Genomic DNA, 60,948 nt, shown 5'->3' with positions numbered 1-60,948 from the left:
CTTTAGCCACTTAAATTACAAATTATTCTTGGAAAAGACTGTATTTAACTGAAGTTGATGGAATGCATAGGAAATCAAAGTGGATGCAGAATGTGGAGCACCAATCTTTGGTTTTCAAATAACTTTGTTTTGTTTATTCAATGATACCTGGGTTTGTGTATTGCATAACATAATAAGATCAACCTACTTTTGGATAATATATGTAATCAGTCAAAACATGCTCTAGTACACCTGTGGAAAAGCATAGGAAATTTGCTTTCGTGCATTTTATTTGTTTGGGAAACCTAAAATATATTTACCGTTTAAAGACTTTTTGAAAAACCTTTTCAAAATAACAAGAGGAAAACTTAGATTAAAATTGTGCAAGGGAATAAAAATTTAAAAAGATTAGAATAAAAATTTAAAAAGTTTCTCATAAAGAAACTTTATGAGAAAAGTGATTATGGCTTTGTGTTGTCTCATTTGTGAGTAAAAGTTTTCTTTTCTCCTTTTGTGTTTTAGTCTCTGATACCAACATCCTTAATATATTTGCTAATAGGTTGATCAGTTTTTGCATGTGTTCAATTTTTTTTCTGAAGGAAAAGCAGAGGATTTTAAAAAAGGAACTATCCTACAGTGCCACAGGAACCTGAATTATAATCTCTTATTTCCCTTAACTTCGAACTCTGGTATTTCTCTGTAAGAGCATAGCCAGTTTTTAACAAGCATTTATTTACATACATCACTGCAAGTATTGACATTAATCTCTGTTTTACTCATCTTTGAATCTCAAGGGAATAACAGTCAGAGACAGTATCTGTAAATTATAATTGTACAGCAGATTCATAAGAGTCCACCTGTAAATGTGAGCACTATATGGGGGATGTGTGTAGGAGGTTCTCACCTTACATTTCAATTTCTTAGCAACTGTGCTAATTTTCCATTTATGACTTACATAAATGAGTGTATACCTATGCTACATTGAACACAATAGGTTATCTATTTATGGTACATATTTCATTAAGTGACTTTCCTTTAAATCACATAAAATACATTTATAATGAAAAAGCAATGAAGTCAAAAGAATTGTAAAGTCTAAAAAAATGCAATTTGTCATTGGCATGTGCACATTTCCTGGATCCCAGCTCCATGTTAAGCCTATCAAAGTTACTTGGTTATAACACTGTCTTATGATTCAGCAGGTGGCTTGAATTAAAATCTATTCACTCATCTGGATTGTTTTATATGGAAATCCTTTTTTTCCTTTTAAGGTCAGAGGAATCAAAGTTGCTTGATAAAGGAAATGATGGATGAGACAACTTTGTCTGTTTAACAGCTTGTCTGTTTGCAGTGCTGGGAGTCAAACCAATGTTTTTTTGTTGCTGGGCAAGCACTCTAGAAGGAAGCTGTAACATCAGCCCAAAGTTTACTTTTCTTCTTCTAAAAACAATTTAAAATATTATAAGTCTATTTTACAAAACTCAAAAGCACAGACTATAACCACGTTTTATGAAGAACAGGTATCTAGGTCTTAGAGACAGTAAAAACACTTTACTCTTTTTGTCCCTGTGGTCACATGAGTTTCTCTTTCTTGAGTTTCTTTACTTTCTTTTTTTTTTCTCAGTGGACAGTGAAGTCTCTAATAGAAATCTTATCTCTAGAATTAACAAAAATAAGGTGATTGATTGACATTTAAAAGAGCTACAGGATCATAATTACATATTACCACAGATAACACATGAGTGTCTTACCCTGTGCAACCACTCTACTCTACATTACATGCAAAGGATGGATCACTATAACCATGGAGGACATGACAATCCAGCCCTGTGCAGACATGGCAGGGGACATCATTGCAAGCAAGAAACCAGAGGTCACACCTTATTAATTTTATTTGCTCACTGATGGCCTCATTCATCCATCACCATTCAGAATGACTGCAGAAGTTATATTAGAAACTAAAAGTGAAATGTTGCAGAAAATATGCACTCTGTCCAGAAAGTCACTCTGATGGAGACCTGCAACTGTGTTCAAGCCAAACCAAGGCTTGCTGTGAGGTGTAGACAACAAAAGGTAATGGTGATAGTCACATCAGAGTCTGATGGGTTTTAATAAAGTACTCCTGCTCATAATTAATAATGAATCATGAATCTCTCTCTCTCTCTCTCTCTCTCTCTCTCTCTCTCTCTCTCTCTCTGTATCTGTCTATCTGTCTGTCTCTCTCTCTCTCCTTCTTCAGGCTTAGGGTATGTTATTTCCAAGTTGGCTCTTTCTTGTCCCACACCATTCCAAGTGTCAAATGCCTGTTCTCATTTCCTAGGACTTACAGGACACCGAAAGCTACTGCATGACTGGTAAGTTTTGCTACTGAAATGTTGGCCCTAGTTGCACATTACTAGGCTTAATCTCCCTCCTGTGGCAGTCGCACTCTGGCTGGTTCTTATGCCTTCACTTTCAGGTGAGGGAGATTTGAAAGTATTTTATTAGAATCTGTCTCCCTCGTTCTGTCATCAGGCTGGACTATCGGGTAAGAGATACATGTGTATTCTCCAAATATCACATAATATCAAATACAAGATACATATCTAACAGTTGGATAAGTAGATAAAAGAATTTTTCATACATCTAATATGTTGTAGTCAAAGTAAAAAACTATATCTACTAGACCTTGAGTAGTTTTTGTACTGTTTCTTTAAAATCACTCATCTCAATTATTCAATTTAGACAGGAACTATGGTTAACATTTCATTTTATGCTACTTCATTCTGAATCTACCATATTATGATTTTCTAATATACTCTAAATTCCAAAGACTCTTTGGAAAACTCTTCTTTGATTAAGAGATTTAGACATAGCCTTGAATTTTTACCTGTGACAGGGTAACAGAAGGATAATAGCTCTTTGGAAAGCTGGGTTTGACTTTCAGATCTACAAAATGACAATGGAATCTTTTCAAAGGATGTGAGAATTTCAAGTATTAGGGTTAGGAGCAAAATAAAAAAACCAATTGAAGATAGAGTGATGGATAGATGGATAGACAGATGGGTGATAGATAGACAGATGGGTAGGTGGAAGGGCAGATGGATGGATGGATGGATGGATACATAGATGGATAGACAGATGGATCGATGGCATAGTCTCATGTGATCATGGAGGTAGAGAAGTCCCATGATATACAACTTGTAAAGCAAGACCAGAAATAAAGGTGGTGTAGTTCAATTTGAACTCAAAATTTCACAAACCAGAGTTGCTAATGATCTAACTTGAACTTGGAAGGTGAAGGCTTGAAAAACAGAGATGTCAACCCAGAATAGTCTGGAATCCTCTAAAACAGAAATTGATTCTTGAGGGCAAGAAAAAGCAGGTGTCTCAGCTTTAGAAACAAGCAAGAGTCATCTTTTCTTCATGTATTTGTTCTGTGTGGGACCTGAACAGATGGAGTCACACCTCCAGACATCCTCACAGCCACACACAGAAATAATGCTGTACCAACCATTGGAGCTGTCCCTTCACCCAGTCAGGATGACACTTATGCCACAGCATCATATAATTTCAGGGAATAACCTGTGTGTGGTGAGTGTAGTGGTGGTCAGAGGTAAAGTGAAAAGTGATGGGTATCACTCAGAGTAAAGTTAAAGACCAGAAACTTACGTAACATAACATGAGGGTACATACAGATTTGTTCTCTTGATGCATCCTCTATCTTCTACCAACACTCATCAAGAAGGAAAACTGAAAATCAGTAGCTGAGCATCACTGATTGCTTAGGGTCTTTCAGGTCGATAGCATCAGAGTCATTTATTCACATAGTGATAATTTTTAAAATTTATTTGTGCTCTTTTCAAGAGTTTATTTTTTCATGGATTGAATGAAGAGCAAGTACACATGCAAAATGACTTTACTCATATGGAGGGTGATTTTTTAAAAAAAGGCTTTAGTCTAAACAATGAAAAGACATTGCTATCTGCATGGGGTACTGGTCCAACTCAGGAAACCCCCTTTCGAGAATGTGTTAGAGGCAGGGCATAACATTGTCCCATGGCTTTCTTCAAGGCATTCTTTACCTCCTGATTCCTCAGGCTGTAGATCATAGGGTTCAGCATGGGGATGACCATGGTGTAGAACACAGAGGCCATTTTGTCTGTGTCAAGGGAATGGTTGGATTTGGGCTGTAGGTACATGAAGATCAGAGTCCCATAGAATAGAGTCACAGCTGTCACATGAGAGGCACAAGTAGAGAAAGCTCTGTGCCTGCCTTCTGTGGATTTGATTCTCAAGACGGCAGCAACGATGTAGAAGTAGGAAATAAGCACAATGGCCAATGAGCTGACCATATTAAAGCCAGCAAAGATGAATATCAGAATCTCTTTGAGGCTGGTGTCTGAGCAGGCAAGGGCCATCAAAGGGACATCATCACAGTAGAAATGATTGATTATATTGGGGCCACAATAGGTCAGTTGGAAAGTAACTATTGTGTGGAGCAAAGCAACAGAGAAGCTGTACAAGTAGGGGCCCAATACCAGCCCCGTGCACACCTTCTGAGACATGAGCACTATGTAGAGCAGAGGATTGCAAATGGCCACGTAGCGATCATAAGCCATCACTGCGAGGAGGAACATCTCTGAAATCAAGAAGTTCAGGAAAAATCCCAGTTGTGTGGCACAAGCATAGAACGATATAGACCTGCGTTTGGTCAGGAGGGTGTCTAAGAACTTGGGAGCTATTGATGAGGAATAGCACAGGTCTACAAAGGCCAGATTACTGAGGAAAAAGTACATGGGTGTGTGAAGTCGAGAATCCAACCGGATTAATGAAATCATCCCAACATTTCCTAACAAAGTCAAAGCATATACTGGAAAAATGATCACAAAGAGAATAGTTTCAATCTCTCTATATATAGAAAAGCCCAAAAGAATAAATTCTTTCACTGTGGTGCTGTTTCCTTCAGCCATTTATTTAAATCTCAGATGCTGCAGAAAAAAAAGAGAAGACAGGACCCACTGGGACAAAGGTCTAAACCTGTCATGTATATGTATTGTGGCTTGGGGAAAATACAGTTCAATACAGAAAAATGCAAAAGAAACAGCACATCTACTTCAAACCCTCCTCTATAATTTTCTGAGTCTCAAAATTAAAGATAACTTTAAAAAGTCAATTGAAGACAATAAGAGATAAAGTAAAAAACAAAATCCTTATATATTTGTGAAGATATTTAATATTTTAGATTTAGACAATAGTATATTGTAGTGGATAAGGAGAGAACAACAATTTCCTGGGTTTTGTTCTTTTATTTTCTAATAAAGAAGAAAAAAACCCTAATTAATTATGCTTTAAATAGATTTCTCTTTATTTTAGCAAATGTGCATTGTACTAAAAAGAAAGGTAAGCAGTATATTCAACAGGGAAAAAAGGAAGCCATTAAATAGCTCCACTTGTGGCTCATGCTTGCTTTGGATTTGCATATAACAGATTTGTTTTTAATTATTGCATTTCCAAGAAGGAAAGAATAGATATACCCATAAGGCTAATGCATTTTATTTTAATTGCAACATTTATAATGAGAAATGCTCCCAACAATACCTAGTTAACTATCAGTGTTACAATAGCATAAGTCAATGTTTTTAAAATGCTGTCTCCTTGACGAGGAAAGAAAAAACTGTTTTCAGTCATAGATTCTCATGTTGTGCAATTGAAAGTTTCCACACTTGGCAATACATCATCGCTGCCTGTCACATTGTCCTTTCACAGCTAACAGGCGAGGGGAACAGAAAGGAAAAAGAGCTTGCACTTGGGACTTTTCCTGTACTTACTAAGCCACTGCTCCTTATTTGAATTCTGTATTCAAAAGGAGTACAAAGCTATGTCCTTCTCCAACAGCCATCACCTTCAAAATATCTTCATGGGTCTTTGCTCTCCAGAACCTCCCACTGTACTTCATGGAGCTAGACACCAGCTTCTGTCTCTGTCCGTAGCTCTCTTTGTGGTTGTAACAGCCTGCATGGGGTGGTGAGTGGAAGTTCCCCACACCTCTCCACCTCTGAGGCTGAGAAACCCAACTCGAACTATAGGAAGAAAGTCAAGGGCAAGAGTTGTTACCATATCAATTTATAAAAAAAAATAAGGTATATGGAATAAAAAAGCTAACATGTCCAGAAAGATTGTAGTAGTTTGGTGTGAAGGTCAGAAAATGTGTTAATTGCCTTTTCCTTTTTGTTGATTCAACCTTAACATTACTTAATGTATTCTCCAAAACCAAAAATAGCCACATACCCATGTGTGTATATGTAACACAAAAGTATGCACATATAAATGTGTATTTGTGATATTCATACAAAGACACTAATTTATATGCTACATACATAGACATACATACTTGTGTGCACACACACATAAAATTGGACCCAAAATCCGTTTTCTCCCTCTACCTCATATTTTTTGGTTGGTGGAGCCAAAGCCCACCCTGAAGGAAGTGTTTTAGGATGAAGCTGGTGCACAGATGTGTCCTTGTATACCAGTATTAACATAGCTGTTAGTACTGCAGCTCATCACTACGGGTAAAGGGTAAAATTCTTGGCTAATCTGGCCAATATTTACCCATTTTTAAAGGTAGGAACATAATTTCACTCCCATTTTGGTGTGATAGTCATCACTTTGAATATTTCCATGTAAGTGTCAGAAGTGTAATGTTAGATGACTTTTTTTTTAAAAAAATGCATATAACACAGCTTATTTTCTTTTCCTGTCCCTTTTCCTGTCTTTTTTTTTGTCCCTAAAAGAGATAAAATATGCACAACCTCTTCAATTTCACATTTAGAGAGAAACAAAGCTTTCATTTTGTGTATTACTTCTGACTTTCTTTGGTACACACATTAAAAGCATTAACATATTCTCTGAAGAGAAACACTATTCTCACACATATGCTTTGCTGTGCAAGAATCAGCTTGCAAAGCTTTAGCAGCAGGTGGCAAAATACTTTCCTTCTCTGAAGGGTACCTGCATTTCAGGTGAGGTACAAGTTTACGTGGAATTAGGAGGATTATTGATTGTTTACTTGTAAACATCACCTTAGTCCAGCCAGACCAGAGCTAGATAGGTTCTTGAAGTTTCTTTTGAGTGGGAAAGAGTAGCAGGAAACTTGGAGGGTGAGTCTGTTGGAAATGACCAAAAGAACATGTCCACTTACCTGATTGTGGAGGAAATTTGCCAATGACGGCTTCATAGAGGATCCTTCCCTTGACACTCACAGACAGTGAGGCATGTGAATGGGGGATCTATGACTATATAAAGAGGAGTCTTTATTCTTTTAGGACTGATTTCTAATTTTCCCCAGAGAAATGGATCTCCATGGCCCTGTGTCATAGGGAAGTTCTAACTACAAAAAAATCAGCCTCCAAGGACAAAGGGAACGTGAGATCATACTTGAGTTAGAATCATCTCCTGATGGATTTACACCATTTGGTTACATGTGAAATCTACTCTGCATAATCAGTACATAGCCAAGTAAAAGATGGTAAACAATATAAACATCAAAACCCCCTTCTGGCTATGTTTTAACTTTTTTACTTCCTTTTGTCTTAGTGAGGGGAATTCTGGATTAATCATTGTATTTTAGAACTACACATTTTTTTAAGAAAACATTTCTACTTAATTTTTTCTGTGCTAAGTGTGGAGATTAAAAAATAATGTTCATTTAAATCCTATAATTTTGTAACATTTAACTTTTAAAAATCAAATGACATTGATTTGCTGATGACCTGAGAAAATGTTCTAAGTTGTTACTCGTCTAAAGAGCTAATTGATCTGTACTACTAATCAGATAATCCAAGTCTTCCTTATCAACTTATAATTAGCAAGAATTTAATGATTTAAAATGATTGAAAAGTGACTACCTCTTTACATAACAAAAATTGTAGTTTAAAAATATTGATAGAGGCTTCCAGGAGAACATGGTGGATAGATAACAGCAGCTACAGAGGCTCTCTGAGATACCCCACTTAAAATCCAGGAATGGTGCGAGGCAAGAAGTCCTAAGCAGGGGGAGATATGCCCTGCCAATCCAGGAACGAACTAGGCTGAGAGAAAACAACTGGAAATGCAATCCCGGTGCTATAACAGGAACAGACAAGGTCTCGGTGTGGAAGCTGGAGCCCGTGCTACTGGAAGCCACGATTTGAATTACCTGCAGCCACTGCTGCATCCCAATTGGCACAGCAAGGAGAGAAGCATGAAAGCTCTGAGAGTGGGAAGTGGTGAATGAAGTTGAGAGCGGGACTGGCCAGGAGCCTTGCACTGACCTGCAGTGAGTGAGTGGTTCGGGGACCTTTCCATAGAGTAGCAGGCTTCAGCAAAGGACATACTGGGACCAGGCAGACTAGCCAGAACAGGACACTGCAGTGTCCTTAGCTGCATATTCCCCTCTCAAATGGAGTTGGTAGGGAGTGCCTGACCTGGGTGTCGCCACTGACTTAAGACCCAGTAGACTAGCCCAAACCAGGTCCCAGTGCCTGGAGGTGCACCCTAGCAGTGAAGCCTTTGATAGGTTGACCTGGAGGGGTGGGCCCAGAAGAGGCTGCCCAGGTCTGTGTCTCCCTAATACATTGCAGTGGGTGGGAACACCTACCCAGCAAAAGAAACTGGGCCTCCTATATACACTTGTATGGAAGGAACAAAAAATATGGGAAGAGGGAGCAACAAGAAAGGGTCATCAGCCCCCAATCCTGAGAAACATGCAACATCATCAGACACAGCACCAATAGACATAAAGCGATATCTCCAGAGCCTCATAGACCGGTTCAAAAATGAACTTATTAACAACTTAAAGCAAGATATAAGTAGAATAGTTAGAGAAATGCTAAGCACTGTCAAAAAAAAAAAAAAACAGATGGTGCAATGGAAGAACAGAAAAAAAGAGGAGAATTGTTTGATGGAAAAAATAGAGAAAACATATAATACGTGAAGCAGGTTCAAAGAGATTACCAGGAAACTAAAAACTCTATTGAAAGCTGGCATAACAGCTTGAAAGAAACTAAGGATAGATTATCTGAACTGGAGGGCAGATTTGTAATGTGGGAGCATGAAAAGAAAAACTTCTTAAAAATAAGAAGAAAACAAACAGCAATAATACAAAGGCTAGAAGATGATAAGAGGATCTATAACTTAAGAATTAAGGACATAAAAGAAGTAGGGACACAAACAAATGGACTACGAAAGCTATTTACAGAAATAATCCAAGAGAATTTCCCTAATTTAGCAAAAGGTAAAGACACTCAGATGTATGAGGCATACAGGACCCCAGCCACCTACAACCCAAACAGAGCTACACCCAGGTATATAATAATCAAAATTCCAGAAATCCAATATAAGAACAAAATATTAAAAGCCGTCAGAGACAAGAAACAGATTACTTACAAGGGAACACCCATCAGAATTACAGAAGACTTCTCGGAACAAACCATTAAATCATGAAGAGTATGGGGGGAAATAATTCAAGCTTTGAAAGATAATAACCTCCAGCCAAGATTGATATATCCTGCACAACTGTCCCTGGAAATTGATGGAAAATCAAAGTGCTTCCAGGATAAAGAGGAACTAGGTGAATTTGCAACCACCATTTCAACTCTACAGAGAATACTGCAGGATATTTTAAAAAAGGAAAATACCAAGATTCCAGAGATAGTGGCAGAGAGGCCACAATGAATGGAGCAGAAAGAGAAATGAAGAAGACAAACTGACAACAAATGACAGAAAAAGAGCTCAACAGAAGTGAGGCAGAGAAGATTGGATGGTAGGAACAGCTATTTTAGAGAAAACAAGACATCATAATAGCTAGTACTGATTTAGTATCATTTGTTTTGAAGTCCCATCAAGCTTTTATTCTTCTGTCTCCATCAGTCTTAACAGGTTGTATCTAATTGGATTGTATTATATGTGATAATATAAGCAAACACTTTTATAGACAAGGAGATTATACAGAAAGCATTGTTCATTTTCTGATAGTTGGTTATAAATACCCTGTAATACTGTCATTCTCTTTAATGATTTTACATTGTCTGGATATGTTTGGTGCTACAGTATATGAAGTTATACTCAAAGATTTCAAGGAAAGAGACACTATGGTAACTACTTTTATGTCAGGATATCTAGTGGTGAAACACTATTTTGCTTATATGGTTATGTTTTGACCTGCACTGTTTTGATTTATGCCCTCTTTTATCTCAATCTCCTTTTTAAAATTATTTACTTTTTTATTTTAATCTTTTTAATTAAGGGAAAAATAAATAAAAAATAGCAGGATACATTATAGTAACCTACTTTGATTTCCTGTTAACTTGATTTCAAACCCTGTATTGCCCTCACCATCTTGTTTTGACTGATTTTGCCCTATTCTGCTTAGCTTGATAGTACCAAGTTCGAAAGTATAGTCAACAACTGTGAAGACAATAAGATTCATTATGACACCCATTCTGTTTGACTATTATCTTCTTTTAAAGACCTGTAATGTCTCCAGTGTTTTGGTTTTATTCTTTACTGTTTTGTTCAATTTTATTATAACTGATGATACAGGCAATTCTTCTTAAGATAGCAAGAGGCAGTATGGTAACCATTGTTGATCACCTTGTATTTTGTTTTTACAATATCTATTATGTCCATCTTTTTGATTTGACTGATTCTGTTCTGATATGTCACATTTGGTTTTACTCTCTTCAAAAAAAATAATAAGAACTGTGGGAATAATAAAACCCAAAATGTGTAATTGTCATTGTACAAAAGAAAAAAAAAAGAAAGTGCTCTAAAGGTTTAACTGCATATATGTTTAAGTGTATAAGATAGATAACCATATTACTGAGTTTTGTTGGATCATTGAACACAACTGTTTGCAGTCTCACTGTTTGAAAGTCCACTTTATATGCTTTAATTTTGTACCTTGAACAACTATTTCTAAAATGAGAATATTTAATCTATTAACTAGTGATTTCTTACTGTTTATTTTTTAAATTTTGCATTACTTGTACCCTTTTCTGTTTTTTTTCTTTTTCTCCTTAAATAAAATTTAAAAAAATATTGATAGATATGGTGAGACCCTTTAATTTTTTAAAAAAATGATCTTTTTCAGAGCATAAATTATATGTATGCTGATCTTTGGAATTTTTACAATAAACAAATGTTTGAAAACATTTTCATATGCCAATTGTATGAAAACATTTTCCCTACCACATTTTTAAACACATGGTAAAAATATTTAACATGATATTCACTTTTGTAAGTTAGCAAAATTATTGAGCTTCAAAAAATTGTATTCTCTACTACATGTAATAACATGGACAGAACCTGGGGCTTTTACATTAAAAGAAATAAACCCATTCCAAAAGGTTAATACTGTACAATTCCTCTTACATAAAATGTCCAAAATATCCCCTGCAAATTTTATATGTGTTGTTAGACCCAAGATCAGAGATTATGTGACAATTTACTGAACATAAGTACTATTGTGTGTGTGTGTGTGTGTGTGTGTGTGTGTGACACAGAGAGAAAGAGAGAGAGAGAGAGAGAGAGAGAGAGAGAGAGAGAGAGAGAGAGAGAGATGGGGATCAAAGTCACAACCTTGCACTTGCCAGGCAGATGCTCATGCCACTGAACTATATCCGCAGCCATACATACTGTTTTTACCAGCAGTGTATCAGGATTTTACAGACCATTAATTTTTTCCACATCATGTTTTCAAATATGTATGTAATTTTTCATTTTTTGATGTTTTATTTTTATTTACAATAATTCTATTTATAGAATTATGCTATGATAAGTTATTTAAAATTTGCTCAAATGATCTCATATTTTTATAATACTAAAAGCAGAAATGTTGATTAAAACTTGACTTCTCTAAAAATGTTGTTTGCTAAATTATCTTTTTTCTGATAATACTGTTTGAAAAGCTGTGCTTTTGTTCTTGCTTCATTGATAGATTTTTTTTGTCAGACCCAGGGCGTTGGGCATATGAACTACAGCCTCAGTTCTCTGCACTATACAACAAGGGTGAACAACACTCTATTATCGTAAATATTCATTTGTTGTGATGTGAATATTAAAAATCCTCTCCCCCAGCTATTTTAAAATATTGTTTGTTTTAACCTATGACCCCTAATTTATCTCCTCTAATTCCACTTGGTATAATTGCCACGTCTTTCCTGTCTCCCTCCCCCTCCAGCCCACTGGAAGTCCCCTTAGCATCACCCACAGTAATCTCCACGGTGAACAGTGGCCAGTCTTCTGTGGCCACAGAACAGTGGCCTGTACTTCTCACCCCTCTTATCTTCATTACTTGTTTTACTGCACTGCTTCTCTGAATGTTCCCATTTATTTGTTGCTTTCACTTTTAAGTATTTGAATGAGATTCAGTCACTTGCCATTTTTTATTAAGTACACATTTTCCTTTTCCTATTAATTTTATCTTTATCTATAGACAGATGCAGTTGTAACTTATGACATCACTACATTCCTCTGGACTTTGGACAACCACATTCAGCACCCTGTCTGACATCTTCGCTTGAACGTATGCTAAGCACCGGTAGTTTAGTGACTAGACTGAATTCCTGACTTCAGATCTTCTTTTATATGACCTTATCTCAGTGTGCGGGAGTCTGATGGTTGCTTCTGGGAAAATCCTCAGTGAGATTCTTGACACATCTTGCTCTAAGCCCGTATCTATTCTAGTAGGAATTCTGAAGGATGCTCCTTTCAGTAACCCATCATGCACCTCTGTTCTACCAGGAATGCTGCTGCCCACCATCACTTCTAGCACGCGCATTTCTCACCTGGGTTCCTTGTTCCTTTCCTTCCTTACTTCTAACACAACAGTCATGATAATCATCTCAATCATTTAAGTGCCTTCATTTTTCAGTAAAGGAGCCTATGATTGCCAGAAGAAAAATTAAAGTCCTTACAAGGATCCTGAGAGTTTAACATGGTCCGACCCTGCTAGCTTCCTAATTTCTTAATACCTACATTAAACCCTGCATCTTTCTAACTGTTCAGCCTCTCAGACACTGAAAGCTTCAGTCAGTCTCAGATATTTAGGCTCCTTTCTTCTACCTGAAACAGTCGTTTTTCAAATTCCACTCTTTCTTGCTTCTTAATATCCGGACACTTAAAAAAACTACATCTAAATATTTTTCTGGAGCATCATTTGGCTCATCTGTCTATCACCTTTAATTAAAACAGAAATTATTTTGGTAGGTGGATTAAATCTAAAATTTCTATATTTTAAGTTTATCTTGCACCATCTTATCAGTTAGCACAGCTTCATTTCATGATTGGTCAAATTTTTCCCATGTATTCAAAATAGTATATACCTACTGTGCTCCAAGCACGCTGCCTGTGACATACGTGGGGCTCATTAGTGAGTAAAACACAGACAGGCCCCACTCTCTCAGGCCACGGAGTCTGCGGCAGAGGGCGCTGCTGAGGCGCAGTGACGCCTCTCTCCATCTCCGGGAGATTAGGAAGGATTCTGCTGTTCAGTGAGGGTATACAGGAAGGATTTGTCCTAACATCAAAATCACTGTTCTTTCGTTGAGATGAGTAGGAGTAAAAAAAAAGTGCAATAAAGAAATTATCTGAAATATTTCAATGTATCTATTTTGTTTCTCTCATATTTGTGACAATCTGATAAAAGAGCTCTTTTTCCCCGTTTATATGTTACAAAGATTGGTATGAATTAAATGTCTTCCCTTACCGCAGTTTCTTTACCTACCATTCTATTCTTTCAAAAATGATAGTGAAAGTTATCAATCTTTTCATAAATAAATGTAAGTGCCTATAATATACACATATGCATATGTACATATACACACAAACCCTTGCACAATCTATGTTCTGCAAGAAACTCATTGGTAACTTGATTATACTCACATTTATAATTTAGATTAAAAGTAGAATTGACATCTCTATAATTGTATGTATGTTGCATGAAATATGCTACTTTATTTATTATTTATGAATTTTTAAATGTTCTAGAGGGTATTTTGGAGACTATTTCTATTATAAAACTCTTAAAACATTTCTTTTTCTTCCTCTGGCCAAGTAGATTTTTGTGATTGACAGTGATGATGACTAAATGATTACATACATGTGCACTTGTATTTATAGTATTTTTGTAACTGACTGCATTAGTGACATCTTATTAGATTTAATAGCTTCATTGAGCTCTTCTCTCACAACATTCAGAAATAATCAGAAGCTTGACCCTTCTTTGCTAATAATTAAGTCTTTTGCCTTCCTACTATTACTGATTTGCTTTGCTCTTCTGTGGTCCCTGGATTGTTCTCCACTCTCTGTAGAATACCCTCACTAGAGCTGTAGAAAGCAGAAAAGGTTCTCCTCCCTGATTTTAATTAATTGATTACAATTTTGAGACCTAATCTCTGTCACTAAGTTGTCCTTGCTCAAGTTGAGTTTGAAATTCTGCTGTCCCAGCCTCCTGTGTAACTGGGATTTCAGGCATGAGCACTATACCTAGCTGTTTCTTGATGTTTGTTGAGATTTTTCTACTGTTTCTCCATTAAATAAGATCATGCTTACTGATTCGTGACAAATTATTTTTACTATGGTGTTAATGTGTTTCTTATTGCTGGTTTTCTAAAAATTTTATGTTATATTAATTTGGTCAAGTACTTTTTAAAAATCCACTGAGAGAAAATATTTTTGATTCTTTTGCTTTATTTATGCATTGAATTCTGCAAATAAATCAAGAAATAAAATAAAATGATTAATTATAGTAATGTTTACATTTTCAAAAAGAGCAGGTTAAATATACTATTTAAAGACACATTCAGATTTTTACATTTTACTCTGTCATATAACATTCTTAGCGTCCATTTCTCTCTATGGCAATGTCCTTCTGTTGATAATGAATGAACTCTGTTGAAAATAGAATCATAATTGGTAATGTGAACCCCTGGTAATATTTCTATACTTACAAAGACATTATTTAAAGGTGTTTTCATGGAGTATAGCAATTGACACATAAAAACTAACTTTAAGTTTTAATAATTACAGTATAAAACTTATTTTTCTGTCCTCTATTTGCTTATGAAGAGTACAAAGCTTAATGCAGGGAGGAATAGGTGCCCTACATCACACAAGTTTGTGAGTTAGTGCCAGACTACAGGGTACACACACACACACACACACACACACACGCACACACGCACACACGCACACACACACACTACTTATTCATTTCTTCACCACTTATGTGCTGACATTTATTCATATTTTTTCATTTTAATTCCAAACTCATTCAATCTGAGGCTTTTCCTCTCACTTTTTAACATAGCTTTTAATGTGTCATATTTTAGTTCTTATTGTTTAATTAAAAAGCAGTATGTGGCTATGCATAAATAATCTTTTGTGTGTACTCCAATTAAAAACACACTGACACATAAAGAGTGACTTATTTTTAATACTTTTAAATACAATAGTTGTTATGCAATGAGGGTTTTGGGGGGTTACTGGAGACTGAACTCCAATTAAAAACACACTGACACATAAAGAGTGACTTATTTTTAATACTTTTAAATACAATAGTTGTTATGCAATGAGGGTTTTGGGGGGTTACTGGAGACTGAACTCATGACCTCACGCTTGCTCCAGCCCCTGAAATGAGACTTTTGTGACCAATTTTATTCCTTGAAAATGCAAAAACCATAATCATAAATATCATAATTCTGCTTATTATGGATGATACCAAAATAAGTGCAAACCAATAGTCTGGTTAGTTACTACAGGTCACAAACTGTCATCTGCATCCAAACTGCACAGAAGTGACACATGCCATCCACACATGCAGGGTGTAGTGTGCTGTGCTACACTGTCAAGGTGTGGTGAATTCCCACACATCCCACATTCCTTCCCTATCTCCCTGTGAGCAGGACTTTAACAGGCTGACTATGGATGTTTTTTTCAGAACAGAATGAAACATCCTTCACTCTCCTTTAATGGATTCTGGTAGGACATTTCACCCACAACACATGGTCAAAAATTGTAACTGTGACACAGATTGTGATTAATCACAGAGTCTAAAGGCTCTAATCAGTGACTGTGTTCCTGTCATATTTGCTGCAGCCGGGTGTACAGTGTCTTACTACAGACATTAGGTGCTCACAAACCCCTGCTGCCTGCCTCTACTCTAAAACACCAAGACAATCGGTTTAGTAATTCCATTTCTATCCAGACTTCAAAAAGTTCAGAGCAACTGAGAGAATTAAAAGTACCATTTTCTGTAGCCTCCATTCTTAATCTTAATTAAATAATTACTGATCATTAAGGAAGGAGAAGCTGCAGCCAGAATTCGCTTGGGTGCTGGATGATGGAACTGTCTCTCTGGTCTTATTATGAAACTTTTCTTTGCCATGAAAATTCCCCACAGTCAGGGGTGGGAAGTGAGTTTACTTGTTAATCAGCTTCTGTGGGCCTTGTTAAAATGCCTGGTGCTCTGGCTTCTTCAAAGGGACATATTAATAAAAACCAGTGTCAACAAATACAAAGTTTAACTTCCCCATTAAGGCTAATGAACAGACAGTTTAATTTGAGTGTTAGAATAATTTTGATTCCTGGGGGAGAAGTATTTCCTCTGCCCTTTGCAGCATTTTCTGAGAGACAAGGCAGTGGGCAGAGAAGAGGATCTGGAGTGAGATGTCCATTTGAACCTACACTGTCCTATTCACCAGTGCACTCCTGGGAAACTGACTCACAGAAAGACCAAGAGGTAAAGGATGGATACTCATAGTCAATGTACATAGCAAAATAGAGAGAAGGACCATCCACCAAGATATAACACACAGGACAAGGGCTAGATTTGAGGTCAAATACTGGTGTTGGGAATTTTGAATTTGAATTATAGCTGAACCACGTTACTTTTACTTGACACTAAATGTTTGAATATAGAAATTTTCAGTAAAAGCAGATGTCTAAGAAAGATTAAATAAATTCAAGACATTAATAATTGAAGTTTTGGTTATAATGAAAGGTTCATAATCATCGAGGAACTGAAAGAACTAATAAATAAGAGAAAAGTGAACCTGAATCTGAAAACAGAGAAATAGGAGAAAAACAGAAAATGTGGTGCTGTCAGAATAAGGGAAACAGTGCATAGCATTGTCCGATTTTGGATAAGATTCAGCTAAGAAGGGAGATCTTTGTATTTATCAGTAGTAATACAGTCAGATAGCTAAGCAAGGCCTGCACTCAGGGATGGATGAAAAGGTAGATTGGGAAGAACAAAGGGTTTTGAGAATTTAGACACTCTGATAGTTTCTTTAAGAATTTGTGCAACTGCTGTGAGTTGTACTTTACTGGACACGTATAATACATATAGATAGCTTTTTTCTCAGAAGATTGAGAGAAAACTGAAGTTTACCATTAGTAATAAATAATTCCTGTTTCACCATTGATTTAGGAAAGCAATAGAAAATGAACCAACAGTTCCTAGTATGCTTCAAAATCAACATTTTCCAATTTTTTAAAATGATAGTAAAAAACAAAAGCATCACTACTTTTTATCTAGCAACACACATGGAAGACAGGGAGAGGCAAGCTAATCAGGTATCATAGATGCAGAGGCAGAAGTGAGCTCTGAGGATGCAGAGTAACCCGATGTAACCTCTTGGGGTGGCGACTCACACACATGTACGTACACACATATTCCAGATAGAGATGAGAAAATGAGTTCTAAGGCAAATCAGAAGACCAGCAATTGTGTTCATTAAAGGTAACACAGTGGCCAGAAGAAACATTCAATAGGGGTTCCAGATCCACCAAGATAGAGGCTGAAACTCTGGGAGAAAATCTTTATAATTACAGTTTTGAAAGACTCTTGATCTTACTTATGACATTTATTTTATCTTAAAACAAGAATCTTTTAGTATTTATACCAAAACACTGAACTAAATCATATATATATATCTGTATGGCAATGTCTCTCTCTCTCTCTCTCTCTCTCTCTCTCTCTCTCTCTCTCTCTTTCTCTCTCTCTATATATATGGTTTAGTAATCTATTAACTATATATTTAGTATTCACAAAAACATTGCAAGGAATATAATTTTAATTAATCTTTAAAATTGGGAAAATAGAGATTTAAAAAAAATATGAATCTGGCCCAAGATCTTCCTATTCAGGATTTAAACATTTTTTTTTATTTTATAAAGCTTGAGTTTTAGATCTAAATGACTGCAGTCTTATCATTTGCTGTTTCTAAGATCAGAATCCATATCTGCCTTCAAGAAAATATACTATACATATATTGTAAGTATAGGACTTTCAGGAATACAGATAGTTAAACAGTTCCTTTAAGCCCTCAGTGTAATTTGTTAAGTTCAACAATATTCAGAGAAGTGTGGAGGAACAGAGTACAGCTTTAAGATACCCCAGGGAGTCACATCTGCATTGCATGGGACCTGAGAAATGCTACATTATCTTGGTAGTGTCAGAATTTGCTCACTGGAAGCCAAGTCCATTGCCTGTAGATGAATCAGGTGGAGTTTGGGTACAGAGCATATAGTTAATGCTTCACTGCACTCCAGATCTCCACAAAAATCTATTTTCTTCATGAGTTATCCAATTTGTTGAAGTCATACTGCACCCTAATTTCACTTTGTACGTTCAAACTTATTTTATGTAAATGCTACTTCATTAATCCTCAGCGCTCTCTGTGTCTCTGTCTGTCTTTCTCTGTCTGTTACTCTCCTTCTCCTTTTTCCTCTCTCTCTTCCTCTTCTCTACCTTTTTGCATGTCCTCATGCTAACCAAGTGGTGTCAAGTTTACTCTCTTTGATGTAATAACCACAAAAGTGAGTTGTTATTACTTGGCTGATGGAGGAGGTATATGGCAGTGTGTGGATTTCCTGCCTAAAATTCTTTTATAAAGGTGTTTCACTAAGAATGGCTCTCAATTTAAATTCTGGGAACTGTTTTCTTTTCCTTTTTTAAAGATAATAAAGTCCTTCCTTTGAAATCATTGAACATGAAGTAAATAAAAGATCTGTTAAACAAAAAATGGCTACTCCCTATAATTTTTAATCCTGAAATAGAACAGAAATTTATTGGGATACCATCTTTCAGATATTGTTTCTCAGAATAAACAAATTCTCAGATTTGTTTTCAGCAGGGTTTCTAGGGAATCGCTTTGAGCCCAGGGATTTCCAGTATTTTCTATGTGAGGCCATGCTATTTTCTCATTTTGGGCGCTTATGAGGATCATCTATGCCTGAAAGCATGACTGGGTCTGAAAAATGCAATGCACCATGTACTTTCTGAGCACATCTGACAGGTTCTTCTTCAGAAACTAATTTGATGCAACCCTGGAATAAGTGATGCTAAGCAGGTTTGCAAATCCTGATAAAACCCAGTTAGGGCATGTGAAGTACTCAGCAGTGAGTATTTCAGGAAATACTGGACCAAATCAGCAGTTGATTGGATCAAGGGATTTTCCATGACCATTTCCTTTTACCTCATTTTTGAATACTTTTCCTGTGCAGAAAATTACTGCTATGTTAGATGCCAAACTACATCAATATGATAAAGGCCATCTATGACAAACCAACAGCCAGCATTATATTAAATGGCCAAAAACTGAAAGCCTTAACTTAAAATCAGGCATAAGACAAGAATGTGCATTGTCACCACTCCTATTCAACATAGTGCTGTAAATACTAGTCAGAGCAATTAAACAAGAGAGAGAAATCAAAGTGGTAAAGACAGGAAAAGAGGAAATTAAATTATGATTATTTGAAGATCATATGATACTCTACATAGAAGACCCCCAAAACTCCACTGAAAGACTCCTAGATACAATAAATGGATTCAGTAATGTAGCTAGATACAAAGTCAACACTCAAAAGTAAATAGCATTCCTATACACTAACAACAAAATCAATGAGAGAGAAATGAGAAGCCACACCCTTCACATTAGCATCTAAAAAATGAAATACTTAAGAATAAATCTAATGAAAGAAGTAAAAGATCAATACAGGAAAAATTATAATGCCCAGAAAAAAGAAATCAGAGTATCTCAGAAAATGGAATGATATCACATGTTCATGGATAGGAAGAATAAATATTGTGAAAATGGCCATTCTCCCAAAATTATTACATAGATTTAATGCAATCCCAATGAAAATACCATTAGCATACCTTATAGATCTAGACCTAAAATTCATCTGGAACCAGAAGAGACCTCAAATAGCAAAGGCAATTCTAAGAAACAAAGGCAAGGCAGGAGACATCACAAACCCTGATTTGAAGTTATACTACTAAGCTACTGGAATAAAATCAACACGGTTTTGGAATACAAACGATCGGAAGATCAATTGAATAGATTAGAAGATACATACAACCACAACTACAAACACATTCAACCACCTGATTTTTGAAAAAGTTGCCAAACATGTTCATTAGAAGAACGACAGTCTCTTTTATAAATGGTGTTGGGAAAACTGGCTCTCGATATGCCAAACACTAAAACTAGAATCATGCCTATCACCATATACTAAACTAAAATCTAAATGGATCAAAGATATAGGTATTAAAATGAAACACTAATTCTGTTGGAAGCCAAGGTAGGTAAAAGTCTTGAAGACATAGGGCTACATAGAGAATTCAATAACAGGAATGAAACCTCTCAGGAAATACTTCTCAGAATCAATAACTAGGATAAAGTCTCATTAAACAGTTTCTGCACATTGAAAGAAATCTCCAGCATAGTGAAAAGAAAACCAACAAACTGGGAAAAAATTTTAGTGAACTGAATCTCTGACAAAGGATTTCTGTCTAGAACATATAAAGAATTAAAAAAAAATTAGACCACCGAAATTCAAACACCCAATCCAAAAATGGGCATCTGAGATGAATATACAGTTCTTAGATGAAGAAATACAAATGGCAAATAAATATATGAAAAAATGTTCATCATCATTAATCATTAGAGAAATGCAAACTAAAACCACACTGAGATTCCATCTCCCTCCATAAAGAATGCCCAGGATCAAGTAAACCTCCAACAACAAAGCTGAAGAGGCTGTGGGGAAAAAGTAACTCTCCTGTACTGCTGGCGGGAGTGTAGACTGGTGCAGCCATTGTGGAGGTCAGTCTGGAGATTCCTCAAAAACCTGGGATTGGAAGTCCCATTTGACCCAGCTATTCTACTTCTAGGCATATTCCCAGAAGAACTGAAAACATCATACCACAGTGATATATGTGCACCCATGTTTATAGCAGCACAGTTTGTAATGGCCCGATCTTGGAAACAATCTATGTTTCCATTAACTGAGGAATGGATCAAAAAAGTTGTGGTATTTTTATACAAGGGAGTACTACTCAGCTACAAAGCATGACCACACTGAGATATTTATAAATAAATGGATAAAAGTTGAGGCCATACTCATAAATGAAATAAATCAAACACATGTACAAATACCATATGGTCTCCCCTAGTATAAGAAATGGTAAGAGTACATAAGATTTTATGGTAATCATGATTCCCCTTTACATTGCTTTGAAGACTTATAATGTCTGCATTCATTAGTTAGAATGCCTTTATTCTGTTTTGTTTGATTTTATTATGTTATATTATGTATGAACAATTCTTTTAAAGAAAACAAGACATTATGACAGCCATTGCTGATTTAATATCATCTTACTTTGAAGTCCTACCATGCTTTTGTTTTTCTGTTTCCATTAGTTCTATCATGTTATGTCTTATTGGATTTTAATATGTGTGATACTATAAACACATTTTTTATGGAAAATGAAATAATATAGTAGCCATTGTTCATTTTCTGTTGTTTTGTTCTGAATGCCCTGTAATACTTTCATTCTCTTGAACGGTTTTATACTATTTTGTTATGTTTGATATTATTGTACATGAAATTATGCTCAACTATTTCAAAGAAAGAGACATTGTGGTCGCTACTGTTAATATCCGGTGGTCTTGTTATGAACTGTTGTGTTGCTTACACTGTTCTGTTCTGATATGCTTTGTTTTGTCCTCTTTTGCCTTAATCTCTTTAAAATAAAATTTAAAAAAAGAATTCAAGTCATATTTATTGTATCATGATGAAAAGAAATATATAAATGCCTAAATTGTTTAAAACATAAAACATTTATTTGCCCATGTACAATAAACCATATAAGGTTCCAGCAGCTAGGGAAATGGAGCACCCAAGGATTAATTTTCCTGAAACCTTTTGTCCATGTTCCTCTTTCTGAGTCTTTCTGTATGGCTAGAGAATTGTATTGCAATTGAAAAGCCATCGGCACAGTGGAGTTGTATACTAAAATGAGTTCAGTCAGTCTTTAGGCACCAAAACCAAAAATGAAAGAAAGAATTCTGAAAATATTGATGAGTTTTCCTGCCCCTTCAATCCTTCAATTTGTTCTTTAGACCAGTGGTTTTCAAACGTAGCTTCATTTTAAAATCTCCTGGAGTTTTCCCCTCCATGACAAATTCTGATAGATTCATGTGGGTTGCCTGAGCATTGGGTCCTTCAAAAGATCATGGTAATTTCAATATACAAAGAAATGTGAGGCAAAACTTTCTTTAGAAAATATGAAATGATGCAAGGAACATCAGCACTCTGAAAAAAATCTGTCGCTAAACTATATCAATGACTTTAAGAATTTTCCTAAAAGTTGCTGGACCTTTGAAAATGACTGAATAAATGATGAGCCTTTGACTTGGTGATTATATTTGAGCAGTCTAGGAAATCTAATTACCATACACAAAGACGAGGTACTTTTAATAAATTCATGGAAATTGATAAACTACAAGATTGTAGAGTCAGCATACAATTACAGATATTGCATTATAGGAGCATCTTCATACATTTATAGGTAATTATGTTTCTGAGATTTTTAAGTTTTTGAACTTGAAATCCAAGTTCTAGTTCATGCACAACTTCACCATGAATATTGCTTTTCTACTATAATGTAATGTCTAAATATTCTACTTTACTTAACCACTGTAAGGACCTTTCATTGCTAATGTTATCATTGATACCTTTTTGTTCTGCCAAGTTTCTCACTGATTTAATTTGAAATTTGGAAGCTCCACAAACCTTGAAGGTATATAAAAGCAACACTATTCAATATTTTATTCTACAGATGACCTTGGTTAATTAAAATTTATAATAAATTATCAATAAACCTCTTCCTCTGACACTATTTCAGAGAAGGTGGTCACATTTAACTTTTGCATTGTACAGTAGCCTTCTAATTATAGTTGGTAAGGATTTAAATTTTGCAACTGGAATTGAAATCAAAAGACTGTGAGAAAAAGTTGATTATCTTCAGGCCTCAGGGAGTCATTAGCGTAAGTCACAGAAGCCCTAATTCTGAATAGTCTTTAATAAAATAGTCACTTATGGGAGAGGTTAGCATTACACATTTAACTTTTTAAAATTTCTGGAGTGTGCTTTTACCATGAACAAGTACATGGGAAGCTGGGATATGTTCGGTAAGCTACAGGTCTTGTGGTTTTTCTTCTCCATGCCTCCAACATATAGCAGTACATTATTGAAACATAGAGAAGGTTATAAACCCTATTCTTTCATATCAGCAACTAAAACTTAAGCAGTAGGACACTATGTTTTTGGTTCCCTTAATGGAAAAGAATACCAGGCTTTAAATAGGCTAATAATTGACCTAATCTCATCGAGCCATAAATAATTACAATTATTCTACAAGTTACATCAAAACACCCCTGACCTGTGCATATTTTTATAAAACTACTTAAATCTGAAGAGAAATGGATTAGTACAATAAAAAGAGATGTATAGGGAGATATGTGATCAGTTGGATATATTATTGTATGATTGTGTCACATTGAAACCCACTACTCTGTATAATTATAAGCACTAATAAACAAGCAATTCTAATTAGGGTTATATGTTTTAGATATTTTAAGCCTTTGTAGTATATCTACATATATTTATTGGAAAAGATATATGTCCATACACTGTTTAGAATAATAGGTTAATTCATAACCTACTTGATTTGTGTTAACTCTTATGACAATGAACTTCAAAACATGGGGAATTTTGAATTGGAAAAATCATGCCTTCTAATTTCTATGTAAATAAAATTATGTATTTTACCTTGATTCTGATCAATTCTCAATTACCTTCTGTAGCATGATTTACTTATTCAATCAGCAGAGATGGGACTATTGAAAATGGAACAGGTCATGGAAGATATGAAATTATTTATATATTATTAATATGTGAAACTATCTTTATAAAGTTTGACTATGTCTTATAGAGGATGCACAAAATTGTAGAGCATGGAAGATTAAACATGGTTCCCATTTATTGATTACATTTTTTTATGATGCTATACTTATTTAACATAGAAAAGACAGTGGCAATGTGCTGACCTATTAATATTGTTTCAAATGATTTCTTAATACTTAATTTTTTACTCAAGAATTTCCTCTTATTCTTTAAAGTCACAAAGCAGAGTAAAAGGAATGGAGAATTGTCAGTAGAGTTAAGGCATTCCTTTTGCCTACAAGACAACATGATTCCAAGAAAGAAGAAAGCAATGATCTTTTCCCCCTGAAACTGGAAAAGGCCATAAGAAATATCATTTTTATTCTTTAACTGCAGAAAAATCCACAACACCTGCCAGAGTAAATGGCTGAGGTTAATGTCATGTATGTCACCGAATTCGTACTCAAGGAGATCATGGATCATCCTGAGCTTCAGGCTCCATGCTTTGTGGGATTTTTAGTTATTTATATGATGACAGTGCTGGGCCACCTGGGCTTGATCACCTTGATCAGGATCGATGCTTGATTCCACAGCCCCCTGTACTACTTCCTCAGTCCCTTGGGCTTGTGGACCTTTGCTACTCTTTGGCTATCGCCCCCAAGATAATGGTGAATTTTGTCATGGAACACAACACCATTCTGCTTCATGTGTGTGTAACTCAGCGGGCTGCTTCCTGACTTTCATGATCACTGAGAGCTTCCTTCTGGCCTCCAGGGCCTAAGACCTCTACACTGCCATCTTCAGATTCCTGCATTATTCAATGCTGGTGTCAAAGAGAGTCTGCATCAAACTGGTGGCAGTGTCCTACATGTACAGCTTTCTGGTGGTGCTCTTCCACACCACTGTCACCCTCCACCTGGTTTACTGTAGCTCCAGTGCCATCAGTCATTTCTATTGTGATGACCTCCCCTTCTTGGCTCTCTCCTGTTCTGACACACACATGAAAGAAATTCTCATTTTTGCCTTTGCTGGCTTTGATATGATCTGCTCCTCTTTAATCATCTTCATCTCCTTCCTCTTCATCAGCTGCGATCCTGAGGATCTGTTCCATCCAGGGGAAACATAAAACCATTTCTACTTGTGGTTCCCATATGGTGGCTGTCACTATTTTTTATGACACACTAATCTTTATGTACCTGCAGCCCAAGTTGAACCACTCCTTGGACACAGACAAAATGGCTTTGGTGTTTTATACCATAGTGATCCCCATGTTAAACCCCCTAATCTATAGTCTGAGGAACAAAGAGGTGAAAGATGCCTGCCTTAAATCAGGCGTGTCAGTGCATGCCTGTGACCCCACCATGAGGAGGCTCAAGAAGGAGTCCTATATGTCTGAGGTTACACTAAGCTATATAGAGAGATACCCTATCTCTGGAAAAAAGACAGACAAATGTGAAAGAAAGAAAGAAAGAAAGAAAGAAAGAAAGAAAGAAAGAAAGAAAGAAAGAACCATAAAATGGGCTACAATAGGAGGTAAGGATGTGAGATTGAGACTTTGCACAGCACTTTCCTTGCTGCTTTCCTGGATGCACAACACACATCTTCACTTTTTAGCTGATTCTGCTCACTGTCTGCAACTTTCCTCAGTGGATTTTTAATGTCCTTGGCATCTCCAACTTCCTTTGGTCTCCCCTGCAGCTTTGGTTTACTCACAGTTTCATACATCAACCTCTCAGAGGCTTCTTATAGAAACTGTGGTCCTCTCCTAGACTTCAAGGCCTTACTTTGAAATTTTGATGGAAACTTCTTGAACCCGAAAACTTGAGCTCTGCATGTATATAAAACCAGCATTCTATGGAGCAGGCCACAGCTTGCTGCCAACTTCAGCAATAGTCAGGCTCCCTTAAATCATGGGATATCTGACTTCTGAGTGCCTGCACAGCTGTAAAATTAATTCTGGGGAGCTAATTTCTTTAGAGACTCTGCCTGAGCAGGAGGATCTGAGGCTCTCTCCTCATATGACAAGGTATAACTTTTTAGCCTTATGGATGCTGTTGATAGAATCTTGCTGATTCCTCATATTCTTTAAAAATCACTGTTATGGTTTGTGTCTGGATGTCTCGCCAAAGCCTCATGCAGTCATGGAAACAGACTTTACAATTTGTGATTGATTCATGATCCAATGGTGGCTTTATGGGTGTGAGTGCTACATCCACCCTAGGGTGGGTGGCCTACATATCATATAAAGAAGAGAAAGTCTGTCTCCATGCTCCTCCTTCTCTTGCTGCTTTTGCAGTCTTCCACTACCATGAACAGTTACCCATCTACCTCACCACCCTGCCTTTCAGGCAGCTGATTATAGACTGAAACCTTCACAGACTGTGAGATAAATAAACTCTTCCTTTCTTTATTTAGACCATCAGGTATTCCACCTCACTAATAAGAGAGATGTAACCAAGACAATATCTTTCTTTTTTTACTGGCTCAACATCCTATGTTTCTTTTTAATGGCAATAATCTCCTCAGCAACCACACCTGCTTTGGCTGCAGCTTTACACATGCTTCTTTATGGCCTGACTGCAAGATTTTCAGTGCATTTTGCTCTGATTTTGTCCTGATTCTCAGTATAAATATAACAAAAAGCAGCCAGTGTTACTCATATCACAGCATGAACTTTGGGCTTTCTTGAGTTTTTCCCACAGAATTTCTTCTACTACCTTTAAAATTCAGCATTTCACAAATTTTTAGGACATGGAGAATATGGAATAACTTCTTTAGCAGAATGTAATGTGAATGCTTTTTTGTCTAATTCCCAATAAAGTATTGTAGTTACCCAATTATTAACATTGGGGCTAATCTCTATTTCTCAGATTACATGGTGCCTGAAAACTCATGACCAGAAGAGAGGGCTGATGACCACTCTGTTCATGAAAGGGATGCTCTATCTTATACACATAGAACGCAGACATTCTAAGAAAAGTCCAAGAGACCTTTTGAGTGAAGCATATGTTACACTTGAGTCAATAGCACTGAGAACTGGACTCATAGGCATGAGTTGATGGGCTTGGGCACCTTTGGGAATGCACAGAATGTAAGCCTACATCCTTAGGCCATGGCCTCCCTCCAAGTCCCACCATACTCAGTCTACAGAGTCCTCAGCTGTCCTTTCACATCTATAGCTTAGATACAAAACACTTTACATACTTATTTTTAGTGCAGGTTCCCACAAGTCTCAGTTGTCAAGTGATATCTCATCAGTCTGCACAAGTGACATCTCATTCTTACTCAGCACATTCCTATTGGTATCTCATTTTCTGAGCCCTGACCATAGCTACTCATCGAGCTCTACTTGCAGCATTCAGTGCTCTCTAATTTGTTTCTCCAAGCTTCTCACAACTCATACCAGAAGCAAGTTCCAAAGTCTTCAAAACCACATGCACAGATATACTAACAATAAGATTCTTTCCCTCAGTAACAATTGTATTAGTAAGTGTTCCCTAAATTGTACAAAATATCTGGCCCTCACAATTTAAATAAGGAGAGGTGTATTGTGGCTCAGAGTTTCAGTGCTTTTAGGTCATTTTGGGTGTTTGGGGAGGAACATCGCACTGGGAAGATGTGGCATCCAACAGTAGAGAAGGGAAAAATATCACAAAGGAAGGAGCCAGGGAGCAGATACATTCCTGAGGTCCAATCTCTGATGAACTCCCAACACACACACCCAGAAATGTGTTTTGCTAAACTTCTGGAAGTTTCTTGAATGGATAATCAAGATTAATGGTCATATTTGATGTTTTTAGTAAAAGTATTGTATTTTTATGTGATTTTGTTATCAAAATTAACTGGTAAATTAATTTTCATTTTTATTTCATACCTTTAAAAACTGAGTTAAGACCCTGTCAGGAGCTCACTCAAATGTGAGTGGAAGCTTTGGGTGCTACAAATCATTGTAGCAAATTAGAACATTAGGTCATAATTAAAGCCATTAACATTTAATTGTATCCTACAATTAGTAGGAACAGAGAACCACTCAGGCTCACTTCCCCATGAAAATGAGACAGTTCCCACTTCACTGATTCAGGCCGACTAGTGAAGTCAAACTATCTCATTGTTGAAAGTTGAAGAATGACTGAGTTTGTTTTGTAGTCAGAGATTGTGAGAAAATTAGAATCAGGATACAGAATTTATAATATTATTTTATGATGGTCACCTAGAGTTAAACACAGAAAGTGCAGAAAATCTGTCCACAACACTAAAAACAGAATATTCAGTCAAGGATCTCACAGCAATGTTCTGCATGAGTCCGGATGAAAACCTAGAGCCCATGACAATACATCCCACAAGTCCAACTGAAGATCGAGAGCCCACAAGAACTCACACCAGTCTGTTTTATGAATCCCCACTGGGAAGGCCTGAAGGTCAGTGGTGAAACCTAGAAAGTCTAGGCCAGTGGGGTGAAGGATCTGTGCTAGTAGATTGAGGGTTCTACACTGGAGCTGAGAATTCAAAACAAGGACCAGGGTTGCCCTGAAAAGCACATGGAGGTCCTCAGTTCCTCTGATGATAAGAACAATCAGCACAAGCCAAGAAGCCAGTGTGACAAGTCTGTCCTGGAGATTAAACACATCTTACCCTCCAGAGCAAGGAAGCGATGCTTGATGTAAGGACCAGGGCTCCCCCAAAGTGAACCACAGCCACTCTCACCAACAAGGTCCAAGCTCCTCTGATAACTATGATCGAGCTCACACTGAGGAAGCTAGTCATGATGAGCTCCTCCAGGAGAACCAACAGCTCAAAACAGCAACACTTAGAGAAACCCATGACATCTAGCTGTTCTTGTCCATGTCTCTATTTATGCTAGCAACTTTCCTTAGGTGAAACATCTACACTCAGCACCATGCTGATTTAATTCAGCTGGTGTTAAGTGAACTAAGTGAACCACAAGCTTTTAATCAATAACAGTTTGCCAGTTTTATCAACTCTTACATTTGTTGAATAAAGAGAGGAGGAAATTGGAGGGGTGAGGTTTAGACTTGGAAAACACTGAGTCCTCTTCCCAAGAAAAGTCTCAAGATTAGCGTCTAGAAAAAGCTTTTATTTACATTTTAGGTAAAGAGATCTAGGAATAAAGGCAAAAGGACTAGTGATGAAAATATGTAAAGGAGCAAGGCACCGGTCCTTGACAGCAACCACATTCAGATACTACACTGCATTGACTGTGCTTGAGCTCTGGTGTGAGAGGGCAACTTGCTCACCAGGCCCGCGATTCAAAGTCTAAGATCTGCCTATGATAACTGCCTAATTAGGGTAGTCAGGCCACAAAGTCATGCATGGTTTTTAACCAGAAACTAGGTTCATAAACCATGGCCACTTCTAAGGTTATGGGGAATTGCACCTGTTTTCCTCTCAGACATTTTGATTTTGCCTGTAACAACATTTAGAGTCAGTTTTGCCTGTACTTCAGGGAAGAGTCCAGTGTTTCTCTTTTGCATTTATGCATCCATGGGTCACAGCAGTGCATGTTGTTCCTACATTATTCCATCCTTGTCCAAAAAATGCATTATAGTACGTTTATATTCATGTTCCATTGCATTCACTCACGTTTACTTTTTGTCAGTAACAGCTTTTTACTTAGTGTCTGGTACTAAGTTTTAAAATTAGAAAATGTGATCTCTCCAAGATAGTGTTTTGGTTTTACTTTTTCTTGTTCACTTTTTTTTGAGGGCCATTTCATATTCCATGTGAATTTTAGTATTACATTTTTTATTTCTTCTAAAACCTGCCATTGGGCATTCGGTCAAGTTCTTAAACTCTATAGATAAATTTGAATGATTTTTGGTACTTAACTGTTTAAGGTTTCCAGTCAATGAAAATGATTTGTCATTTCATTTCCTAAACATATCTTCTATAATTTATTTCATCAATGTTTTGTGGTTTTCAGTTTACAAAGCTTTCCTTTTCACAGATAAATTTATTTTTCATTATTTTAGTCTTTTCAATGTATATTGAATCAGCTGCTCAGGTTTTTGAAAGAATTGTTTTTATGTGTATACATATAGCTGTTTTGTGTAGCAATTTTATACTCTGCAATTTGACAAACTTGTTTTTTAATTTTAAAAGGTTTTTTCCTGTACCTGTTAGGGAATCTTTGGAATTATTAAATATATGATCATGCATTCTGTGAATGGATGATCAATAGGCTTATTGAAGTTTCCCTGACTAAAATTAAAAAATACTGACTACAGTGAGCAAAGTGGATATTATTTTCTTTTTTAGTCTCCTTAGGGAAGAAATCTTTGCCCTATCACCATGTGTTATCAGGTTTTCCGCAAGCTTTAGATGAAAGCAAGGCTGAGATGCTCATTCTTCTAGTTTTCTGATGTGATTTTTTTCCTAAGTCATGAAATTTTTCTACTCAGGCTGTTTTTGACTAAATTTGGTGTTTTTTATCCTTTGCTTTAATTTTTTGCAGATTTGCTTTTGTTGAAATTCCCTTGAATTCTTGGGATACATCAGACTTAATGACAAATTATAGTCTTTTTAAATATTTTGCTAGATTTGATTTTTCCCCTTTTAAAAATAATGAATATATACTGAGTTTTTGCTGGATCATTGAACAGAACTGTCTGCAGTCTCACTGCATTAATGTCCACTTTGTATGCTTTAATTTTGTAATCTGGACAACTGTTTCTGAGATGACAATATGTAATCTATTAACCAGTGAATTGCTTCTGTATATCTTTTCTCTTGAAATTCTGTGTTACTTGTAGCCTTTTACTGTTTTGATTCATTTAGCTTTGTTTTTCTCTTTAAATAAAAAAAATTTAAAGAAATAATGAATATATATCCAAAGGTTTCTCAACTTGATGACTGTTTTTGTATTGATTTCAAGGTAATACAGAATTCATAATGAGTTAAGAAGTATTCCAGTCATATTTGTTCTCTGGAGTAGTTTTCAATGGACTTTTTTATTTATTAAAATTTGATGATGTAATTTATTTTAGTGATTTTTTATGTTTATATCATTTGTATCTCAAATAAACTGGAAGTAATACCTAAACTATTGATTATATTTAGGTGAAAAACTTTATTATGAATGCTTCATATAATTGTGCATATCTCATATTTATCTCCTTAAATCATCTTTGTACTTGTAAAGTTAACCTTTTGCAAAAGAATATATGTCTTCAAAAGTATGGTGTCCTTATTTTAACAAAGAAATAATGTATGGGTTAAGATTTGAGCAGAGTATGAATAACATTTTATCACATTCACAGTAAAATTACTCGGTGAATTTCATGCTTGTTTGTATTTTTTTTGCTTTAGCTTATGTCCTTGTAGCACTGAACTGAATCCAGATATATTTAGGGAAAGGAAGATAACTATGTACTCTGTACAGTGTTATTATAAATTTACCAAATATTACTTTCAGTTTCTCAAACTTCATGATTTATGTCAAAATCCTTAAGTGGGAAACACTGAGTATTCTTATGGTGATGGGTGCATGAATATGCATACACACATGCACACATATATATGCATATATAAGAGCATAATCACATATGTATTCTTGAGTCATATCTAATTGAAGTTAATGGTTATTCTTAGGTTTGTTTCTAGTGTATGTTTCCTAAATGGCACTAATGACAAATGCAATCTAACAACGCTGGAGGAACTGGTTCTCATGGGAGTCACAGACCTCCCTGAGCTGCAGGCTCCATTACTGGGCTTTTCCTCATTGTGTTCATGGTCTCAGTGATGGGAAGCAAGGGCTTGATCTTTCTCACCCACACAGACTCAAAGTTGCAGACTCAAAGTTGTGCTTTTCCGTCAACCTTTTGCTTCCATTGATCCTGGCTATGCCACAACAGTGGGTCCCAAAATGTTAATAAATTTTATTGTAGACCAATGACTGTCACTTTAATAGTTGGTACTGTGTAACTGGATAGTTGGTGCTGTGTAACTGAGGAATGAAAACCTTAAATTGTTTTGGTCCATTCAGGAAAGAGAGATCATTTGTGTTGCTTTTCTCCTTTCCTCAAGCTGTCTCTACGTTTGTCCCTGGGGAATTATAGGTATTCAGTCAATTGTGGGAGACAATTTTCTAAGTCTCTCAGGTGATCTGGGCATGAAAATAAGAATGAGTAATATTCTACCTCCTCAGGATATGTCACAAATGAAGAGTAAAATGATGAATTCTTGCTTCCTAAAGAAAAATCAAGAGTAATTTTTGATACAAAAATGTGACTCTTTCTTAAGGTAAGTGGATAATAATTGTCCTTGGTTAAGACCTTCACCAAGTGTCTGCAGTGTCCCATCACTCCTGCCTTCTGGCTGTAGCCATGCAGACATCGACTGATAAGTGATTCCTTCAAATACACTATGAAAATTCTGCACATGTTTTGTTAACTGAGGCTTCCTGAATTTGCATTGTGTTTCTAGGATAATAAATCCTATAACTAGAAAAGATATCCTAGACCTGTTGTATTTATGAAATTTAAAGATAAAAGTTACAAATACCTTAAAAATTAATCACTGAGCAAAGTATTACATTAACTTTCAGATAAGTATTGCCCATACAATATTATGTAACCAGCAAGTAGCTTTTATTTTAGGATATGATACATATAACTTGCAAATTTTATTTTTCCTAATATGTTTCTCAATATTTGTTTTTCTTTATATTTTTTGAGTGAGGATAAAACAAACAAATTCAGAAGGGTGTTGAACAAATATAATGACTTTTATTAGTAACCCATTACAGATTATCACCCTGTCCTAAATGTGAAAAGTCAATCACTGTGCAAGTGCTTGGAATCATCTAGTCTACTAAGTAGAATCTAAACACAGACATTATAAATGTACATACTGAGGTTCTCAGAAGACTAGAGATATTCATTTCCTCACAAGAACAAAAAATTGTCCTTGCCCTTGACCAATTTCTGCCTATCCACGCCCCCTCTTACCCTACAGAAAACCATTCTACTATCTATTTCTATGAATTTTAATTTTTATGATCTACATATGAGATATTACAGCTTTCTTTTTTCTGTTTGTTTTATTTTGTCATCATAATGTATTCCAGTATTATACACATTGTGGAAAGTAGCAAGAATTACTTCATTAGCAGAAGAATAATGTTCACATATATATTATTTCTTTCTGTCACTCTGTCTCATATTTTCTGTATCTTTTCATCCATTGTTTGATATTTATATTAACTTGTCTGCATATCATTTCCATATTAATGAGTCTTTAAGAACATAATTACTTCATAATGCACATGCGCATCATATTTTATGGCTTAAATATATACATTCGTTAAAATATAACTGAGGGAAGCAGAGAAAAATCATAGTTGCTAAAACAGAAGAATGGAAAGGATAAAAGAATCTTGGCATTGTCATGAGGAGAGAATAATTGAAAATGAAAAGATAGGACATTTAATAAGCACTAGAAAACACCTTGACAAAGTTCTGAAGTCTTTATAAAGTTCACATTAGAATTCTGAATCCCTTCTTTCAATTTAGTGCGTTTTCAATTGTGTATTAAAACGAAATGATAGAAGGTGCTGAACTACAAATTTAAGTGAATTTTTCAAAAGGGCATAATTTGTGAAAGAATTATGAATCGGATGGAAGAGACCCAGCAAGAAGGAGAGCCACACCTTCCCGTGAAGGGGCTCCCTATGCGGATTGGTAAGAGACTCAGCAAAAGACAAACCTCGCCTTTCTGCCAGCCAGCTGCACAGGCTGGAAACCGGCGCGCACCCTCCAGCCGCCAGGGAAGCATCAGGCTGATTCAGAGGACGCTGGTGAGATGATAGCAACCGAGGTGAAGGTACTACTCGTTTGGTTGACCTTGAAGTCCTGGGGCTGGGGGGCTGGCCATCTACTCGGAGGATGTCAGTGTGCATTGTGGCAGCTGTAGGGGATGTCCTCCTGTCTAGTTTTGAAATCCAACATGTTTTTCTGTTTTACTGTTTTGTTCTATGCCTGTGCCTGGTAACCTGCACGACTGCCCTGAAGATAGAAATGTGCAGCGTCACAACCATAGTTAAATTCCTATCATCTTGTTTTGAAAAGCTATATATAGCTGGTGTTTTGTTGTTGTTATTGTTTTGCTTTTTTTTTTTTTTTGGTACTGGGAATCGAACTCACAACCTTGCACTTGCCAGGCAGGTCCTTATGCCGCTGAGCTAAATCCTCAGCCCCTTATTGTTATGCTTTTGTTATTGATTTTTGACTTTGATTGTTGATTTATCTGTTTTTCTTTTTTCTCTTTAAAATAAAAAATAGAAATAAGTAAGTAAATAAGAAATAAAAGTAGAATTGGACTCAGTGAAGACACATCGGGCAGCTTAATGCAGGAAAAAAGTATGGAACTGGATCAACAGTCACCACCTCTTACTCTCCTCTTGTCCCCTTTCCCTGGATGAGAAAGGCAAAATGAGCAGAAACACAGAATTAATCAGTGTCCTGGAATTGCTGTTTACTGTGCAACATGGCTCCATGGGCTTTGAACTGCAGACCTGGGCTCTGCGGTGGTGCCCAGGGGCTTCTCCTCTGTAGCGGGGCAAGCTAACACTGGCATTTAATCAGTTAGTCACACGCCATACGAACTGAGTCCTTGAGGATGCAGTATTTATCCCTGAACATTCTGGAATTGTGGTACTGTATTCCATAAATACTCCATTGCACTAATGCAGGTATAAATTGACAGAAAGGTATGATTTAACATATGCTCAAATAATTACTTTAGAATCCTTGTAAATCCAACCATCTCTATCATAGTATGCTGAGAGAAAAGTAAGATTAAATAATCAAAATCTATGAATATCCACATTTTTCAGCAGGAATAGATCCAAACCCTTGATATTTGAGCCCATGAAGCTTATGTTGAGAGGTTTACCTTTAAATAATGAAAAGAAAAGAAACCAAAATAAAATTTTATGTACAAATTGAGATGTAAGTGTGGACACTTATAAAGAATGGTGAAAATAAGTTTAAAGCCTCAGTTAATGATAATAACCTAAAACTTTCAAACACAATGGTTTATTTATGCAATTTCAGACACAATTCAGCATACTGTACAGAAGTAAATGTTTGATAAATGTCACTGATTCTTAATTATATAAATATGTGCATTAAAAGTCAGATCAAGTATTACCCAGTCCTGCCACTCTTCGTAGGACCCCACACATGCGTACATGTGCAACAGTGCACACTGTATTAGTTGAAGTGTGATGGATTTCAAATTACCAAGAAATAGAAACTGGAATTCATTGACCATGGTTAACATGTACCATATTTAGAACGTTCATGAAGATACATTACCATCTTGGTACCTACTTGAGCTTCCCCAGAAATTGGAAGTTCAAATAAAAGTGTAAAACCTGTGATTTCTTAGATCCATGTTATCTCTGCTTGCGTCTTTTAAGAATATTCAAATTTCTCAAGAAATCTCAGACAATTTTGAGTACACTAAAGAACACTGATAACCTTGTGAAGACTAAATTGTCACTGTGCTTACTAATAAATGTCAGGAAGCTAATGGCCACCACTCTGGGCACCTCTTGTAATTGTAGAGACCAAAAGCATATATATATATATATATATATATATATATATATATATATATATATATATCAGTCACCACCACCTCTGGGCAGAAAGAGAGAGAGAGAGAAATGAATTTGGTTTTCCATTACTTGAATGACAATTTTTGTTTGACATATTCTCTACATTACATATTTTCTCTGCTTGCATTTTTTGGAAATTTTAAAGAAGAAATGGTAATGTACTTGGTTATCATTTAATGGAATTTGACTGCAATTCATTCCTGGTGGCATCAGGTGAGAGTGGTGAGGAGCATGTGGCAGAGCACAATGCTCAGTGTGTGAAGAGCAAACAACATGGGGGCAGTGTGTGGTGATCCACCTTCCCCTTCTAAGGCATGATCACAATGACGTCAGGGTTTTCCCCAAGGCAGCAGCACTTTCCTGAAGTTTCCCCAACTCCTGGTGACCCCACTCTGAGACCTGTAGGGGATATTTGTGTTCCAAACTATAGCAGTAGTACTCACTGTAACCATGCTTGTGTGTGTCTGCAAGTATGTTGTATGTATGCCACATGCAAGACATGAAAGAAATACCTGATGAATATTAAATAAAAATATATTGCAGTTAAAGGCACATTACCTTTAATCCCATTAGCATAGTCCCCCCCTTCAATCACACTTATCCACTTTCCTTCAGTTGTCTGAAGCATTTCTAGGAGTCCACTTTCATGAGGTATTTTTTTGCAAGGTCTGATAAAATTTCAGCAGCCAATTGCCACCTGACAGTCAGGAATGTAAGAACCTCACACATGGTATATTCTCATCTGTCTTATTCAATGCATCTGATGTCTTGGGACTTCTCAATCTTCCCCAAAATCAAAAAGAACATGAAAAGGAAGTGTTTTTGAGGCAATCAACATTGAGCACGATCAAGAGCACAAATTAGACACCCAGGAAGGACTTCCACAGCTGCTTCAGAAAGTGGCAAGAGCTGTGGAATGGCCGTGTTCAAAGCAAGAGGAGGTATTTTGAGGAGGACTAGCAGCAATATGTTTTTTACTGTAATACATTTTTTAAAAAATTTAAACATCTACATTGTTTAATCATACCTCATAACACAGTAGAGCAAGATTCAACTGCAAACAATAAATAACATGCTACGTAAGTCTTAAAACTCCAATTTTGAACCATTATTGCTCTCTGAAAACAATTTTTTGCTTTTGTTTTTTAAAATTTTTATTAGCTCATATTAGTTACACAGAACAGTGGGTTTCATTGAGACATATGCATGCATGTGTATCATGCTTGGATCTTATCCACTCCATCATCTTCTCTTACCTTTTGTCCCCCAGTTCCCTTCTTCTCTAACAATTTTCCTTCCACTTCCATGTCACTTTCTTATCCCTAGATTCTGCCTATGAGAAAAAACACATGATAATCCTTTTTCTGAGTCTGATATATTTTACTTAATTTGATGCTCTCCAGTGCCATCCATTTTCCTAAAAATTATGTATTTTGTTCTTCTTTATGGGTGAATATCATCCCACTGGATAAAACATTGTAGAACTATGATATGACCCAAGTACTCCATTTCAGAGTCAGCATACTATAAGGATACCTGCACACCCATATTTATAGTTGCAGTTCACAGTAGCTAAGCTATAGAAGCCATATGCTCAACAATTAATAAAGAAAATGCAATATACATGTATATATGTGTGTATATATCACTCAGTGAAAACAATTTTAATATGAACTATATTTCAAATGGCCATACAGTTTTTAAACAATAAAGAATATTTGGTCACTTTTGTCCTAGGGATGTATTCTATTACAGATCAAAGGATTAAACTTGCTCAGGTAGGAAGATTCTCATGGGGAGAAAAGCCTAAAAAGCATTGACAATCCACACTGCCATAACAAATTTGAACTTTGATAGGAATCAAGTGTGTGTCATCTTCATCCTATAAGATATTTTTGGTGCTACAGGATTAGAGAAAGGTCAGATCTCTTTCAGTCCCACCAACAAGCTTACCTAGAGAAATCTTTCAGAAAGATGGAGAGCAAGGTTAATGCAACGTGGGTAAAAATGTGTTTGATCAAGAGTAGTTATATTTTTCTAAAAGAAAACCAGTGAGCATTAATTGCTCCTCAAAATAATAAGCCTTGTTAGGTGGACTATTAAACACATAGTAATATTAGTGCAGTAGTCCAAAGTGGGTCAGTGAAATAGGATAGACAGCATTGTGCCAGGCTCTTTCTTGTGTATAGGAATATATATTCCTATTCTTTTAATTAAGTTTATTGACACATTTTAGATACACATAATGTAATATTCATCATGGGAAATTTGTACCCATATATAATAAATTTTTATTTCATTTTTCCCCAATCCCCTCTCTTCCCTTCAACTCTTCTTCCCCTCCTTATTTACAAAGCTCCCTTTCTGTTTTATCCTTTTTTAAAATCATTTTTCCCTTTTAACTCCCTTTCTTTCCCCCTTCCCCCACCATAGTTCTTCTTTGCTTTTGAACAACTTCTTCCCATTTAACAATATCTACTGTACATTTTGGTCTTTATTTACTCTTTTAGTTTGTCATACCAGGGAGACAATAGGATGTTTACACATGTGAGTCTGATTCATTTTGCTAAGTGAATGGCCTCAAGGTGCATCCATTTACCTATAAATGCCTCAAATTTATGCTACTTTATGGCAGAATTGTACTCCACATATTTATCCATTCCTTACTTGATGGGCATTCGGATTGTCTCCAAGATTTAGCTGTTACACACTGCGCTGCTATACACATGGATGATGAGGAAACAGAGAACCACTGGTATTTTCAGTAATTGGTGTTGTGCACGTGGAAATAATTGTGAATTTAACTATGCAGGCATTAAGAACTTTTGTTCTCAATGTAAAAAATAGTTAAAAGACAAACTATGACATAGAGGGGCACATTTGTATTACATGCAGTCAGCAAACTGCTCACATCCTGATTTATAACACTTATAACCAACAAAGAGCATGAGTTAAGAATGTCTTTAAAGTCTTACAAATCAATGAAAGAGAGAAACCATAGAATGAACTTAACCACTGATGTCTGTATTTTTTTAACCACCATACCTCATTTTTGACAACCTGTTTTCCTTTTTGTTTAATTTTATGATGAATTTAAGCTTTAACAACTCTTTGAATAAGATAAATTTTAGCTAAATGGAATTGTTACTCATTTTTGTAAATTCTTACGTTTTGATTCTGTACTTCTTGTACTTTCAAATCAGGTTGGAAAGAGTTGTATCTGTCAGTTGCAGAGCAAGACTTGTTAAATCTAATCCTTTGCATATTTGTCATACATGTACAAAAATGATTTACTATAGTATTTGTTTATTAAAATAGCTAGTTTTATATAGATATAATTTTCACTAAATTGGCACTTCTATGGAACACTTAAAAATAGGAAATTACAATCAAAGATATAAATTTAATGATATTTATGACATTATTTGCCACCCTTTTATAATTTTTTGTATCTTTAAACAATATTTCTCTTAATGTAGTGATAAAATGTAAACTACTTCATGTCAAAATCAGAAATAAAATTAAGATTTTCTAAAAAAGAACTGGGAGCTAGTTGATTTGCTTTTAGCAATCACAGTATTATAATTATTGTTGTTATTATTATTATTATTATTGCAGTATAGGAAATTACATGAACATATATACCTACATAAAAATGCTTCTCTTAAAATCAGATTTTTGTTGTTGTTGATGTTGTTGTTTTTATTTTGATGAGATTAAGACAAAAGAGGACAGGAAAAAAACAGATCAGAACAGAACAATGTAAGCAATACAGCACTTCCAACAAGACAACCGGATATTTACAGTAGCTACATAATGTCTCTTTTTTTGAAATAGTTGAGCATGCCTTTACCTACAGTAGTATCGAAAATAACAAAATAGTATACAACCATTCAAGAGAATGAAAGTATTATAAGACATTCAGAACAAAATAACAGAAAATGAACAATGGCTACTATATTATCTCATTTTCCATAGAAAGTTTGTTTATACTATCACACATATTAAAATCTAATAAGACACAACATGATAGAATGAAGGGAAACAGAAGAACAAAAGCATGGTAGGACTTCAAAGCAAGACAGTATTAAATCAGCAATGGTTGCCATAATGTCTTGTTTTCTTCAAAATAGCTGTTCATACCATCACACATAATAAAATCAAACCAAACAGAATAAAACCATTCCAACTAATGAATGAAAATATTATAATGCTTCAAAGAAATGTAATGAAGAATCATGATTACCCTAAACTCTTATGTACTCTTACCATTTCTTATAGTAGGGAAACTATATGGTATTTGTACATATGTATCGGGTCCTGTTCTAGATCCCCGATCTCCCAAAAGAGTGTACAGCAGAGGTCAAATAAAAAAGAGACAAATTGTATGATTTTTTTAGGGCTCCAGGAGGGTCAAAACTCTTTAATGAAGCACAAGGCTTTGAGGAAAAGACAAAGTATTCTCTGGATCAGTCCACTTATATTAGGACCAAGGACAAAGGGTGGAGAGACTGAGGAAAATGCAGGCAATGAGTAGGACCTTGGGAGTCACCTCGAGGATGTCTCCAAGTCATGAATCAAGTTAATTTAGTAGCACTGTCTTATCATGAAGACATGGTAGAAGTGAGACTGTAGGAGTGATTTTTGTAGCTGCAATCTCTACCTAGTTAACTGGGGTTGGAGTCAGAGTGTCTGCAGCTGTGACCTTATCTTGCCCTTTGAGGTATCTCTGGTCTTACAGGCCACTATAGGCCTCAGCCAGGATCAGTGATTCACAGAGGTTCACTTACTATGAATCGGCTCCCATCACCAGGCAAGGGGCCTGGGCCTAGGACAGACTCACAGATAAACATAGTAAGCCAATTAGTAAAATTTAAACCCTTCTCAGAGCCAATTCATAGTGGTCTCCAACATCGCCTCCTTTTTGTTTTGTAACAGCAGCTGGATCGGGGTGAGGCATGGTTGAATGTTATCTAGGAGTCAGCAGTCCCGTCTTGGCTCCTTTTTGACAGACTATGAATAGAATAAGGAGAAACACACAAATTACTCCAAGAATACCAACATAAAGTCAGAAATGTGCCTTCAGATAGTTGAATGGATTTAATTGATCTAAAGCATCAGAAAATGTGTCCCAATCTTGAATTTGTTCATCAAATTTTTGGGTTTGTTGGGACACTGACAAAACCTCCTTCTGGAGTGCATCAATATCTATAGTAATATTTTGATGGATAGCTCCTTGAATATGTTTTTTGTAGATCCTCCCAAGGATGCAAAGATTTGTTATAAGGCAAGGGAGTTATGCAGAAATGAATGGCCTTGTAATGGCACCTTAATCCTTGTACTAGCTGTAAACTCTCTATTTGATCTCCCATCCATAACACAGAAGCTTTTAGCATGCTAAGCTGTGTCTGTAGTTGGCATCTATATTACATTGTATTTTTTATGCCTTATCAGCAGTTTTTGTTTAATTACCTACAAAATGTGCTGTCTGTACAGAATGTGTAATGGCTACTGAAGAAGCCACCACACTGGAAATTGTTGTACACTAAAAAAAAGAGCTTTGTTATATTTGTATTATACCAAAATACCTGTAACGTGACCCCAACTGTTCTGCAATATGTTTTTCTTCTCCCTTCTCCCTCTGGGTGACCTAATTGATATGTTAACCATTGCTGCCCACTAAAAATAACAGGTGTGGTGCTAAAATAAGGTAACAAAAGGTTGTTAATTGCTGCTAGGCTCCTCTGTTCTCTGCTGAGGAAAACAAGGATCTTCCCCATTAGCCTAACTCCTGATCCAAGCCCAAACCCCTTACTCTGTGAACAGTGGTATATATATAAAGGCTGTAAGTATGGGGGGGGGGGTGGGACACACACAGCTTTTGCAATCTCCAACTGAACTGTGTCGCTGGCCCCAGGATAAAATAAATCAGCTCTGCTTTTTAAAATATGTTTTTGCCTCATTTTTTGAACTCGAGCTTGGGGGCTCGTTTGTGGATTACAAGAGAAATCAGGAGAACCATAGAGACAATTTCTGCAATAACTAACCCAAGCATTCTTTTTGTCCTGTGTGTCAGACATTTTATTAGTGTATGTAACAAATGTAATGCTGGAGAGTAGGACCATGTTTCAGTGAGATTCACGGGGATCCAAATTCCTGACAGATGGCCCACTATCAATAGTGTCTGTCCATAAACAGCTCCTGGTCTTATACAATGGCTCAAGGTACAATTTGAGCACTTGAAAGAGTTCACATTCCAAGATAAAGATACAGTACCATATAAAAATACATAAGGATCATAAATGCAAATAAATGGTTGGACAGTCTTATAATGTTTTAATTTATAAATTTCTATCACATGTTTTAAAATCCCTACCAGCCCACATGCTCCCTTTTATAAAAGGTAATGCCAATTTTCAGATAGACTGTTGTATGAGTCCTACCTGTGTACCATAGATTAAGCAAGGCATGGAGGTACTATGTCCTAACCAGTCCAGTTTACATGTTGTACAGGAAGAGATTGTTTAGTAACATTGTCTGAATATATCCAACTTAGGACCATCAATGGGTCTATATTTTTTATCCTTTCAACAAGTTCTCCCCTTGGGTTCCAATCAATAAACTCATATTGTCCTATTTTTCCTTTAGTTCTTGTCTTGGCCCTGCAAGAGGCCCAAGGCCAAACAGCCTCTTTGTGAATCTGTAAGGGAGTAGTTTTAGAGCAGATAGGTAACTTTGGATTTTGTAAATCTGATGTTTCTCCTGGGATAGGTGTAGACCCCAGGGTGATAACTACAGTGTATCCCTCCCATATTTGTGGGTGATTATCGTGGCAATGGTTTGATTGGACCATAGCATCTTCAACACATAGTGGTGGAAGGACAAAGTGTGAAGTGTAATTAACAGTTGCCTTCTCTGGCATATCAACAGGGATGACTGGACCTGGGACGGCATCTAATTTAGGACCAGTCATGTCCAGCTCACAATAAATCTCAGGTGGAGAATCTGCCCAAGTGATGGGTCTGAGTAATGGTGGATTAGGGACATAGGTCCAATATTCGACTCCTGAGACAGGCATTATACATACAGATATTGCCAGCAGGGCCATTAAGGCAACCAAAAGATTTTCAGGGGTTGGTGGAATCCCCCTTCTGGTGACTGTATCTCTAGCCTCATGGATCATTGCTTGGATGTTGTTCTGCTGGGTCATTTGTCCTCTCTCCTGGTCTCTTAGGGGAGCTGGAGGTTGATTTTCTGGCTGATTGGCAGGTCTCCCTAGGCCCAGGTTGATGGAGCCATCACCTAATGCTGTCCTCAGCACTGGTTCTGTCTCCCACGAATGCTGTGTATATCTTGTGGATCTTTTACCTGTTAAGACACAAGCATAACCTTGCTTCCACATTATTAGCTGTATTGATCTTTTTAAGTTTAAATTAAGCATGGATAAAGCAAAACTTGATCTATCTGTGGGAAAAATAAGAATGTTTAAAAAGCAATTTTTAAAATCAGTTATGATGAGAGGCCAGTCTCTAAGAACTATAGTTGGATTTGGCAGTCTTGGCTGTAGTGCTCCTATAGGAAGTAAGCAGGCATTTACAGCTGTCGAATCCTGTAACAACCTCACTTGTTTGACTTTGGAATAACAAAGAGAGGAGCATTTTAAGGGCTGAGCTTTTTAAATGGCCTTGCTGTAATTGTTCTTCAACTAATTTGTGTAATTGAGTTAGCTTCTCCTTTTTAAGGGGCCACTGATCTACCCAAACAGGCTCAATTTTCCATTATAAAGGCAGAGCTGTTTTGGGGTGGGGGGAGAAGCATCAGTGGCCCTTGTCAAAAAACCTGCTGATATCCAATACCTTACCTGTCATCTTTAGGTGTAACCTTAACAGGCTCTTTGATTCCCTGTAAGATTTTTCTTAGTCCTTTGCCCTCTTGATATATCATTTTAATCACCATTTTCTTAATTTTAGGATTTGAATCTATTTGTTTAGTTTCCAAGTTGGAATTTGTTTGTTCAACTTTAAAATCAGAATCGCTAGTCAGCATTAATTTCCACTTTTGTAATAAATCTCTTCCCTACAAGTTAACTGGAATAGGTGCCACATAAGGTTAAAAAAAAAACCCTCATAAGGCAAAGGTGTGGCACTCTGAAAAATGTGTTGAGGGCTCCCCAGTCCAATAAGGGAGTTGTGGGCTTTCTTTGTTTGCCATGTGGCAGGCCATTGCTCTAATGTAATTACAGACACATCTGCACCAGTGTCTATGAGACCCTCAAGGTATTTCCCATTAATTTTTATAAAACACATAGGTCTATTTTTGGTCACTTCCTGTGTAAAACAAATTTTTCTTTTTGTAGTTTTGCTCTGAGGCTCTTGCTCTCTCCTGAGCTGTCTATACTTAACAAAAGAAGGCTTCAAAAAGAAGGTAACAAAATCAATTGTACCACATCATCTCTCTGTTCAAAAATCCAGAAATTCATAGTGTTATAACTCGGGCCCCGGTATAAAACCCAAGGAAACAAGAGTCCAAAAATTTAAGTAGCAAAGGCTTTATTGAGCCAGTCCTGGTGGCACAGTCTCTCCCGGATCAACCCAAAGACTGCGCGCCCAAGACTGGGGAAAGGGGTTTTTTAAAGTAAGGGAAAGTGAGGGGGAAACCTGCAAGGCCATTAAACCTGTTGACCTGCATCTGGAAACTGTATTGCTGTCCACTTAGCTCTGACAACTTAGCTCTGACAATCTCGGGAGTTCCTGGTGTTCCTCAAATTACTCCCATCCTGCAGACTGACATTATCTCAGAGTGGCACGTCTGCAGCAATATTTGGAGAAGAAAGTGGAGAGTTAATTATCCCAGGACAGCTTGTCTTCACTAGTGAGTGCGAAGGGGTCACAAGTTATGAGACACTGGAAATTAAGTTTTACAAAGATCTGATATCTAACTCATTTGATACATACAGAACAAAAGGAAAGCACTGATCGGGGTTTGGGCCATAGTATTACCCGGTAATTTCTTTTAAGCTAAGCAGTTCTTAAAATTGGGGCAGGCTCATTTTATGACAGATCATCACCGGGTCAGGGAGAGGTCACCAGAAACCCAAATTCTTTATGGCCCAGATAGGTGGGTGGGGGGAGGCAATAAGGCACGCTACAGAACAGGAAAACGGCGGGTATCTATCTTGTGGGAAAAGTAACTAAGGTTAGGTAAAAAGGTTAAACTCATATGCAAATCTCCCTGCATATAAACAAGTTACTTCAAACAATGTGTAAATTAGTGGGTCTCCTAGTCTTCTTTAGCTCTTTAGTGAAGAATAGAGGTGCCTAACAGTGATTAACAACCCTAGTTAGCTTGTTTTAGCACCACTCTTCTTGTTTGTAGAGGGCCGCTCTGGTTAACATCTCAATTAAGTGAAATTCTTGCAATTCTTTACAGAGGAGAGTATTGCTCAACATATCAATTAGGTCACTTAACATATCAGTTAGGGAAAAAGGATAAAAAAAACACATTTAGTAAGCTACGGTACAGGTTTGCTATAATACACAAAATGATGAAGCTACTTTCTTAGAGTACAACACATAGCACATGCAAGAACTTGTATTTAATCTTTACAATCACCATCAATCACACTAGGCACAATCGCTATTCCTTTTAAATTTAGATCAGCCTTTTCCTGCACAAGACCAACTGTTTCTTTAGGTGGAGGACCCCAAATTCCTGTGGGATTTGGGATGGGTTTGTCACCTCTAATAAGAGTGACTCTGGAGAGAACAGAGCTCCAGAGCTCCTGCCATGGAGGGATTCAGGCAGCTTATTCACCCACCCTCTTGGTAAGCATCTGCAACACGGATCAGGAGGAGAGTAGAGCTCCAGAGATTCAACCATGGAGGGATTTAGGCAGCTATTCACCTGCCCTCTTGGTAAGCATCTGCAGCACGGGCCAGGAGAGCAGAGTTCCAGAGCTACAGCCATGGAGGGACTCAGGCAGCTTATTCACCTGCCCTCTTGATAAGCACATGCAGCTTGGGCCTGGAGGAGAACCATTACCTGTGAGCCAACTTCCACTTGAGCTGAAAATTGAGCACCCTTCTCCCACCTGCTCCCTCCTCCCTTACCTACCGGGGATAGATATTTCAACATCTCTTGTGAGGATGACCATATGCAGTATAGCAAATATGGGGGATTTCCTTCTATCTTCTGTTTGAAGGCATAGGTTGTTTTCACTTTTTGTTGTATTTCTTTTGCTCTATTCAGTATTCTCAATTGGTTTTACAATGTTCTATTTTTGGTTTGATTTTACAATATGTAATTGACTGGATAGCTATTGTATATTAAAGAGATATACCATAGTACTTAGTATACCAGTATCCTACTATACCAGTATCCTACTGTGAAATCCTGTACCAATTTCACTACATTGTCTCAATTGGCTTTGTTCTGTCTTGCACTGTTGCATATTTGCTACTTTCAAAATTAAAAAAAAAATGTTAAGATCCATTCATGTGTAGAATCTATAAACAGTTTATGAGAACTGATCTTATGACAATTGATGAAATGAACAGATACTTTGAAGAAAAGGAGACACTAAAATAGCCAGTGATGATCCTGGAGTGTCATAATGTGAAACCCAGCAATAGTGTTATTCTTTGTTCAGTGTGATATTAGCCTGCTTGGGTTTATTGAAAGTCAACATAATTGAGGATATGGGTAACTGCATATATGTTTAAGTGTAGAAGATTGATAACCATATTTCTAAGGTTTGTTGGATAGTTGAACAGTACTGGTTGCAATCTCACTGTTTGAATCCCCACTTTATATGTTCCAATTTAGTATCTTGAAAAACTATTTGTAAGAAGACAATCTGTAATCATCAACTAGTGTTTTCTTACTGTTTATTTTTCTTTGAAATTATGTATTATTTCTACCCATTTTCTGTTTTTTTAGTCTTTCTTTAAATTCAGTTTTAAAAAGAAGACACTACAGTAGCCAGTGCTGATCATGGAGTGTCATGAAGTGAAATCCAGCAATACTATTATTCTTTGTTCAAAATGATTTTAACCTGCTTTCGTTTGTTTAATCTAAACATAAATGAAGATATGGATAACTGCATGTATGTTTAAATGTATAGGATTGACAACCATGCTACTAAGTTTTTTTGGACAGTTGATTAGAACTTTTTGCAGTCTCTCTGTTTGAATTCCCACTTTACATGTTCCATTTTTGTACCCTGAACAACTATTTGTAAAACGACAACATCAACTAGTGATTTCTTATTCCTTTTTTTCTCTGAATGTATGCACTATTTCTACCTATTTTCTGTTTTGTTTAATCTTTCTTTTAATAAAAAAATTTTTTTTAAAAAAGAGTGACTCTGTAAGCAGCAGGGAGATCTAATTGAGGCTCTGGCTTGTCCCTGTGGTGAGTGAGTTAATACCTCTCTGGTGAGCCACCTTTGATGTTATTTGTGAGTTTACTGGCTAGTTTGTACTGGGTAAAGTTGACTGAAGTTTTGACTCACAGGCTGTGCTTCCTCTATACTTTGGCGGCCTGAGGAAAGGCCCTTGTTGGCTTTTTTGGCAATCGTGTTCCACCTTTATGGAATTTTGAAAGACAATATTTGGCCCAATGCCTCCCTCTCTAGCATCTTGGACAGAGTCCAGGCACAGAATCTAAGTCCTGCTCACCAGAGGCATCTTTCTCTTGATGTGCTGCAGCCATAGCATGTGTCCTTTTAGATCTATCAAGAGCTCCGTAATTTTTTCTAGTATGTTCCATCTTTCCACAATTAAAATATTTTACATTACTCCTCTTCACATTGAAAAGGCAGCTATAACCTGAGCCATCGTAGTTGTCTTATAAGACTCAGTTTTGATGTCCTGACATGCTCAAATATATGTTGTTAAATCATTAGCTGGTTTTACAGGATTTAAAGCCTGTTTACAATCCTGATTAGCATTTTCATATGCTAATTTTAAAGTTAGAATGTTCGCAGCTTCCATGTTTGATACTTGTCTATGAACAGCTTCTTGTAATTTTGCCACAAATTCAGTAAAGGGTTCCTGGGGTCCTTGCAGAATATGTAAAAAGGACATCACTGGAGCCCCTCCCTCTGTAATTGTTGTCCATGCCTTTTTTACTAGATCTGCCAATTGTGGAAATAGCTCATTAGGACATCAAATCTGTTCCTCCAGTGGTACATATATATATATATTTTTTATATTTTATTTAAGGAGGAAAAAAAAAGCAGAGAAAGGATACAATTATACAGATTTACAGAAAAAAATAAACAGTAGGAAATCACTAGTTAATGGATTACATATTGTCATCTTAGAAATAATTGTTCAAGTCACAGTATTAAAGCTTGTAAAGTGGACATTCCAACAGTGAGACTGCAAACAGTTCTGTTCAATGATCCAACAAAACTCAGTGATATCATTATCTATGTTATACACTTATATACACATGCAGTTATATCATTTAGAGCACTTTCTTTTCCTCTCTTTTGTACAATGACAATTAACACATTTTGGGTTTCGTTGCTCCCACAGTTCTTATTACTTTTTTGGAAGGGAGTAGAACCAAATGTGACATAACAGAACAGAGTCAATCAAATCAAAAGGGTGAACATAATAGATAATGTAAAAGCATAATACAAGGTGATCAACAATGGTTACCATAATGCCTCCTGCTATCTCTAATAGAATTGCCTATATCATCAGTTATAATAAAATTGAACAAAACAGTAAAGAACAAAACTGACAAAACCAAAACATTGGAGACATTATAGGTCTTCAAAAGTAGATAATAGTCAACGAGAATGGGTGTTATAATGAATTTCACTATCTTCACAGCTGTTGCTTAAACTTTCGAACCTGGTACTATCAAGCAAAACAGAATAGGGGGACATCAGTCAAAAACAAGATGGTGAGAGTAATACAGGGCTTTAAATCAAGATAATGGAAAGTCAAAGTGGGTTACTATAATAAAATAAATAAAAAATAGCAGAATATATTATAGTAACCCATATATTTCTGTCCCAGAAAGCGTTTCCTCATTTATTGCTGGACGTGGATGTTATAGCCTAAATCTAACTGTTGCACCACATTGCCTGTTTTGTAAGCACCATGCTGCTCCCCCTCCCTTTCCCCCTTCACATCTAGCTAGGTTAAGTTTCAATTTCCTGAAAGGCCATAAAAAAGGCCTGAGGTATCAGTTCCTGGTAACCCCTTCCCTACCCAGTGGCCCATCATAAATTGTGCTAATTGTGCTAATTGTGCTGTTCATTACAAAAGAAGTGTTGCTGTTCTTTAAGAAATGATTAACCTCATGAAATTACAGAAAGTTCTATAAGGTCCAGCGGCCAGCTGCAATCTAACTGTGTCAATAGTAACAGCATTTCTGTGGTTTTTAGCTTTATAAGTCACTGCCTTTAGCTGTGAGGTGTGCAGTCTTTGGGTTGATCATAGAGAGACTGTGCCACCAGGCCTGGAAATAAAGCCTTTGCTACCCAAATTTTAATTTCTTGCTTCCTTGGGTTTTATTCCAGGGCCCGAGCTATCACAGTGGATTGGGACCAGTTCTATTTTGATGTGCCTGCTCCGAGGCAAGAGTTTTTAGCTTTAAATCAAAAGCAAGGAATTGAGCAGGAAACAGGCACATTTGTGCCAAATGTTTAATATCATAGTGTTAATTGATATGGATCCAAAACATTTTGTAAGACTCCCACAGTAAAAGGACTTTGGACTCCATTATTAACCACAGTTTAAGATTTTTTAGCAGTTGTATTTGAAAAGGCCTATGAATAAAATACTCCTGATCATTAGCATCTGTTACAATTCCAACTGGGAAGCAAGCAGGGAGGGTATTATTTGCTCCCTTTGCAATTGCCTGTTCCCATATGACCTGTAAGTTTCTGGCTAGAGCCCTATGAGATATTTTTTATAAAGTCTCTGGCTCCTGCTGAGGTCCCTCTATGGATTTTGTTTTGGTGGCAGACACCTCAGCAGGGAGCTCTCTTCTTTCTGTAACCAAATCAGAGTCTCACTGTGAGCTCCTTAAGAGACTTAGAACTAACCTGACCAGATTCCAAGATGAGAACTTCTCAGGGGAAATGATTTGAATATCAATCTCTATAGTGCCTGTTTAAGGAAACTGTGGGTTACATTTGGTTACCGCTTTTAACATTGTTGTTAAGTCTTTCTGTGGCTCATGAGCCCATGAGCATTTAAGTAGGCTTTGGAGCCTACTTATAAATATCTTTGCTCCTTGGATGAAACCTTTTGTCCCATATTTTACTCCTAGAAAATATGGCTTTTCAAAGCAGGAAGACTCACCCTTTTTCTTCCTTCTCATATCTCCAGCTGTCCCTGGTGACGTTTTTGTCTTGTGAAGGCCTCCTCCATATGCAAAACTTTCCACTAGGGTGGACTTACCTGTTCAGGCAATAAATACCCAGTTCAAAGTTTTTTAAGTCCCTGTTCAGATGCCAGTTATCAGGTCATATGTTAGATCCCCGATCTCCCAAATGAGTGTACAGCAAAGGTTAAATAAAAGAGACAAATTGTATGATTTTTAGGGCTCCAGGAGGGTCAAAACCCTTTAATGAAGCTCAATGTTTCCAGGGAAAAGACAAAGGATTCTCTGGATCGGTCCACTTATTTTAGGACCAAGGACAAAGGGCAGAGACTGAGGAAAATTCAGGCAATGAGCAGGACCTTGGGAGTCACCCCAAGGACATCTCCAAGTCATGAATCAAGTCAATTCAGTAGCACTGTCTCATCATGAAGACATAGTAGAAGTGTGACTGTAGGAATAATCTTTGTTGCTGCAGTCTATACCTAGTTAATTGGAGTTGGAGCCAGAGTGTCTGCAGCTGTTACCTTATCTTGCCCTTTGAGGTATCTCTGGCAACTATAGGCTTCAGCCATGGCCAGAGATTCATAGAGGTTTACTTACAATGAAATCAGCTACCAAAGCCAGGCAAGGGGCCTAGGCCTAGGACAGACTCACAGATAAACAGAAAGCCAATTAGTAAAATTTAAATCCTGTTCAGAACCACTTCGTAGTGGTCTCCAACACATGGGAGTTTGATTTATTTTGCTTATGGTCTCAAGTTGCATCCAATTATTTATAAATATCTCAATGTGATGATTCTTCATAGCTGAGTAGTGCTCCATTGTATAAAAATACCATATCATTTTTATCCATTCCTCAGTTGATGGACACATAGGTTGTTTCCAAGAACTGGCTATTACAAATTGTGCTGCTATAAACATGGGTGCACATATATCACTGTGGTCTGATGATTTCAGGTCTTCTGGGAATATGCTCAGAGGTACAATAGCTTGGTCAAATGGGACTTGTAATCCCAGCTTGTTGAGGAATCTCCAGACTGACCTCCAAAGTGGTTACACCAATCTACACTCCCAGCAACAGTGCAGGAGGGTTCCTTTACCCCCACAGCCTCTCCAGCATTTGTTGTTTGTAGTTTTCTTAACTGTGGCCATTCTTTCTGGAGTGAAATGGAATCTCAGTGTTTTTTAAATTTGCATTTCTCTAATGACTAATGATGATGAACATTTTTTCATGTATTTATTTGCCATTTTTATTTCTCCATCTGAGAACTATATATTCATCTCAGATGCTCATTTTTGGATTGGGTCTTTGAATTTCAGGGGTCTGATATTTTAAAATTCTTTATATGTTCTAAACAGAATTCCTTTCTCTGAGGGACACCTAACTAATATTTTTTCCAATTTGTGGGTTTTCTTTTCACTATGATGGATATTTCTTTCAACATGCAGAAACTCTTTAATAAGACATGATCCCAGTTAATGATTCCGGGAAGTATTTTCCGTGCAGTTTGATTCTTGTTCATAAATTCTCTGCCTCTCCCTACATCTTCAAGATTTTTACCTAATTTGTCTTCTAATAGATTTAGTGTTTCTGTTTTAATATTTAGATCTTTGATCCATTTAGATTTTAGTTTAGTACATAGTGATAGGCATGGGTCTAGTTTTAGTTTTTGGCATATGGAGAGCCAATTTTCCCAGCACACTTTATTGAAGAGACTACCTTTCTTCCAGTGAACATGTTTGGCCCCTTTATCAAAGATAAGGTGACTCAGTGTGTTTCTGGTTGTAGCTGTATCTTCTAATGTGAAGCATCAATCTGTAGGTTTGTTTTTATCCCTGTACATTTAATTGTTCATTTTATTACAATATTTTCATTTTATTACAGTAACTTTGTAGTAGAACTTCAAGTCAGGGATTGTGATGTCTCTTGCCTTACCTTTGTTGCATAGAATTGGCTTTGCTATTCTAGGTCTCTTCTGGTTCCAGATAAATTTTAAGAATGATTTCCTAGATCTATGAGGTATATTGATGGCATTTTCATTGGGATTGCATTGAATCTGTATAACAATTTTGGGAGAATGACCATTTTCACAATATTTTTTCTTCCTATCCATGAACAAGGGATGTCTTTCCATTTTCTGAGGTCCTCTTCAATATATTTTTCAGGGTATTATAATTTTCCCTGAATAGAACATTTACTTCTTTCATTAGATTGATTCCTAAGTATCTCATTTTTTTGATGCTAGTGTAAAGGTTGTGGCTTCTCTTATTTCTCTCTCAGTGATTTTCTTGTTACTGTATAGGAGTGCTTTTGAATTTTGAGTTTTGACTTTATATCCAGCTACATTACTGAATCTATTTAGTTATATCTAGGAGTCTTTCAGTGGAGTTTGGGGTGCATTCTATGTAGAGTATCATATCACCTTCAAATAATGATAATTTAACTTCCTCTTTTCCTGTCTTTACTCCTTTTTATTTCTCTCTCTTGTCTAATTGCTTGGGGTAGTATTATAGCACTATGTTGAATAGGAGTGGTAATAAAGGACTTCTTTGTCTTGTGCCTCATTTTAAGGTAAAGGCTTTCAGTTTTTGGCCATTTAAAAATGATGTTGGCTATTGGTTTTTCATAGATGGCCTTTATCATATTGAGGTAAAGACCATCTATTCCAATTCTCTCTAAGTTTCTTATCATAAATAAGTGCTGAACCTTATCAAAAACTTTTTCTGCATCTATAGAAATGATCGTGTGATTCTTACTTTTGGCTCTATTGATATGGTGGATTATATTTATTGATTTACATATGTTGAAACATCCCTGCATTCCTGGGATGAATTCCACTTGGTCGTGGTATGTAATCTTGATGATTTGCTGCATCCTGTTTGCCAATATTTTATTGAGGAGTTTTGCATCTATGTTCATTAGGGAGATTGCCTGTAATTCTCTTTTTTAAGTAGGGTCTTTCTCAGGTTCTGGTACTAGTGTAATATTTGCTTCCAGGAATGACTTAGGAAAAATTGCTTCTCTTTCAGTTTCGTTGAAGAGTTTGAGGAGTGTCGGCATTAAATTTTCTTTGAATTTCTTGTAGAATTCTGCAGTGAATCCACTGGGCCTGGGATTTTCTTTGTTGATAAGGATTTAATTACATTTTCAATTTTATTAGTAGAAATTGGATTCTTCAGCAGTTTTACATTTTCTTGACCCAGCTTTGCTACTTTATATTTCTAGGAATATTTCCATTTCTTCTGTGTTATCAGACATATGATAGTAGAGGTTTTCAAAATAGGTGTTGATAATCTTCTGTATTTCCACAGAGTCTGTAGTTATTTCACCCTTTTCATTCCATATTGTATGAATCTGAGATTTTTCTTTCCTTTTTAAATAAGGTTGGCTAGGGGCTTATCAATTTTATTTATTCTTTCAAAGAACCAACTCTTTGATCCACGGATTCTTTGGATTGTTTTCTTAGTCTCTATTGCATTGGTTTCTCTCTGATTTTTATTATTTCCTCCCCTTTTTTGCTTTGGGCTTGACCTGCTCTTCTTTTTCTACATGGTTGATTTGTAGCATTAGGTTCCTTCTGTTTGTTCTGTTTTCCCAATGTGGGAATTCACTGCAATAAATTTTCCTCTGATAACCACTTCCATTGCATTCCATAGATTTTGGTAAATTGTATTTGTGTTTTTGTTTGCTTGTAGGTATTGTTTAATTTCTTTTTAATTTCCTTTTTGACCTACTGAATGCTCGAGTGTATTATTCAATTTCCTGGTGTTCATTAGCTTTTTGCAGTTTCTTTTATCATTAATTTCTAGTTTCATAGGACTGTGATCCAATAACATGCATGGGATAATTTCACTTCTTTTATATTCACTTAAGTATGTTATGTGGGCCATTACATGGTCTATTTTAGAGACTGTCCCATGTACAGCTGAGAAGAATGTATATTCTGATGTTGATTGTTTTTTTTTTTAATTTTATTTAAGGAGAAAAAGAAAAAAAGCAGAGAAAGGGTACAAGTTATACAGATTTACAGAAAAAAATAAACAGTAGGAAATCACTAGTTAATGGATTACATATTGTCATCTTAGAAATAATTGTTCAAGTTACAAAATTAAAGCTTATAAAGTGGACATTCCAACAGTGAGACTGCAAACAGTTCTGTTCAGTGATCCAGCAAAACTCAGTAATATCATTATCTATCTTATACACTTAAATATACATGCAGTTATATCATTTAGAGCACTTTCTTTTCCTCTCTTTTGTACAATGATAATTACACATTTTGGATTTTGTTGCTCCCACAGTTCTTATTACTTTTTTGGAAGGGAGTAGAACCAAATGTGACATAACAGAACAGAGTCAATCAAATCAAAAGGGTGTACATAATAGATAATGTAAAAACATAATACAAGGTGATCAACAGTGGTTACCATAATGCCTCCCGCTATCTCTAATAGAATTGCCTATATCATTACTTATAATAAAATTGAACAAAACAGTAAAGAACAAAACCAACAAAACCAAAACATTGGAGACATTATAGGTCTTCAAAAGTAGATAATAGTCAACCAGAATGGGGGTCATAATGAATCCCACTATCTTCACAGCTGTTTCCAAAACTTTTGAACCTGGTTCTATCAAGCAAAACAGAATAGACATCAGTCAAAACAATTGGTGAGAGCAATACAGGGCTTTAAATCAAGATAATGGAAATTCAAAGTGGGTTGCTATAATATATCCTGCTATTTTTAATTTATTTTTCCCTTAATTAAAAGGATAAAAATAAAAAAGTAAATAATAAAATGGAGATTGAGATAAAAGAGGGCATAACAGCAAAACAGCGCAGATCAAAACATAACCATTTAAGCAAAATAGTGTTTCACCACAAGATAATCCCAACATAAAGATTACCACATTGTCTCTTTCCTTGAAATCTTTGAGTATAACTTCGTATACTGTAGCATCAAATATATCAAAACAGTGTAAAACCATTTAAGAGAATGACAGCATTACAGGGTATTTAGAATTAAGTAACAGAAAATGAACAATGGTTTCTGTATAATCTCCTTGTCTTTAAAAGTTTTTGCTTATACTATCATACATAATAAAATCCAATAAGATACAACCTGTTTAGACTGATGGAGACAGAAGAACAAAAGCTTGATGAGACTTCAAAACAAGATGATACTAAATCAGTATTACCTAGTAAGACGTCATTTTCTCCAAAATAGCTGTTTCTATCATCCAATCTTCTCTGCCTCATTTCTGTTGAGCTCTTTTTCTGTCATTAGTTGTCAGTTTGTCTTCTTCATTTTGTTTTCTGCTCCATTCATTGTGGCCTCTCTGCCACTTTTCTGGATTCTTTGTATTTTTCTTTTTTAGAACATCCTGCAGTATTCTCTGTAGAGTTGAATTGGTGGTTGCATATTTCCCTAGTTCCTCTTTATCCTGGAAGCACCTTGTTTTTCCATCAATTTCCAGGGATAGTTGTGCAGGATATATCAATCTTGGCTGGAGATTATTATCTTTCAAAGCTTGAATTCCCCCCATGCTCTTCGTGATTTGATGGTTTGTGCCGAGAAGTCTGCTGTAATTCTGATGGGTGTTCCCTTGTAAGTGATCTGTTTCTTGTCTCTGACGGCTTTTAATATTCTGTTCTTGTATTGGATTTCTGGAATTTTAATTATTATATGCCTGGGTGTTGCTCTGTTTGAGTTGTAGGTCGCTGGGGTCCTCTATGCTTCATAAAACTGAGTATCTTTACCTTTTGCTAAATTAGGAAAATTCTCCTGTATTATTTCTGTGAGTAGCTTTTGCAGTTCATTTGTTTGTGTCCCTACTTCTTCTTTTATGTTCTTAACTCTTAAGTTATAGATCCTCTTATCATCTTCTAGTCTTTGTATTATTGCTGTTTGTTTCTTCATTATTTTTAAGAAGTTTTTCATTTCATGCTCCCATATTACAAATCTGCCCTCCAGTTCAGATAATCTATCCTTAGTTTCTTTCAAGCTGTTATGTCAGTTTTTGATAGAGTTTTTAGTTTCCTGGTAATCTCTTTGAACCTGCTTCACGTATTCTATGCTTTCTCTATTTTCTCCATCAAACAACTCTCCCTTCTTTTTCTGTTCTTCCATTACACCATCTCTTTTTTCTTGGGTGGTGCTTAGCATTTCTCTAACTATTCTGCTTATGTCTAGCTTCAGGTCATTAATAACTTCATTCCTGAACTTGTCTATGAGGCTCTGGAGATAGCGCTTTATATCTATTTGTGCTGTGTCTGCTATTGCCTCTTTCTCAGGATTGGGGGCCAAGGACCCTTTCTTGTTGCTGTCTCTTCCCATAGTCTTTGTTCCTTATACATGCAAGCATAGATAGGAGGCCCAGCTTCCTTCCCTGTTGGCCACAGTCTGATTGAATTGCACCGGCTAGGTGTTCCCTCCCACTGCAGTGCACTAGGAAGTTGCAGACCAGGCAGCCTATACGGGGCTCACCCCTCCAGGTCAATCTACCTTCAGGCGCTGGGACCTAGGTTGTGCTAGCCTACTGGGTCTCAGCCAGCTGCGTCACATAGGCTAGGCACTGCTCACCAATCCTGCTTGAGAGGGGAACATGTGACTGAAGTCTCTGCAGCTCCCTGTTCCCGCAAGTCTGCCTGGTCCCAGAATGTCCTCTGTTGGAGTCTCCTAGACTGTGGAAGAGTCCCAGTTTCTCTCACTCACTGCAGGTAAATGCACAGCTCCCCACCCGTCTTGCTTTCAACTCTGTTCACCGATTCCCATTCTCAGAGCTTTCGTGCGTCTCTCTCCCTGCCGAGGCAATGTAGACGCAGCAGCAGCGGCGGTGGGAAACCCAAATCATGGCTTCCAATGGCGCAGGCTCCAGCTTCCACACTGAGGCTTTTCTGTTCCTGTTGTAGCACCAGGATTGCATTCCCAGTTGGTTTCTCTCAGCCCAGTTTGTTCTTGGGTCAGCAGGGCATATCTCCTCTTGCTTATGATTCCTTATTCTGCACCATTCCTGAATTCTAAGCTGGGTCTTTCAGAGAGCCTCCATAGCTGCTGCTGTCTGTCCGCCATGTTCTCTCGGAAGTCCTGATGTTGATTGTTGAAACTCTCTGTATATGTCTATCAAGTCCATTTGTTCACAGGTGTGATTCAGTTCCTTTATTCTTTGCTGTTTTTTTTTTTTTTTTTTTTTTTGGGTACTGGGGATTGAATTCATGACTGCACACTTGCCAGGCAGGCAATTGTTCCACTGAGCTAAATCTCTGGCCTTTCTTTGCTGATTTTCTGTCTGGTTGATCTCTCACTTTGTGTCTCCTGTTATAATTGTGTTATTGCTTGTTTGATTTTTCATTTCTGTTATTTCTTACTTTGTATAGCTGGATGCTCTGGAATTTGGTGCACATATATTTAAGATTGTTATCTCGTCCTCTTCAAGTTTTCCCCTAACTAGTATGTAGAGACCTTCTTTATCTCTTTGGATCATTCTTGGTTTGAAGTTCACATTCTCTGAAAACAGAGTAGCTACCCCTGCTTTTTTAGGGGGTTCCTGTTGCATGAAGTATTGCTTTCTATCCTTAGACTTTCAGTCTATGGGTTTCCTTTTGGGTTAAATGGGTTTCTTTTAGACAGCATATAGTTGAAGGTTGTTTCTTGATCCATTCTGCCAGTCTGTTTCTTTTTGGTGAATTGATACCATATATAAATGGTTAAAACTGTTATATATTGGTTTATTGTTGACATGTTATCATTCTGCTGTTGCAATTTTATCTTTCCACTCTGTTTAATTGCCTGCCTTGCTTAGTGGTCTTTTCCTATGTCTACTGAGAATGTCTTTCAGTATTCTTGGGTTTGGTGACCATGAAGTTCTTCAGCTGTTCTTTGTTGTGGAAGTATCTTATTTCTCTATCCATTTTGAAGGACAGTTTTGCAGGATATGTTAGTCTAGGTTGGAAGTCATTTTCCTTTAGGATGTGAAATACTTCACTCCATGCTCTTCTTGACTTCATTGTTTGTGCTGAGAAGTCTGTTGTGATTCTGATGGATTTTCCTTTATAGGTGACCTGTCTTTTCTCTCTAACAGTTTTAATATTCTGTTCTTGTTGGATTTCTATGATGGTGATTATTTTATGACTGGGTGTAGTTTTCTTTTGGTTATGGCTATTTGGAGTTCTATGTGCTTCACTGATCTGTGTGCCAGTTTCCTTTCTTGTGTTTGGGAAATCTTCATCTTCACTTCTGTAAAGAGCCTCTTGATATCATTTGTATTGTCACCTTCTTTTTCATTTATCCCTATCAATTTTACATTGTTTTTCTTTGCATCATCTTGCAGCTATTGAGTGGTTATTTCTTGCTATTTTAAAAGATCTTTCCTTTCCTGTTCATTAGCTGCAATCTTGTCTTCGAGGTCTGAAATTCTATCGTCACTTTTGTTGAGGTGGTTTTGAAAACTCACAATGGAATTTTTGATTTCCTGTATGCCTCTTTGAATTTGCTTTGTGCATTTTTTGTTTCTTATATTGTTCATTCAGGATTTCCATCTTTTGGCATTGCTCCTCTAATTTTTTAGCTGTGTCTTCTTTAGATGTGTTTAGCCATTTTTTTCATTGCTTTTATCATTTTCTCTTGTACCTGGGGGATTACTTCTGATTTGAGTTCTTTTATAGTTTCCCAGAGTTTTTTTCATTATTTCAGTTGATATTATTTCAGTTGTTTTAAGTGTATGCCTTATATTTTCTTCTATGTACATGGCTCCTAGGCTTTCTTGGGATTTGCTGTAGGTTGTAGATTGCATTTGGTCTTTTATTTTGTAATTTTCATATATTTTGGGGTTTTAAGTGGTGTTGCAAAGCTTCCCCTGGGAGTGCTTGAAATCACTTTGCATGCCCTGACTGAAGGAGGTTGTTGGGCTTGCCCCAGTCAGGCCACAGGACCTTCTATGTCTCCTCTGGTGGTTCAGGAAGCTTGACAGGGTCCTAACCACTGAGAGTGCTGGTCCAAATCTCTCCCCTAGTGAGTGCAAGCCTGCTGGAAATCACCTCATGTGCACTCAGCTCCCAGGGATCAATGGAGGTGGGTAGGCATGGCGTGGTCAGGTCCTCAGGACCTCCTGTGCTTCCTCCAGTATTTCAAGAAGCTGAGTGGTATCCTAATTGCTAGGAGTGATGGTCCAAACCTCTCATGAAGTGAGCACAAGTGCACTAGAAATACAGAAGCACTCTATTACTCAAGGGCTGTTGAAATTTCTTGAGACCCAAGTGGATTCCTAAAGTGATGAACTAAAAACAGCACATGTATTTGAAAAAATAGCAATCATTTATTGGTTATTCTTGAATTCAGTAAAATGTTACAAAAACAATAGATGAAAATATTTAATAGGAACTACACATCTCCTGTATGAATTGATTGGATGTGAACAAGCTAAGTGTAAGCTATGTTTTATGTAGATGAACAAGATAAAAGCCACTATTAATAAAGGCAGTTTTAAGAGCAACACACACACACAAACACACATGCTCACATACAAATGCACATGAATGAAAGTATATGAGCCAATTTCTGGCTTTTGGGTTACCTGTTTTCCAGATATATTGCTAATGTCATTATTTTAAATTGAATATTAAGAATGCATTTAGAATAATTATGCCCATCAAAATAATATTTCTAATGTGTAATATGCAAATTTCATTATTCTCCATGTTAGAAATAAGGGAACTGTGAAAAAATGATCAAATATTCATTTTTTAAATGATGAGACAATATGTTCCCTCAAAAGTCTTGCACTATAATATTCAGAAAGCCTGACATAAAAGTACAGAACATGCATTAAAGTTGCTAGTGTGAAATGCAGAAAAAATAACTGAAGACACTAAAACTATTAGGCTGATAGGAGAAATCACTATACTGCTCTGAGAGCTACTGGAGACCTCTGTAACTGGAAATAGAATCATGAGTCTTAGTAATGGTTGCTGAAGATAAATGAAAATAATTTGTCAGAAAGAATGGTTGGCACTTTCACTGATCATTTGTGCAGGCTATATTTTGTAATCTGAACAACTACTTTGAAGATATCAATACAGAATATGTTAACCATCATTAATCTCCTATTATTTTGTTTTTAACTACTGTGTCATCATTTTTATTCTTTTTGCATTTTAAAAGAAAAGAAAAACAGAAATATACATATATATGTGGATTACATGTAACCAAGTTCTTCTATGGAGATACCAACAGGGAAAATGACTAAGAAGTCAGTGTGGATTTCCACTTTGCATAATCCCCAAACTGCATTTATTAAAATGAGACTCCATGAAACCACATTAACAACTACATATGACAGAAAAAAATCTACCATGACACTGCATGATGAATAACTATCAATTTACACAGTTCTAGTAATTCCTAGTGAAGAAACTTTTATATACCAAGGGACTTCAAGGGCAATAGCAATTCATATTCCATATGAATATGGAAACAGGTAATGAAGCCCCACTCCTATGGATCCCAGAACTAAACCTCCAAAATAATAAGACAGTTTTCAAGTGAACAAATTGCCTAGTAAAGCAAAATTTAACAGTTTTCTTTTTTTTTTACACTGGGTAAAAGTTTAATCTGAAGAACATGAAGAAGACTTGAGGGCTGAAATGAAAAATATTCATGCTGCTATATTTCCTGGGCTCTTAGGGGCAGGGAGCAGTCAGAAAGAATGAGAAAAGTGAACAG

General features: G+C 36.4%; 1 protein-coding gene and 1 pseudogene across 1 annotated transcript; one reads left to right on the top strand and one right to left on the bottom strand.

Moving 5' to 3' along the window:
* Positions 1-3,965: 3,965 nt before the first annotated feature.
* On the bottom strand, positions 3,966-4,931 carry LOC100714068 (olfactory receptor 8U3-like). The gene has a single exon (XM_003461928.2). It carries the CDS (start codon positions 4,929-4,931, stop codon positions 3,966-3,968), a length of 966 nt encoding a protein of 321 aa, XP_003461976.2.
* Positions 4,932-24,660: 19,729 nt separating this feature from the next.
* Positions 24,661-28,901, top strand: LOC101788955 (olfactory receptor 8U3-like; annotated as a pseudogene).
* Positions 28,902-60,948: the final 32,047 nt, after the last annotated feature.

This window comes from Cavia porcellus, unplaced genomic scaffold (assembly GCF_034190915.1).
Source record: "Cavia porcellus strain 051 isolate PalLab524CR breed Dunkin Hartley unplaced genomic scaffold, mCavPor4.1 scaffold_18, whole genome shotgun sequence".
NCBI classification, from domain to species: Eukaryota; Metazoa; Chordata; class Mammalia; order Rodentia; family Caviidae; genus Cavia; species Cavia porcellus.
Note: the sequence above shows the minus strand (reverse complement) of the source record. Positions and strands in the feature narration are given on the sequence as shown.

Excerpts from the sequence above, each read along its gene's own strand:
- LOC100714068 (XM_003461928.2), bottom strand. The coding sequence starts at position 4,931 with ATGGCTGAAGGAAACAGCACCACAGTGAAAGAATTTATTCTTTTGGGC.